Here is a 72,089-nt window from a genome sequence, read left to right as displayed (position 1 = left end):
AACCTGCTCCGAGGAGAGACGCTGCTCGCTGGGGCCTGCTCACTTCACGGCCCCTCCTTCCGGGGATATCCTCACAGACGGGGCGTGCGCAGTAACTCCTCCTGTTCCTTTCAGGACAGGCGACGCGTCTCCAGCGCGATCAATGCCCCTGGGGTCCCGCTCACAAAGGGAAGTCCCTCTAAGCTTCCCAGGCTCAGTGGATCCCGGGGGGTGTTGGCCCAGAGCGCGATCGATGAAAACCCGGTCACAGTTCACCTCACACCTTCGTCTCAGCTGGCAGAGGGGATGGCCACACACCACAGGACCAGTCACTGGTAGGGGATGCTAACAGTTGTTTAATGAATGAATTCCCTTCCTTCACCAGAACGAAGAGGAGGGGAAAGGGGGGGGCTCCTTCAGAATAAAGCCAGGTTGTACTCTCTCAGCACCAACCCCCTATTCCTCCTTACTGGGCAGACTAGGGGCACGGGGAACTCTCAGCTCAGCTCCCAGGACTACTAAAATTAACCCCTTGATCTATCTGCCCAGGATCAGCAGGATGAGCTAACTTGGCTAGGACAACAGGACCCAGGAGGGGGAAAGCCTTGACAGAGGGCTACTCTTGTAGAGGGAACCACCCTTCAGAATCCTACCCCCACTAGACCTCAGCCTTCACTCTAGCTGCTCCTCACTGACAGACAAAATGGCTGCCCCGCATTCCGCCTTTTATAGGCTGCCCTTCAATGGTCCAGCATGGACCAGAAGGTTCTGGAATGCCCTATGTTAGGCTATGGCCAAGTTCTGTGTGTGACAGTTAGGGCAGTTGGTGGCCACCATTTTAGGTGGTGCCAACTTTCCTGTCAGAACAGGCCTCAGGGCTTGAGGTAAAAAGACTATGGGGGGAAAAAGAACACCTATCCCCTTGACCAACACCTAAAAAATTAGTAGACAGAAAAATAGTAAGGGTATGAGGGGCAAAAAGGGGACAAAATAAATAATAATGAGGAGGGACTGCGCAAAAAATCCAGACAGGTCTAACACGCGTCCCCCCCAGCTGAAAGTGGGGAGAACTACCCAACCCCTTGGGAGTCCTCGTCACTAAGGCGGAAATACCTGGAGAGACCGTCTGCATTGGCGTGGTCCACTCCAGGCCGATGTTCCACCCGGAAGTCCATTCCCTGTAGGGAGATAGACCACCTCAACAGCTTGGGATTTTCCCCCTTCATTTGCATCAGCCAACGAAGGGGGCGGTGGTCAGTCTGAACCAGGAAGTGCGAGCCAAAGAGGTATGGCCGCAGCTTCTTCAGAGCCCACACCACCGCAAAAGCTTCCCTCTCAATTGCACTCCACTTCTGTTCCCGGGGAAGCAGTCTCCTGGATAGGAAGACTACAGGCTGATCCAGGCCCTCTTCATTTAGTTGCGATAACACTGCCCCAATGCCATGTTCGGATGCATCTGTTTGCACAATAAACTCCTTGGAGAAATCGGGAGCCTTCAGGACCGGTGCCTCGCACATTGCCTGCTTCAACTTTTCAAAGGCTTGCTGACAAGCCTTTGTCCAAACTACCCGTCGAGGTTGTTTCCTAGAGGTGAGCTCTGTGAGGGGCGCTACAATAGTGCCATACCCCTTCACAAAGCGACGGTAGTAACCTGTGAGGCCCAGAAAAGCCCGGACCTCAGTTTGTGTCTTGGGGGGTTCCCAGGCCATGATTGCCTCAATTTTTGCCTGCAGGGGCTGCACTGACCCCCTACCCACCAAGTGTCCAAGGTACACAACCGACCCCTGCCCAATCTGGCATTTGCTGGCTTTGATGGTCAATCCAGCTTGTTTCAGCACCTGGAGAACTGCTTGCAAATGTTGCAAGTGGTCCTCCCAACTGCTACTGAAGACAGCAATGTCATCCAGGTAAGCAGCCGAGAATCCCTCCATTCCAGAGAGGACCTGGTTCACCAGTCGCTGAAATGTGGCAGGAGCGTTCTTGAGACCAAAGGGCATCACACAGAACTGGAAGTGTCCCTCGGGCGTGGAAAAGGCTGACCTTTCCCTTGCTCCATCTGTCAAGGAGATCTGCCAGTACCCTGAAGTGAGGTCAAAGGTACTGAGGTATTGGGCAGCTCCTAGCCGGTCAATTAACTCATCCGCCCTGGGGATTGGATGAGCATCAGTTTTGGTAACTGAGTTCAGTCCTCGGTAATCCACACAGAACCTCAGTTCTGGTGTGGTGCCCGGTGGGGCGGCTTTTGGGACTAGCACCACCGGACTGGACCAAGGGCTGCTGGACGGTTCTATCACTCCTAGCTCCAACATCTTGGCAACTTCGCCATGGATGCTAGCCTTCACCTTGTCCGACAGCCTATAGGTCTTGGATTTCACTGGGGGGCTGTCTCCTGTGTCCACATCATGAGTACACAGGTGGGTTCTCCCCGGGACAAGGGAAAACAGTGAAGAGTACTGCCCCAATACCTGTCGGCAATCCTCTCGTTGCTCAGGAGTGAGAGACGGGGAGAGAATCACTCCCTCGACCGACCCATCCTTCTCTTGACATGAAAAGAGGTCTGGGAGAGGCTCGCTTTCTGCTTCCTCAGCACCATCAGTCACCAACATCAGGATGACCTCTGGCCTCTCATGGTGGGGTTTGAGGCGATTGGCATGCAGCACCCGTAGGGGCTGCCGCGGGGTCTTAAGATCCACCAAGTAAGTGGCCTTACCCTTTTTCTCCAACACCTCAAATGGGCCTGTCCAACGATCCTGAAGGGCACTTAGCTCTCCAGGTTCCATCACCCAGACTTTCTGGCCAGGCTCCAACTCCACCGGGTGAGCATTTTGGTCATACCATTCCTTCATGACTGCCTGACTGGCCTCCAAGTTGTCAGCAGCCTGCTTCCACAACTTGGCCATCTGGCTTCTGAAGGCCAACATGTAGCTCACCACATCCTGGGGAGGTTTTCTGGGAGACTTCTCCCATCCTTCCTTCACCAGGCTGAGAGGCCCACGCACTGGGTGCCCATACAACAATTCGAACGGGCTGAAGCCCACTCCTTTCTGCGGCACCTCTCTGTAGGAGAACAGTAAGCAAGGTAGGAGGATGTCCCACTTCCTCCGTAAACTCTCTGGCAGACTTCTTATCATGCCCTTCAGGGTCTTATTGAACCTCTCAACCAGTCCATTGGACTGGGGGTGATAAGGAGTGGTGAACCGGTAGGTCACCCCACACTCCTTCCACATGGTCCGCATGTAAGCGGACAGGAAGTTAGTCCCCCTGTCAGACACAACCTCCTTCGGGAATCCTACCCTAGTGAAGATTCCCATCAGGGCCCTAGCTACCACAGGTGCAGTAACAGTCCTCAGAGGGATGGCCTCTGGGTACCGTGTGGCATGATCCACCAGAACCAGGATGAACCTGTGTCCAGCTGTGGTTGGTGGATCCAATGGCCCTACAATGTCGATGCCCACCCTTTCAAAGGGGGTGCTAACGACAGGAAGTGGTTCCAGGGGAGCCTTTAGCTTCACCCCTGTCTTCCCACTGGCCTGGCAGGATACACATGTCCTACAATATGTGTTGGACGCCGCTTTCATCTGAGGCCAGTAAAAGTGGAGAACAAGCCGTGCAAAGGTCTTGTCCTGGCCTAAGTGTCCTGCCAGTGGTATCGCATGAGCCAATTCCAGCAGAAAGGCTCGGTATTGCTGCGGGACCACCAAGGCTCTTGATGAGCCAGGTAGAGGTATCTTGGGTTCACTGTAGAGGAGGCCATCCTCTCAGTAAATATGGTGGTGTCCCGTAGCATCACCTGCTGCCTGGGCTTCAGCCTGACGCCTCAGTCCCTCAAGGGTAGGGCACTCCCTCTGCCCCTTACAGAATTCCTCTCTGGTAGGACCTCCCTCCACATGCCATTCAGCAGGGAAGGGTAAATCCTCCAGAGAGTCTACTTCCCCCTCCACGGACTCCTGGCCTACCACTGCAGGTGGCCGATCTGTCACATGGGGCGTGGAAGCCGAAGCAGGCTGTCCCTGTCTCCGTTTCTGACCCTTTTTGGCAGCGGGTTGGGCCATTGTTCCAGGCTCCAACCCAGGCGAACTCCCTCTCCGGGCAGTCGCAGACCGTGTGCTTACACAGGCCCAGTCAGGTGTACCCAGCATCGCAGAATGCGTCCGGTATTCCACCTCTCTCCAAGTGTTGTGCTCCATGTCATTCCCCAACAGACAATCAACTGGCACGGCAGGGCTTACGGCAACTCGAAGTGAACCTGCAACCCCTTCCCACTCAAAGGGAACCTCAGCCACTGGATAGTGGCCCATTCTGCCGTCAGCCATCGCGGCGGGGTGGAGTACATTAGGAACAACCTGCTCTGGAGACACCAGTTGACTTCTTACCATAGTCATACTGGCTCCTGTGTCTCTCAGAGCCTCCCCTCTTTGGCCATTGATGGTAACCCATTGCCCATACTTTGTAGTATTTGGGGGCACCTGGATCTTTGGTACCATCTCCCGCTCTCCCAGGGACACTAAGGTGACACCCGCCCACTCACCCCCCCTTATCTAAGGGCAACTCCTCCCCGAGCGCTACACTAGCTACTCCCGGTGACTTTCCTCCGGTGGGAGGGGGTGGTCTCTTTGGGCATTTGACATCTCCTTTATAATGTCCAACACCACCGCATTCAAAACAGTGGAGAACCCTTGGCTGCTGGCTCTGGCCAGGATTAGGGTTTCTGGGCGGGTTTGCCCTCGGGGTGAAACCTGCTCCCTTACCTTGGAAATTATTTTGGGGACCTTTGGAGAACTCCTTCTTTTTATCTCCTCCCTCTTTCTTCTGGGGGGCGCCCTGTCCGGCTTTTTGAGAATCCCCTCCAGTCCCCTTGGAGGACACCCGGGTACTTGCCCAAGTGTCCGCCTCCTCTGCAAGCTTCCGGGGATCGGTCAGCTTGCTGTCCACCAGGTGTTGGCGCAACTCGGGAAAGCATTTCTCGAGGAGGTGTTCTTTCAAAAATAGATTGTACAGCCCCTCATAATCTTTTACCTCGCTGCCCTTGACCCAACCCTCTAAAGCTTTCTTGGCGTAGTCTAGAAAGTCTACCCAATTCTGGTTACTCATTTTGTGACTTCCCCTGAATTTTTGTCGGTACCGTTCAGGGGTAAGTCCAAACTTTTTCACCAGTGCCACCTTCATGACAGGGTAGTGGGTTTGCTCATCCTGCTCCAGAGCCAACAAGGTGTCTCTGCCAGCAGGTGGCATGTATTTATACAGCCCACCCCCCCAATGAGTTTCCAGGATCCCGTGAGCCCTTAAAGAAACCTCATAAGCGGCCAACCATTTGGCAATGTCATCACCTGGGGTGTAACTAGCAATGACATCTTTGGGTAGGTAGGGTCTAGACTCCCTGGTGTCTACTTTCTTTTCGCTGCCACCATTGTCTGGAGTGGGAGGTCTTTGTATTAGGACCTGTAGGTCCATCTCCTTGAGGGTTCGCTCATGAGCTAACCTCCTTTCCTCCCTTTGCATCTCCATCCTAGCTAATTCCAGCTTCATTCTCCTCTCCTCCCTCCTATCTTCTAGCTCGGCTTCGGTTAAACCCCTGTCTGAGACGCTGCTGCTTGCCCTTGAAGGTATCCTGGGACCTGTCAGAAGATTCCCACTCCCCACTTGGTTCAACAATGCAGCCTCAGTGACAGTGTCCCCGTCACCCTCTTCAGTTTCTGGTTCCTCCCTTAAATGAGCTTCCACCCATGCCCTTATGCTTGTCAGCAACTCTCCTTTCTTGGCACCTTTATTAAAAAATACCCCTTGATGCTGACACCAATCTCTCAGTTGGGCCACAGTATTGGCTTCCAACTCCTTAAAATTCAACTCCATCTTTGCCATGGAATAAAATTACTCACAGGAGAAAACCACGAAGTGACCTGAGGTTAACCTCCACCCACCACCAGAAATAAATTTAGAAAAAACAAAAATGTAAATTAGGAGGGCCGCAAGGAGAAAACTCCTGGTGTAGGTTTAGTGTATTGCGTTGAATTACTAGTGAGTAGCTGCAACCAAGTCAGTAATCCCACCGCTAGCCACCAAATGTTGGAACTGGGTAGCCTGGCCTAGGGCAAGACATGCATTTCAGAGGCACAGTGTTAAGGTTGCAGACCACCCTAAAGTAGAACCACGCAATAGCACTCAAAAAGAAAACACTACACCAAAATTATGTGAAAATACGTTCTGCTTTATATAAAAATAATATTCTCTTTGTTGTCAAGTATTAGTAGCTCACATATCAATAGTTCAAAACATTTCAAATCACTTTCCGGGTCAGCAATTACTCTTTGTACATTACTAGCAGATTATCACTTTTTAAATTACTAGCAGTCACTGTATTTCTGATTTCTTATCACACTTTTGCATTTAGGGAAATTGTACCTTAGAAACGATCAGGCTAACTATTAATCTACTTGAGTCTTGGGAGAGAACTACTCTCTGTAAACCAAAGCAGGTATCATCACAATATTAGCATTCGTTTTAAGTAGAATGACTGACCTTAAAAGTCCACATCACATCACTAGATTTCCTGATAGTTAGCTATACATTTACTGTACTCTGCGCACCTTATACTATCTCTTAACACAGCATTGCTTTAAAGATTGGCAAGAGCAGCACTTAAATTAGATCAGAGCAACAACCCTTTGCATGGACAACAGTACAGTTCTTCTACCAAACCTCCTTTGATACTATTGTTTTAGATTCTCTTACATCAGCATTTAGTTAAGTCCCAAAAGTAGTTGAATGGGAAGATTTTTGTTAAGTTATTCACCAGCGTCGCTCTCCCCCTTTCAGACTCCTCCTTACTTGTTTATCAGGTAGATGCGCAGGTAGTTCGGTTTCAGGGGACATGAACGCTCTGGCGCGAGGGGCTGGGGGGAAAAGCAAGGCTAGAGAGGCTCCCACGCCTCAGGTGACTCCTTAACGTGGGCCTGCTACCTCCGCGCTACCTCCGCGCTGGAAATTCCCTCTGGGCAGATCTCAACCCTCTTCCCCGCTGCCAGGCCTACTCGCTCTCCCTCCCTGCTCAGGCCGACTCTTCCACACGGCGCCCAAGCAGGAGGAAGCGACCTGACAGGCGGCGATCTGAGGCACCCTCCGGCGCCTTCCCTCAGCTCAGCGCGAAGGAAACACTCCTCCGGTGCGCATGCGCGGGAGCGCTCTCGCCGAGGCCGCCTCCCACTGAACCTGCTCCGAGGAGAGACGCTGCTCGCTGGGGCCTGCTCACTTCACGGCCCCTCCTTCCGGGGATATCCTCACAGACGGGGCGTGCGCAGTAACTCCTCCTGTTCCTTTCAGGACAGGCGACGCGTCTCCAGCGCGATCAATGCCCCTGGGGTCCCGCTCACAAAGGGAAGTCCCTCTAAGCTTCCCAGGCTCAGTGGATCCCGGGGGGTGTTGGCCCAGAGCGCGATCGATGAAAACCCGGTCACAGTTCACCTCACACCTTCGTCTCAGCTGGCAGAGGGGATGGCCACACACCACAGGACCAGTCACTGGTAGGGGATGCTAACAGTTGTTTAATGAATGAATTCCCTTCCTTCACCAGAACGAAGAGGAGGGGAAAGGGGGGGGCTCCTTCAGAATAAAGCCAGGTTGTACTCTCTCAGCACCAACCCCCTATTCCTCCTTACTGGGCAGACTAGGGGCACGGGGAACTCTCAGCTCAGCTCCCAGGACTACTAAAATTAACCCCTTGATCTATCTGCCCAGGATCAGCAGGATGAGCTAACTTGGCTAGGACAACAGGACCCAGGAGGGGGAAAGCCTTGACAGAGGGCTACTCTTGTAGAGGGAACCACCCTTCAGAATCCTACCCCCACTAGACCTCAGCCTTCACTCTAGCTGCTCCTCACTGACAGACAAAATGGCTGCCCCGCATTCCGCCTTTTATAGGCTGCCCTTCAATGGTCCAGCATGGACCAGAAGGTTCTGGAATGCCCTATGTTAGGCTATGGCCAAGTTCTGTGTGTGACAGTTAGGGCAGTTGGTGGCCACCATTTTAGGTGGTGCCAACTTTCCTGTCAGAACAGGCCTCAGGGCTTGAGGTAAAAAGACTATGGGGGGAAAAAGAACACCTATCCCCTTGACCAACACCTAAAAAAATTAGTAGACAGAAAAATAGTAAGGGTATGAGGGGCAAAAAGGGGACAAAATAAATAATAATGAGGAGGGACTGCGCAAAAAATCCAGACAGGTCTAACAAGGTGGAAGTGAAGTGGGAGGTAAGAAGAGAGGAGAGGATCTCTGAGGGAAGAAAAGAAAGAAGAGGAAGGGAATTGGGTAGGGGAGAAGAGAGGAGGGAGGGGGAAATGGGAAGCGAAAAGGGGAGCGAAGGGAAAGGGAGGGCAGAGAATAGGAGAGGAGAGGAAGAAAGTGGAATAGAAGCTGGGAGAGGAGAAAGGGGGATGGGAGGGAGGTGGAAGGAAAATGGAAAGGAAGAAAGGAGGGGATTTGGGGGGGAAAGTGGAAGGGATTCAAGGGAAGGAGAGAGCACAGTGAAGTACTGGGTTTTTCAGAACCGGTACTGAACCGGTAACCCAGCGGTGCCAGGGACAACACCCTATGACTTCGGGTCCTTCCTGTTTCAGACTACAGAAACACAGAGTCTTCTAGGTGAAGTCAAAGATCGGATTTATTGGCTGCAACCAAGTAACAGGTATCCTAGAAGTACAACACAGTGTATATTCTCAGGAGACTGCTCAATCTTACAAAGCTAGCCTTCTATTTTTATACAAAATATTATGCTTCAGGCAAACATTCCTATTTTTACAGTTGACCATTCACATATTTTCACTACAAAGAAAAAGCAGAGTCATGATGACAATCCCACATTTCAGTTTGATCAGCCCACAATCAATTACCCGGCAAGGCCCAGTATTTTCATCAGATATCGACGAAACCCCAATAAAAACGGGCACCTCCTCCTCGTAAAGCAAGTCATAAAGTAGGAAACAGGGACAGGTGTGTGCAAGATTAGGAGTGGTTTGTGTGCGATGAAAGGTTTATGGCACGTTGTGCCTTGATGCTATCTTGTTCGGCCACTGGGAGAGGAGCTGACCGAACAGGTTTGGCCTTGGGCGGTGGAGTCAGCTTGCCCGGGTCGCAGAGAAGTCAGGAAAGGTGTACGTGTCCTTCAGGATCGTGTTTGGCCTAATCATTGGCCTATGTGAGGGCAACTCACAAAATGGCTGCCGTACACAAAATGGAACCCGAGGGTTCAGGACGAAAACCACGATTTCAGGGTGAAATCGTCACTCGAATATGACGAGAATGCTTGTGCATAGTGTATTAGCCATTCTCTGTCTTCTGATATCAAATTCGTCATGATACGAATATGTTTATGACACAGGTCCAAAATTTTCAGTACCACAGACCCTCCTTTTGCCCTTACATAGGCAATAACCTATACTCATGCTAATCTGAGTCCATGTCTGTATTCCTAAAATCATTGAGATGTTGCTGTAGCATCATCCTATTACTTAGCTCGTCCCTCGATACAGGTTTCCTTACACACGACGTAGCACAGAGGCCACATAGTGCAGGAGCACACTGTACACACAGACAGAACAGGAAAAGAATGGCTAAGATCATCCCAATGACCATCAGAATTTTCCATCCCCAGCCGGATATCAGTTCCCAGAACCATCCCATTAACGACCAATCCCCTTTGTCTACATGAATAGATTCGGAAATCTTATGCAGTTTGGAGATGGCCTGGTGCACTGTTGGAGCGTTATCTGGAATGAAAACACAGCAACTCGATTGGATCAATTTACATACCCCACCTCGGTCTGCAAGTATGACGTCTAACGCGACCCTGTTCTGAAGGGTCATAAGACGATCCGACTGGAGCTCAGCAGTCAAGTTACTAAGGGCACCAGCAGTTTCAACCACGGTGGATTCAACCACCCTTGTTAATTGCCTTATGTTCCTGCTGTTAACCATGGGTCCCCAGAACGGCAGAAAACCCCTCACGAAGTCTCCAAATTCTTGTTCTGCAGTGCCCTCTTCACTGAAGACACCTCTAACTATCCTTGTCTTATGGTAATCTGCCGCCGCTGTGTAGGTGGGAGGCAACAGGAACGAAACAAAACATGTGCCTGAAAAGTCAGGGGGCAACCATGTATAGGCTCTATCATGGCAGATGAAATAGGTACCCTTAGCTGTTAAGAACGGGGGGAAGTCTGAGACGCAAAAACATATGTCTCAGTGCAGATACTCTTCCCTAACTGAGCTCTGGGATTCTTGCCAATACCTTGCAGACATAAGTGACCCTGATGGGGTACTATCCAAATCAGGGAAGATCTCCTAGCTTGTTGTTTCTCACTCAGAGTAACTCCATATCCGGTCACGTTCCATCCTATATATACTAGTGTCTCATCTCTCGGGATAGTCTCATAAGAGATATCTTCCTTAACCATGTCTACTATACCCTTAACTAGAGCACTATTCTTAGGATTATCTTCCACAGAACAGAGGGGGTAGGTCTCATGTGAGTAAATGAACATTGTTCTGTATGCCCACACGGAACCATTATGGCTGAAAGGCAGAACCAGATAAGGGATACCTTTATCCGTTGTGTGAGGCATAAGTCCACACACCCAACAGTTAGTCGTGTTCATTACTAGTTGGCGTTGGTGCAAAAGCTGAACGAAGGAGTTATTAATAAACTCTAATCTCCTAGCGGATTCATGTTCAGGAAAAGGGTGGAAAGAATGCGAGGAAACAGTAGTAGGAGGAGGTATGGGCGATGAAGTGGGTGTAAGTGTCACTCGAAAACAGAATAAAACATATCCTATGAAAAACATCATTACACTGAACAACATGAAAACACACAATATCAAAAAACGTTTCTTAGTCATCATTCTGCAAATTGTAGTTTTAAAGTTCATTTGTTTGGCAGGTCTCTCCATCTCGAAAAACTCCATCCTCTCTAAAATGCTGCTCGCGATGGTAGGGTGTTCTATGCTAAAGGATGCTTCTGTCAGTCCAGGGCAACTCCCTTAGACCAACCAGAACCGTCGACCTAACGTCTTCGGCTGCACCCCAAAGACTTTGGGCAACCGCGACCCTACAGCTGAACCCGGATGGTGGTTCAAAAAACAAAAATAAAAAAGTTTCTCAGATGAGAGAGCTGCACTTTCAAAAATAGCAAAGAAAAAGGAATATTTATTTGTCCATAGTTCTCGGCCTCAGATTATATCTTTTCTTTCCAGGCACTGTCTGGTCTTGAAAAAGGAGTTCAGGCTCTGTAGTGTCCAATCGAATTGACGGTGGCACAGCTTCTTGCAAGAGATTGTCACTTTCTTGGTCAGAGATTGTTCCTTTTATGCGTGCATCACTGAAAGGCAGAAATCGAGGCACAGTTTCAGTCTCTGAGTCAGCGACACCCTCCTGGACCCACCGTTCGTACGGTAGAGGCAAAGGCACCCTCTTGCAGTGTACGCCGTGGATCCAGTGCTTCTTCCCTTCCACTCGAACGGCTGATCTTGTTGAGAGAAGAACTAGATGCGGGCCGGTCCACCGGGGCTGGTCATTCTTTGTTCGCTGGAAGTTTTTCACCAGAATCCACGAACCAGGATTGATGGGGTGACCCAGATCTTCAGAGACCTGAGGCAGAGAATCGTGAACCTGTTGATGTAAAACACGCAATTTAGCCGTCAATTTGTGCAAATAGTCAAGCAGTACAGGGTGTTCGATCTCACTGAATTTTTTCGGCCTTGGCACTCCCCATATGTTGGCCGGACGGCCGAACACTATTTCGTATGGACTAAGTCCCACTCGCGAGTGCACAGTCATTCTGGTTGATAGGAGTGCCAAAGGCAGAGCGTCAGGCCATTTAAGGCCAGAGCTCGCTTGAATTTTGGCCAATTTTAGCTTTAACGTGCCATTGTAGCACTCTACTAGTCCAGCTGTTTGGGGGTGATTTGCAGCGTGGAATTTCTGATGGATGCCTAGCCCTTCACATACTTTCTTCATCACTCGACCCACAAATTCACTCCCATTGTCACTCCAGACCATTCTTGGCATTCCAAACCTAGGGAAGAACTCTTTGGCAAGGGCTTTAGCTGTGGACAAGGCAGTGTTGTCCTTTAAGGGATATGCTTCTATCCATCTTGAAAAGGCACAAACAACAACAAGTACGTATTTCAGATTGTTGCACCTTTCCATGTGGATGAAATCTAGCTGCAAAACCTCGAACGGATACGTTGGAGGCGCAAAATGACCAGCTGGAGTTGGGGTTCCCCTACCAGGATTGTATTTCAGACACACCATACAATTTTTGCCCACGTTCTCTGCACACTTGGGAATTCCAGCGTTTTGCCATACTGGAGCCAACAACTTACAAATCCCTTTCACACTGATGTGAGCCATTCCATGAGCCATTTTAACCGGGAAACAACCTTAACCACGAAGTTTTAATTACGAATTACCTTAATCACGAAGTCAGAACCACGAACAATCCTTAACAACGACTTTCCAGAACCACGACTATTTTAAACAACGAACGCTCTAAGACTGCCAAGGCCTGACATTCCACATTCCCAAAACTCCTTTCTCCAGAGAAACACTCTGCATGGTACGTCACTACCCTTCGCACCCCCTGACCTGACAAGCTCATTGACCCCTGGCATGATTCACTCAGCACTGCAGCCGTCAGGCAGGCAGGCTCTGAGGAGCACAGGGTCATGCAGTCAGCTTTCATCCTGCCAGCTTTGTAGCAAGGTCGGGAGGCACAGCGTTAATAGAAATGCTCGAGTCTCAGCCAAAAAGGGAGGATGGGGGCGCGGGGGGTCTCCCCCCACAAATACAATGTTTAAAATAATCTATTGTAAGAAATATAACAAAAAAATGACAAACATTATGATTTAAAAGAAAAATATGGTGTCAATGTGTAATGAGCAATATAAATATTTTTTCGTGGTTTAGGAACTCGTTATAAAAAAAGTAGTGGTTTGGGATTGATCGTTGTTTAGCCATCGTGGCTAAGGAATTCGTGCTTTAGGGAGTAGTGGTTAAATCATATATCCATTTTAACCACTGCAGGCACATACGCATCGGGTAACAACCATTTCTGATGCTCTGACAATTCAACCCAACAACCATTCACATCCAATTTACCCGTACTTTCTCTCCACACACTCAACTCTTTCTCTGTAGCTTCAGCTTGAATAGATTTCACACTTTCTATCGTGTCTTCACACATTCCCACGTCACCAATCCATCTTGCAGGGCCTGCAACATACATTCGGCTCATCACATCCCTCGCTGTTTCTTTTGCGACTTCGTCAGCAAATGCATTTCCACGACCAACATCATCAGTCACCTTCGTGTATGCACTGCATTTCACAATCGCAACTTGCAACGGCAGAGTAAGTGATTCAAGGAGCTCATTCACCAATTGATCATGCTGTATCTTAGCTCCATGCGAAGTCAGGAACCCACGTTCTTTCCACAATCGTCCAAAACTGTGAGCCACACCAAATGCATACTGGCTGTCGGTATATATGGTCACTTTCATTCCTTTCGACAACACACACGCTCTCGTAAGTCCAATCAATTCTGCTGCTTGAGCTGAATTATGTGGGATACGTGCAGCTTCAACAATCGTATGCAAAGTCGTAACAGCATATGCTGCAGTCGTATCTCCATTCGGAAGCTTGAAGCATGAACCATCCACCCATAAGGTACCATCACACTTCACAAGAGGGGTGTCCTGAAGGTCTATTCTCCCTTTCGTTTCTTCTTCTGTTCTGAGAAAACAATCATGCTGTTCAGAAGTATCTAACTCAGTTTCAATCGGAAACAACGTAGCTGGGTTAAGCGTGTTGCATCTTTTTATGTGCACATGACTCGCTAACAATGTCAACTCGTAACCTGACAACCGAGCACTAGTTAAGTGCTGTGTCTTGGTTCTGTTTAACAACGTGTCCACTGCATGTGGAACCATCACAACCAATGTATTATTCATGACTAAACCAGCAGACTGCCGAATAGAAACAGCTGCTGCTGCTGTCGCTCTCAAGCAACTTGGCGATGCTTTAGCTACCGGGTCTAAGGTTGTCAAAAAATACGCACATGGACGCTGCCTGTGTCCAAACAACTGTGTTAACACTGATAATGCACAACCTTCTTTCTCATGGACATACAATGTAAAGGGCTTACTGTAGTCGGGGGTACCCAACACAGGAGCCGAACATAATGCATTGCGCAATTCGGAAAACTTTTCTGACACTCTTCAGACCATGGGAGGGGATTCGGTGTATCTTTACATGTTTATGCTACCAAAGGTTTGGCCGACAACGAAAAATTTGGTATCCATTGTCTGCAATATGATGTAATACCCAAGAAAGCACGCACTTCTCTCTGTGTCCTAGGCACACTCAATTTCGCTATTGCCTGAATTCTTTCTGGGGTCAGTTTCCTTCCCTCCTTCGATAAGAGATGACCTAAGTAGGTCACTTCTTGTCGACAATATTGCAATTTGGAAAGAGACACTTTGTGATGTAAATCAGACAAATGACGCAACAACGACAACGTGGCTTCTTTACAGATTTTCTCAGTATCTGCAGCAACAAGCAGATCATCAACGTACTGAATAAGGGTAGCGCCATCAGGTAAAACAATTGTGTCAAGCTGTGCTTTTAAAGCTTGACTATATATCGATGGACTTTCACAGTAGCCCTGGGGAGCGCGTTTGAAGCGGAAGCTTCGACCTCCTAAACTGAAGCCGAAAATATCCCTACTTTCCTCGGCAATAGGGATGCTGAAGAAAGCATTCTTCAAGTCAATCACCGAGAACCAAGTTGCAGAAGCTGGAATCATAGTCAATAGGGCAGTGATATCAGGAACAACTGGGAATTGTGGCACAACTATTTTATTCACCTCTCTAAGGTCAATCACAAATCTGTAAACAGGTGGCTGAGAAGGATCGGTACGCTTCAAAACAGGCAGAACAGGACTATTGCAAACGTTGCCTCTTGTCTCTTCAATTACATCTTTTTCAATCAAATCATAAATGATCGCTAGCATTGCTTTTTCACCTTCACTAGAGATCTTGTATTGGGGAATTCGTGGCATTTTAACATTGGCTTTTAATGTCACAACATATGGCGGTATTTCCAAAAGACCCACATCATTAGGACCAGTAGCCCAAAGAACATCAGGAAGAAGCGATAATTCTGTCGGAAGTTTATCCTTTGACACATACATTGGAGAAACCACTTTCTTACCTAGTGTAAGTTGTACTCCCGAAGGAGAACAATACAATGTCGCATACAATCTTTTCAACAGATCCAATCCTAACAATTTTTCACCACAACCTGTCGTTAGAATAAGGGGTGCTTCTAATTCACAAGGTCCAACAGAAAGGGACATAGGACTAGAAATCGGGTTCCTAACCGGGGCGCCAGAAAAACCTACTGAAACATTAATTTCGCCAGACAAAGGTGCGCCAGGGAGTTTAGAGTGTATAATAGAATTCTTTGTAGCACGAGTATCCAACAGAAAAGGCTCTGACACACCTGATGTAATCACCTCAACATAAGGTCCACTCTGATCTACTGGAACTGAAACTCCCCCCTCTCTTTGTCTATGGCTGTCCTAGCAATCATTACCCTCCATATTCTCATCTTCTGCATAGTAGTCATCAGCATAATACTGAGGCGTCCTACCAGACGCGTTATTGTGTTGATCAAAACTATTCATTGAATTCTGAGGTGGAAATGAGCGCGCGTTCAGGGGGAAACTTCCACGTCCTCTACCTCTAGGCGCTTGTGGAGTACCTCGACCTCGTGCGCTAGAAACACCATTCATACGCTGTAGCAGAACAGGGCAACTACTTTTAAAATGGCCCTCCTCTTTACAATATGCACACTGATTAGGGCCTACAGAAAAGCGTTGTTGAGGATATTCGGTCCTTTACGCGTTTCTCTGAAACTGCTGAGGCTGCTGATAGTTACTCTGACCACCACGAGGCGGGTACGCCTGCTGTAAAAGAACCTTTGTCTTTAACTCTTTCGTTTTCTTGTCTGCTCTATCTTTCTCATCCTTATCTCTATTTTCGTAATACTGGGCAGTAGACAATATCTGTGCTAAAGAGGAAACGGCCCATGAACTTTCCGAATCTTTTAATTTTTTACACAACTCGGGAAGCAAATTATGCACGAACTTGTCCACGAACAACCGTTGACCACCTTCTGTGCTCATATCTTGACCACTGTGGTCGACAAACGTCTCTTCAAACCTAGTGAAGAAATCAGACACTGTTTCATCTTTCTTCTGCTTACACGCGGACAACATGTCCCAATTTACCCGCATCGCAGGCATCAAAGTCTTCATGTAAGAAATTATCCTACCAGGGAGCTCTGCCACTAAAGGTTTGGGTTTAGCACCACCAACTTGTCGGTCATCTGCAGCACTAATATTAGCCCATGTGTCACCTAACTCCTGATCATGATCTGCATGACGAATCTTTCCCCATAAAGGCTGTGGAACAACATTTCCAAATAACATGTCTATATCCGCTAAATTCATAATGCAAGAGCCTGCAGTCTGTGACAATTCCTTGTAATACCCTGCAGGATTTTTACGGGGATCAGGCAATGTCTGTTTAAGGGCCAAAACTTCAGCGCGCTTCCAAGGAACATGTACCCAAACACGCTGAAAGTGCGCTGGAACAGCTGGGGGAACATTATTTGGACCAGCAGGTACTTCTTCCTTCCATACCGGAGGAATCTCTCTCATTGAGTACTGTCTCACCTTCCTTTTAACAGAGGAAGCAGACTCAAACAACGACCGAGAAACACCTTCACTCCTAAACGACAACAATGTCGCAACTGCTTTCTTAACATCTGAACCCACAATTGCGCCTTTCCCAAACTCGAACCGTATATGACATAACTCAGGTGGATTGGGCTCCAAATCATTCTCCTCTAAATCCTCACTCAGGAAAGTACACATTTTCTCAAAAACGTATCTCTGTTTTGGTGCTTCCCACTGCTGGAAGACATCCATAACAGACTCTAGCTCATATCTCGTCGATTCCGTAACCCATTTATGTGCCAAATAATTCAATGTTTCCTTCTCCCTAGAATCAGGCATTTGGCTACGTAACTGTTTGCGCTCTGAGACAGGAGTTGCATCTGTTGCTCCAAAGAGAGGATATAGAAGGCTAGCAACAGTGCTAGTCACTCTCTGGCGAACAGAGGGAGAAGTTGATGAAAAGACAGGCGGAGGAGCAGAGTGAGGCAAGGCAGATGCAGAGGCAGTGTCAGGAGGAATACCAGGAGTGGTAGTCGATATAGTGGTCAAAGTTGTAGGAAGTAAAGGCAGAGCAGATGTCAAGGCCGGTGGCCCTTGAGGAGGCTGCACCGGAAGAGTAGGAGCCAACTGAAGAGCAGCCGGTGGTTGTGGAGGAGCAGGAGGCAATACAACCAAAGGTTGCGCGGCTAAAGGCTGCGGAGGTGCCGTAGCATTCTGCGCATAAGGGGGTGGCGAACTCAATAAATGCGACATTAGGGGGTCTTTTTCAATGTCTTTTGCTGCATCATGCTGAAGAGGCGACAAAACAGGGTAACATTTATCGATAACCATTTTACGTTGCCTGTGCAACTGCTCACTCATCTGTTCTTCTTCGTTATCTTTAAACTGCATGGCAGCTTGCATTATCAAGATACCCCTTTCTCTCTTATTTTTCTTTGCTAATTTAATTTCCTTCTGTTTGGCTTCCTTTCGCCATAGGCGGAAAGAGTCAAACATCGCCGGCCGGGCTTTCTTCTTAAAAAGTTTAACTTCTAGATTATCTAGGATTTCCGTGTCAAAGCTACCGTATTGCGGCCATTTTAAAACACCATCCTTTCTGGTGTATTTGATCCACACTTCATTATATGTGATGGGGCCTACTCCGTGCTTCACATAAAGTTCATAAGATGGAGTTCCAATCGGAGGAACCGGACACGAGTCCTCCAATCGGGAATCCCTATTACAACCAAGACAAAACAAGTTTCCAAGTCTGCTAAGACCAGGCATCTTCGCTCTCTAGTCTAGCTTCAAACTTCAAGGGATTATCGATTACGATAGTCTCGTGAATACACGAGTCCCTCGGCTTTGGTACTTGCAAGTTCCAAATCAAAGATCCCAAGGGATACTTAAACTAAGGACTGGGAGACGCTCCACTTATACTTAACTGAGGTATCGATGACTGCACCAGAAGACTCGTCTATCGTTTCGCTCTACCAATCATCAAGGGTCCAAAACAGGGCGATAGTCAGGGCAGCAGTCCTTCGTAGCCGTCGGGAAGCGGGGAACCTCGCAGCAAAGACTTTCGGACCACGTCGACATGCAGGGGTCGATGAAGTGGCGGCCTTCCTCCAGAATTTTCACACGAAGCTCCTCACGAACCTCTGGCTTGGACCGGTACCGCTGATATCGCCCCACGTTGGGCGCCAACTGAAGTACTGGGTTTTTCAGAACCGGTACTGAACCGGTAACCCAGCGGTGCCAGGGACAACACCCTATGACTTCGGGTCCTTCCTGTTTCAGACTACAGAAACACAGAGTCTTCTAGGTGAAGTCAAAGATCGAATTTATTGGCTGCAACCAAGTAACAGGTATCCTAGAAGTACAACACGGTGTATATTCTCAGGAGACTGCTCAATCTTACAAAGCCAGCCTTCTCTTTTTATACAAAATATTATGCTTCAGGCAAACATTCCTATTTTTACAGTTGACCATTCACATATTTTCACTACAAAGAAAAAGCAGAGTCATGATGCCAATCCCACATTTCAGTTTGTTCAGCCCACAATCAATTACCCGGCAAGGCCCAGTATTTTCATCAGATATCGACGAAACCCCAATAAAAACGGGCACCTCCTCCTCGTAAAGCAAGTCATAAAGTAGGAAACAGGGACAGGTGTGTGCAAGATTAGGAGTGGTTTGTGTGCGATGAAAGGTTTATGGCACGTTGTGCCTTGATGCTATCTCGTTCGGCCACTGGGAGAGTAGCTCACTGAACAGGTTTGGCCTTGGGCGGTGGAGTCAGCTTGCCCGGGTCGCAGAGAAGTCAGGAAAGGTGTACGTGTCCTTCAGGATCTTGCTTGGCCTAATCATTGGCCTATGTGAGGGCAACTCACAAAATGGCTGCCGTACACAAAATGGAACCCGAGGGTTCAGGACGAAAACCACGATTTCAGGGTGAAATCGTCACTCGAATATGACGAGAATGCTTGTGCATAGTGTACTAGCCATTCTCGGTCTTCTGATATCAAATTCGTCATGATACGAATATGTTTATGACACAGGTCCAAAATTTTCAGTACCACAACAGGGGTATTGGAGAGGGAGAAGAAGGGAGGGAAGGGGATGGGTTGGGAGGGTGGAAGAGAAGAGAAGGAAGAGCAGGACATGGGAGGTAGAAGGAAGTGGAAGAGAAGAGTGAGAGAGAGGAGGGTATAGGAGGGAAGGGGAAAGGGCGGGATTAGAGGGGAGTGGGAAGGAAAAGCAGAATGGGATGGAGAGAAATTAAAGGGGAGAAGGAAATTTGGCTGACAGAAGAGAAGAGGGAAATGGAAGGAAAGAGGGGTGTAGGGGAATAGGAGAGATTATAGAAGAGAGAGGGGTGGGGAGGAGGAAAATGGAAGGGAAAAGTAGGGGGCAGAAGAGGGTAGTGAGATGGAGGGTCATGGAAGGGATGAGAAGGGAGGAGAGAAGTATAGAAAGAGTGAGTGGGGGTTGAGATGGAGATGGGAAAAGAGGGAAGAGAATGGAGTGTGGAGGAGGAAAGTAGAAAGAAAAGTGGAGTGGGGAGAGGTGAGTGGAAGTGGCAAAAGAAGTGGGGAAGGAAGAGGGAAAGGCAAGATGGGAGTAGGGATAGGAGGGAAGTGTAAGGGAAGAGAGGAGTGTGGACAAGGGAATAGGGAAATAGCGAGGGGGAAGAGGAGAGTGAGGAAAAGAGAAGAAAGAAGTTAAAGGGAAGAGGAGAGTGAGGAGAGAAGAGTTGAGTGGAGTGGGGAGTAAGGAATTTAGGAGGGAAGTGGAAGGGGAGTGGGGCGGGCAGGAGGAGGAAGAGGAGGGGGAAAAGAAAGAAGATGGAGCAAGGAAGAAGAGGAAGAAGGAGAAGGAGAAAGAATAGAATATTATGTGATACAATGGGATGGGATAGGAGTAGGCAAGTGGAGAGGAGGGAAGGAGAGATGAGGGAATGTGAAAGAGGAAATGAGATAAGAGGGGGGTGGAAGGGAAGAGGAGAGGGAGGAGGGTTGAGGAAGGGAGGGAATGGGATGGAAAAAGGAAGCGAAGTAAGGAGGGAATGTGAGGGAGAGATGGGGAGGGGGAAGGAAGAGAAAGTGATGGGATGGGGATAGGAAGGGGAGTGGAGTGGTGAAAAGGGGATGGAAGGAGGAGGGACAGAAGGGGGTGGGCGTAGGCGGGGTAGGAGAACGGATGTAGAAGGGAAGAGGGGAGGAGAGAGTAGGTGATCGGAGGTGGAGGTAGAAGGAAAGAGAAGGAGAAGAAGAAGGGTAGGGAAGAGGATGGGAGGGGAGGGGAGGAGAGGAGAGAAGAGGAGTGTGGAGGGGAGAGCAATGGAGGAGAGAAGAAGGGAGGAGAGTGGAAGGGAAGAACAGAGGAGGGGATTGTCGAGGAAAGCAGGGTATGGATGAGGAAATGGGATGGAAGTGGAAGGGAATGGAGGGGATGGGATGGGATGGGAGGAGGCAAGTGGAGAAAAGGGGTGAAGAGGGAATGCTAAAGAGGAGCTGAGATGAGAGGGAACTAGATGGGAAGAGGGGTGGAGGGAGGAGGAAGGGAGAGGATATTATGGAAATTGAAGGGAAGAGAGGAGGGGTTGTAAGGGAGAGGGGAGAGAAGTGGATGGGGAAGGGTAGAGAAAGGAATGGGGAGTGGAGAAAAGGGTATGGAATGAGGAGGGAGAGAAGGGGGTGAGTAGGAGGGATAGGTGACAGATGTTGAAGAGGGGAGGTAAGAGTAGGTGATCGGAAATGGAGATGAAAGGAAAGAGGAAGGGAAGAGGATGGGGAGGGTAGGGATAGGGGAGAGTGAATGAAAGAAAAGAGGGGAGAAGGATGGTGATTGGCACAAAGAGCAGGGGATGGAGGAGGAAAAAAATTGAAGTGGAAGGGAATGAAGGGGAGGGCATGGGGGAGTGAGGCGAAGGGAGGGAAGTGGAAGGTTAGATGGGATTGGGGAGGAGGGGATTGGAGGGGGAGCAAAGTGGTGATGGAGGAAGGGTAGGAAAGTATAAAGGAAGAGGGGAGTGTGGATGAGAGAGAAGAGAAGAGCGATGAAGGAAGAAATTAGAAGGGGAGTGGGGGATGGGATAAATGAGAGAAGAGGGAATAGAGTGGGGATTGGGGAGGAGGGAAGGAGAAGGGAGGTGAGTGGAAGTGACAAAAGAAGTGGGAAGGGAAGAGGGAAGTGTGGAGAAGGGAAGAGGGAAATGGGGAAAAAGGGGAAGTGAAAAGGAGGCAAGTAAGAAGTAGAAGGCAAGAGGGGAGTGGGAAGGAAGGACAGAGGGGAGTGGGGGAGAATAGTGGAGTGTAAGAGGGAATTTGGGAGGGAAGGGAAGCGGGGAAGGGGGAAGAGAAAGATGATGAAGCAAGGAGGAGGAGACGGAGAGAGCATAGAGAAGAGAGGTGGAGGAGGAAAATGGAAGGGAAGACTGGAGGGAGGGGATGGAGAAGAGAGGGGTAGGTGAGAAGTGGAAGGAAACAGCGGGGAGAAGAGAGAAGAGTGGGGAGGAGGGAAGTGGAATGGAAGAAGAGGAGTGGGGAGGAGGGAAGAGGGGAGTGGAGAGGAGGGAAGAGGGCAGTGGGGAGGAAGAAAAAGTGGGGTGGAGGAAAGAGGGGGGATGGAGGAGCAGGGATGAGGGGAGTGGGGAGAAGGAAGTAGGAAAAAGAATGAAAGATAGGGGTGGAAAGAAGCGCAGAGGGGTTTGGGATTAGAGAAGAAGGAGTGGGGAGGAGAGAAGTGGAAAGGAAGATGGGAGGGAAGGAGGGAGGAGGAGGCGGAGGGAAACTAGTAGGGGAAGAAAGAGGGTGTGGAGGGAGGAGGAGAAGGGAGACTCAGAAGGGATAGAAGGCAAGTGACTGGAAAGAAAGGAACCTGAAATGATGGGAAGGGAAGGGGGAGGAGGAGGGGAAGGCAAAGAAATGGGAGAAAGATGAGGGTGGGAATTAAAGGAATGTGTACAGCTGGGAGGGAAAGGAAAAGAAGGGACTGAAAGAGAAGGAGAGTAGAGAGGGAGGACATAGAGAGAATCTAGAAAAAAAGAGGGACAGGAGCAAAAGAGAGGGTATGAATACGAGAAAAGATAGGTTGAGAAATAAAGACTTGGGCAGACATGACTGCGAGTCAAAAGAATAGGGTGTAAGAAATTAAGGATTAAGGTAAATGGGAATTCCAAGCAGGTTTTGGGTTTGGTTTTGAGTTCAGTTTGGTTTTGAGTTCAGTTTCGTTGTCAGTTTCGTTTTCATTTGGTTCATTTATTCACCTTGTTCCCTTGCCCCCACCCCGACTCCGACATAACATCCACAACAGTGGTCTCCTGTTCTCTCTGCCGCTGCGGAGGCCTCCCCTCTGCACATGCCCGGGTCTGGACTCGAGACATCACATCGCAGGGCCTGTGATCTTATTAGTGTTCCATTACCAGGGTTCTGCTTCTGGTGGTGCTGTGTGGGGACGGAAGTTTTCAAATGAATTTTAGTGTCATTTTTAAATCTTTTAAGATTATATAAAGAAAGAAAAGCGGGTGACACAATTTCAAATACATTTTAGAATGTACGTTTGTCTTAATTTAAAACATTTCACATATTTAACATATTGCTCCTCTGTCAAAGTGTCTGTACAGAGAACATTCAATCTGTATGTGAAAACGATTCTTAAATTAAATTTACAATGTACGTTTACTCAGTTTAAAATAAATGACCTATTAAACATAATGCCTATCACAAGCTGGCCACACACAGCGCGCTTGATTTATATATATTAAACAATTCTCACTGGGACACATCTCCGTATCTGACCTCCTCCTTTCCTCATGTCCTGTAATGCCGCTCACTTCTTTAAAAAAAAAACTCTAATCTAAATAGACCGAGCTCTTATTGCATCCAGGTGATACAGGGGATAAGTCTACAGGTCTCTCCCCAGGAAGCCTGTAGTTCAAACACCGCGCCATGTTGGGAGCTGCCGCAATGGACCCTTGTGCTTCTGGCGATGCGGCATCTCTGGATGGATTTTGGGCCCTGATGAGGTATGGTATGCGACTACTGCACTTCCTGTTTCCTTTGGGGGTGCCCTCCTGTGACCAGGTGGCCTCTGGCTGCCCCCTCGGTCTGGTGCCATTATTGGCTTATCAGTTCTGATAAAGGGCTCCCCACGCCCTCCTCCCCCCCCCCCAGGAGCTAACAAGAAATGAGGGATTCCTTATCCTAGTGCAGGGGGTAGTTGTGAGAAACGTGGATTATTGATTGGGTTGGTTGTGAGACCCCACCAAGTAATAATGTCAATATTCTGTATCGGGCCTAGTTAGGTTTCTTTGAACCAAACCATAGCTCAGTACTTGTTAGTGGTGGCACAGATCAGTCAGGCTTAACTCAAATGAAAGCAAGTGCAAAGCATTTTATAGTACCAAAACAGTGAATCAGTAAGAAAAACCACACAATAAAAATCTAAATTCCAGTTTCTAAAAACGGTGCATACTGTTACATGAAAACAAAAAAATCAAATGCAGGGAACCAGAGTTATGATTTTTGCAAGATTTTCATAAATTACTGCTTTTCACTCTAAAAAGTTTTTAACATATTATAAATCACTGGTTTTGAGACTTTAAGGGCCAGATGTAGCAAAATCAGAAATACCGACTCTTAATTACCGAATTTTACCGAATCGGTAAAATTACCGATTCGGTAAAATTACCGAAAATGCATGTTTTTTATCCCCCTACATCTCCATGGCCATTTACCGGTCGGTAACGGCCGAATTCGGCTTGGTAGTTTGGTCTGCCCTGTTCCCATGATGCACTGGGCCAGGGACAGACCAATTTGCATATAGCCAGGTTCTGAGCTGGGATGGGGCAGTGAGCTAAATAACGGTGATGGATCAAGCCCTGATCTTTGGACTGGGTAAGAGTGGTCTGCTTAATTCAGACACTCTGTTCATCACCACCCCCTTTCCTGAATCGTTTTTGGCCACTATAGGTGTGGCAGGGTATACTCAGACATGAGTCCCTTGCTCACTGCTCCATCAGGATTCAAGCAAGCCGGGCCGACGAGGCTGAAATGCCAGAAACCGGTCCCCGGTAGCTTGTATCCTTTCTGGTGAAGAATTGGCTTGGTAGTTTGGTCTGCCCTGTTCCCATGATGCACTGGGCCAGGGACAGACCAATTTGCATATAGCCAGGTTCTGAGCTGGGATGGGGCAGTGAGCTAAATAACGGTGATGGATCAAGCCCTGATCTTTGGACTGGGTAAGAGTGGTCTGCTTAATTCAGACACTCTGTTCATCACCACCCCCTTTTCTGAATCGTTTTTGGCCACTATAGGTGTGGCAGGGTATACTCAGACATGAGTCCCTTGCTCACTGCTTCATCAGGATTCAAGCAAGCCGGGCCGACGAGGCTGAAATGCCAGAAACCGGTCCCCGGTAGCTTGTATCCTTTCTGGTGAAGAATTGGCTTGGTAGTTTGGTCTGCCCTGTTCCCATGATGCACTGGGCCAGGGACAGACCAATTTGCATATAGCCAGGTTCTGAGCTGGGATGGGGCAGTGAGCTAAATAACGGTGATGGATCAAGCCCTGATCTTTGGACTGGGTAAGAGTGGTCTGCTTAATTCAGACACTCTGTTCATCACCACCCCCTTTTCTGAATCGATGGACAGGCAAAGTCCTATGATCCCGTGCTGTCTAGATTCTTGGTGGCACTTGAGGCAACCCACGAACTAGCAAGTAGTGGAATTCTATGACCCGGAGACTCTGTGTCCAAAAGATGTTATATTTTGATTGTGGCTTGCAAGTTGCAGTTCTGTGGGGAGATCAAATACACTTTAGCACCAGCCAAGGGTCCAGGATCTGGGAGGTACCAGTTGGAGGCTAGGTCCCAATATCATGGGCTACACCTACGGAATCCAGGGCAAGTCCTTTGGCTACTGGTGAGCGTTTGTGTCCTGAAGTTTAAGAGACGACTAGCCAACTAACCCTTACAGTCCACTCACAGATCCTTGGCTTGAGTGGAAGCAGGCCCAGTACTTGGGGTCTCAGGCCCTTCTCTTTCGGAAGTCCTGTCTTGGTTCAACAGGTGTAGCAGGTGCAGTCTTTCTAGGTGCATCCTTACTTTCTGAGGTACACAGGTTCAGCAGGTGCAGTTCTGCTACTATCCTTTCATTTCTGTGTTTGGTGGAAGTTAGCACTTAATTCAGGAGGCTAATGTAACTCCATGTCAGCCAATCATGCTACCACCCCGGCATGAGTAAAAATGATAATTTTGAGTTTTCAATGTTAGAACGTGGAAAAAATAAAAGGAACATGTTGTCCTTTTTAGTATTTAGCACCCTGCCTTGTGAGCTACTTAGGCCTACCTTAGGGGTAACTTATAAATATTAAAAAAGGAAGGTTTTGGCTTGGCAAAATGGTTTAGTTTGGCATGTCAGTTTGGCATTTTAAAAGCTGCCCACTCAACTGCAGTGGCAGACCTAGAACCATGTTTTCACTTTGTCACTGTAGTGGTGGCGGATTTGCGGACATTTCACTGCGGGACAAACACCAATGCACTTCAGGTGCCGGTGTTTGCCCCACTGCGATTGCCATTGTTTTTTGGTTTTTTTTTCCTGGTGGCCTGTGGCTGCTTTCCCTCCCCACTGTGCCCACACGCATTTCACCACCTAAAACTGCAGTGCTGTTTAATTAAGCTCTGAAGTGCAGGTGGAAAAATGCCAGGTAGCATAATTAACACAGGACAAAGTCAACATACCATTGTGGTACAGTAACTGCTGTAGTCCACTAGTGACATTTGCCTTGCTAGCCCTGGATACAATTTGTACCACTTACCAGGGATTTAGAGATAAGTTAAATATGCCAATCAGGGAATAACCATTTTGTTCATACGCTTTAATGGTCAGAGCACATGCACTGGGGCCTGGTCAAGCAGAGTCGAAAAACCAGCAGCATCAGTCCAAGCATTTTGGAGATGCTCATACAAAAGAGGCTCTTTTTTTACAGTAGCATTTCCTTATTAGGATCTTAACACGCAGAAGGATTAGTCACCAAGACTTCCCTATGTCTAAGGGGTGGCATTTTTAAGCTCTTTCATTGTTTGATAACTTTTTGGGAGTTCTATACATGCCAGTTTAAAAATGGGATTTGTATTACAATATTCTGATTCATATGTTTATTTTACACATCAATAATTTTTCTGCTCAATCTTTCTCTTTATTTGATAACTGGTATCTGGGCCAGCAGTGCCACCCAAACCACTAACTGTTGTTTACACTAAAAGATAGAAAGCACAAACCTGCATTAAAACACGAAAAGTACCAGGGCTTTGCTTGTAAATGCACGTAACCTGAGATACATTTCATTTCAAAATCTTTATTCGGTTTTTCAAGCAGAAAAAAAAACATAAAAGCTCATTGTCCAATAAATATTGCATAATAAAAACATGGTAAACAAGCATAAAATACCCAAATAGTACAATATATATTGATGACACCAATCACAGATAAGCAGGTATGAAAGTGAAAATAGCAGCAGTAGTTATACATTTAAGTTTCCCTTCTGTCCCTAAGTCTTAGGGCAGATTTTAAAAAACCAGTCAGGAATAAAGTGCTTTCAGGGTTTAACAATTGCAAGTAATAAAGGGCTGGTCTAACCTGGGTAAAGTTCAGTTTTTTTAAGAGGGGCTTTAAGTAAGACCTCCGTGGTAAATCATAAAATGGACAAATGAATAAAAAGTGCTCTAGATCCTGCGGAGACTCATTGTCGCAGCCGCAGGATGGTAGCACTTGGCCTCGGTGAGAAACCCTAGGAACAGTTAACAGGAGGTGATAATAATTCAAACGAAACCTAATTAGCAGGTGCCGCTCAAAACTCGACATGGGCCAGGATAGATAAGGCTCCATTGAGGGTGTAGTTTTCAGCATAGCATGGTTTCGGACACTGGGTTTAATTAGTTTCACCTCTTTCCGATTCATTTGTAGTAACAGAGAGAAAGTTTTCCTCACAGACTCTACATCAGCGAGTCTAATTGAATCAGGATTTGAGAAGAGTTCTGGACGCCCTATGGAAAAAAAACAGTCTTTTAAATATTTTAGTCACGGAATTTTGAGCATGTTATCTAAAGATAGTGCTTCCCTAAGGAGTAGATGGTTTAAGATCAAGTCTTTGTTTAGCCAACATTTTAGCCAAAATATTAGTGGCCGTAGTGCTAAAATATCACTAATGAACGGTGTGCCAATTTCATCATGCACTATTACATTGGAAGTCCCCTTTGTTACCCCCAACAGTTGCTTCAGAAAGATGTTCTCTGGCATCACAATATCATTAGCTGCCGCATACCCCCAGAGTTCACTACCGTAACTCCCTATAGCCACGCTCTTTGCCTGGTAAATCTTTAAAAGTGCGGCAATAGGTCGTTTGCCCATTTTCCTTGCAAAATTAAATATAGCGGCGTTTGCCCGGGTTATCTCGCCCCTTTTCCTTTGAATTAATGGTCCCCATTTTAACTGGTCATCGAACAGGACTCCCAAATAAGAGAACGTTCTGGTTATGGGGACCCGCTCCGTATTAACCCTGAATGGATATGGCTTATTGTTACGCTGCCCCACCTGCATTATGTAAGATTTAGTGTTGTTAATAGATAATTCGCGGGCTTCCATGAAGTTATAAAAGGCGCTTAATAGGGTTTGAAGGCCTCTTGTGGTCCTGGCCAAGAGGACGGCGTCGTCCGCATACAATAAAACAGGCAAACCCTTACGACCTACATACGGATAATCAGCACCTGTATTTAGTAAGAACTCCTCCAGGTTGTTAATATATAAATTAAAAAGAAAGGGGGCTAAAATACAGCCCTGCCTAACACCCCTGTGGACACTTAAGTCCCTGGACACCCTTAGATCCTGCGAGTACCTCACATTGGCCTTGGTATCCTGATGCATGTCCCTCAGGAGGTTGACCAGATTAGGCTCCACCCCCATGGCGCCCATGACCTCCCAAAGTTTCCCCCCGTTGACACAGTCAAACGCGGAGGAGAGGTCCATGAACGCCATGTGGATGGCGCCCTGCCTGGCCAAGGTAAACTTCCCCAGGACCATGTACAGATTGAGGCACTGCGCCACTGTGGAGTGGCCAGGCCGGAAACCATATTGGATTTTAGAGATGACCTCGTGTTCATTGGCCCAGGTTGTCAGTCTATTCAGGATTACCCCTCCCACTACTTTCACTACAGAGTCAATGAGTGAGATAGGCCTGTATTACGGTCACCTTTCTTAAATACTGGCACTATCGTGGATGTACCCCAGGACCCAGGGCAGCCGTGTTCAGCTGCTGCGTTAATCACATCGGTAAGAACCGGCGCCCAGAGGGATTCGTTCGATTTGAATAAATTTGGGGGTATACCGTCTGGACCAGGGGCTTTATTACTAGATAACCCCAAGATACCTTTCTTAACCTCAGTAATAGTAAAAAGAGGGGGGTTACACTTCGTTCCCCTCTAGCCACTACTGGCTGCGGAGTATTACTGTTAAAAATGAGACTAAAATGGGATACCCACTCATCTTCGGGGATGTTGGTGCCGATTGAATTGGCCCCCACCACATCAAACAGAGGTTTATTAATAATACCCCAAAATCGTTCACTGTTACCAAGGGTATAAGGGTCTAACAGATTTTGCCAGATTTTGTCCTTTATTTCTGCCTTATGCTTGACCAAGGCCTTTTTATAGGATAGCCGCAGCGACCTAATCAGTATGGGGTCTCTAGGAATAGTTTTCAGAGTCACCTTTAGCTCACGGCCTACCTTTGAGCAGGAATGGTCAATCCATTTGGGCTCCCTACAACAAGGGCCCGAAGATGGTACAGTTAACATATCGCCTACTTTTGAGACGATCCCGATAAATGCAGAAAGAATATCTGGCGGGAAGGACGCAGGGGATACACATATTGATAACTCTGAGGCACATGTTTTAGAGATCTTATCATAAATTGTGTCCGAGTTCACCTTAGACCATTTTAAACGCCGTCTACCGTCTGAGCATTTCAGAACACCGCATTTTGGGATCTTTTCACGTAGATTTAAAAGATTGCCAACCAAGGAAATGCAGACAGGATTATGGTCGCTGTATATGGATTCCTGGATTTTAAAGCCAGATATAATTGATTGTAGGCCGTTTGAGAGCAAGATGTGGTCGATAAAGAACCCCCCCGAATACCCTTTAAATGTAGGAATGGGTTGGCAACTACAAGCATCAACCAAGGACATAGCAGAAGTTAGGTCGAATTCGTTTAATAGCTGGTTCAGCATATCTCCTCGGCCAGAATGTTCAAAGTGAAGGCCTCCCATTCTATGACAACCCAATATTCCCATTGCGGTATTCATAGGGCCCCCACATGGGTGCACGTTAAAGTCCCCCGTTATAAGGATCCGATGGGAGAAACTTTCACAGTGGTGCCTAATGAAATCACCCAAATCAACAATCCTACATTCCCCTCTGACATTTACAGCATTATAAAAGTTAATCAGGGACACCATTTCATTCCCTCTTTTTATGGTCACTGCTTGGATGTCGGTGTTATGTGTGGTTATTTTTTTAACTACATAGAGCAGGGCTAGGTCAATATACAGGACCAGACCCCCTTTGGCTCTACCACTACGTTACGGTTCCGCTGGCACAAAGAAGCTTTTGTAACCTTCTAAGAATATATCACACTCCACTAGCCAAGTTTCTTGTAGACAGCTCACCGAAAAAGACCTTATGAATTCTGCCCATTTTGGATCTTTAGCCTTTCCCGCCAGCCCAGCGATGTTCCAGGAAATGACATTATAAGCAGATTTCTTACATACAGGTGATTGCGGCAATCTGGTTGCAGCCATACTCCCTATTAAATCAGCATTATTATCTACAGTAGCGCCCCTGCTGGGCAATGGGGGCGCACAAGATATATGGGTGGTAAGTGACTCGGTTACTCCCACAAGGTGTACAAGGCTGCCACTAACAGGTTCCAAACGGGATTCATCCCTGGAATGGTGGAGTCAATCTACCATTTCTAACCCGCTATACCTATTTTGTGTGTGTATATAACTAGGTATATGCGGTTGCACATACCGGCCCCCAACCAACCTTTCCGCACCCCGATGTTTTACCAATGTCCAATCACTTTTCAAATCTGAGGAATGAGGTGGGGGATAAAAGTACGAAAATGGGAGGGGTTGGATTGAGGAACCAAGGCTGTGATGACTTCAGTTACAGATATGCCCCACAGTGCGCGGGTCTCTAAAATTCACCAGCACGCAGTCCCCTTGTATGGTTTTTGGTCTGTGCCACACCCAGGACAACTTGCGCACCATCAGGATTTCGCTAGAGATGTTACGCGGGAGTGGTCTATTTCTGTTTAGCCAATTGGGTGCTTTATTTTTCAAGGAGGTGAACGATTCATTGGTCGGGTTACTTATTTCTGGGACCCCAGTTAAAACTACCAAATATGGGCTTGATTCCGGCGGTAAATTAATTCTAAGGTCCCCAACATTGCCTGCATCGGATAAATCCCGGGAGGTTTCTTTATGCTTTGCACCATTAGCCCCAAATATGAGGTGAGCAGGTGGTGGCGCAGGAGACAGTAATTTAGTTGTGGGTACATTTAAAATTGAAGGTGGTAGAGGTGGATTGGCGTTCTGTGTCCCGACCCCCCCTTGTGCGTTATACAATTGAGCATTACCCTGGGGCAACATATTTAACTTAATGTTGTCCGCAATCTCCAATGTTATTTTCTAAATCTTGGTTAATCGCTGCTCAATCTGTACGAGTCTATCCTCAAAAGATTTAAAGGATGACTTTAGCAGTGCTCCGAGAATGGCAGGATCTAGGTACTCCGGTGCCAATGTTGTAGCAATAGGTTTAGGCGCCCCTATAGTGGTTTCAACCGGGACTGGTGACCCACCTCTCTCTACATGTGCCAGAGCCTCAGTACCCAGGCCGTTTGATGTTGTATTACTGTCACTGACACATTTGGCAATTTTAGGCTTCCTGCCACCATTGACTGCATTAGCCCCCCGCTTCCTCTTCAGTATCGCCCCCTCGCGCCTTCCTCGCAATTGCTTGGAGTTTGGTCTCTCAGGTGAGCTACTAGTAGACACCATGGTGTTCTCTGTAGCCATGGATGTTTGAAGCTGGCCAATTAATAAGGTAAGTCCCTGATCCGAAAGGGTGGGTGGACTATGGACAATCACGGGAGCATCGATGATGTTTGCACGTGATGTTGTGTCCGGGGTACGGGCATTGGCAAAGTGTCCCATGGAGGATCTTTTAGCAAGTGCAAGGTCTTGAGAAACCCTGCGCTCCATAAGGATGATCCCCTGGTCGATGACTGAGTTCGCCCTGATGATGAAGTTGTCCAATGTCCCTGTAAGAAGCCCACCTGGGTTCGCTACTTTGCTTCTGTTTTCGTGCACTGACATTTCACCTTACAGGTAACCAATCAAGCACGTACTTACAGTTCGGCTAGATGTCCAAGGTTCTGGGACTCCACATGCAAGATGGGTGGCCCGGTCCGATCTCTTTCGGGCTCGAACGGGCTAAAACGGGCCCGCCCTTGGCCCGGGCTTTGCCCGGCATGTTCCGCGCTCGTCCCGCGATGCGGGATTACGGGGCTGATTTTAAACCCCTGTGCAGGGCGTGGTGGGAGAGTCGCTCTCTGCCCCGATGTCTGCTGGGCACTGTAGTTCTCCCTCAGCTCTTGCCACGGGACTCCGAAGCTGCGAGCGTTTCCCGCAGAGCGGGAAACGCGAGAGTTGTCCTGTCCTGAGATTGAAGATGGGGGGAGCGTGGTTCTCCGCCAAGTCGTGGGTCCCTCTGCTTCCCAAAAAGAGTCTGCAGGTAATTCCCGCGATGCAGAGTTACGGGGCTGATTTTAAACCCCTGTGCAGGGCATGGTGGGAGGGCGCTCTCTGCCCCGGTGTCTGCTGGGCACTGTAGTTCCCCCTCAGCTCTCATTTGCATTCATCTTCTATTATTAAATGCAATCTTGATAAATCTATGGAAGTGAGTTTGACTCTTTTTTACTTGGTCACTAAGTGCAGTGCTTGTATTTTTGTGGTACCCACCGCTGCACATTCTCGCTAGCAATCCCTGGATTTAATATAAACACTGTCATGTTCCTTTGTTCATGCATGGGGATACATGCTTCAGCATATTAAATATAGGCCTTTTTTATTAGGATGAATCATACAAACAAATTACATATTCTGTGATATAGCAGAGGAAAAAGAATTTATGATACAACGGAAGAAAGAAAAGATATAACCATAGGTTAAATTACTTAGTTGCTAGATAGTTAATTAGAGTTCTAGCAGCCATCATAGTAATAAGAAGTTTGCTTAAGCTGGATCATGATAATTACCGCTGTTAGTCATTAGCTAACAAAATTAAAAATCTTGCCCCAGTAATGATTCAGTACTGAACAAAGCTACAACATATGAAAACAATCACCAGGTAACCCATTAGCACATCTTTAAAAAAAAAATTGTATTGTTTTTTCATTTTATAAACCAGAACAAAAATGGTTGTCACCAACGTTTTTGTATTATCTAACAGTGGTAGGGAAAGAGAGAGATGACCCTACTAGTTCCATGGAACAAAGAGCGGAGGGAGGCAATCTACGGTATAAAGACTATAGAACTTCAATAGATCGGGGAAAAGATAATCAAAGAGTCAACCTGACAAAAACACTAGGGGGATTTCCCACATCCCAATATCCGATACGGGAGTACATAATATTAACAAAAGACGTATATATATATGGATTTGACATACTATCAAGGAATGAAATTGCGGCTAAAAGCTACTTCCACCTGAGAAAGGAACAGTAAAGGAAGAATATATATCCTTGTGCTCAGTGAAAAAGAAATATAAGTCTAAAATCAAAGTATCTACTTTCCAACAAGACCACAGTAGGACCATATCAATAACGAAACTACTAGATACTTTGAAGAAATAAATCTGTCAAATAAAAGAAGTGACCCCGTATGAAATACTGTCCTGAAGAGGGTGGCCCCATATCTCTTGGTCTTAACCACTGAAACGCATCAACACCTATGTTAGAACGAGGAATCCAAAAAAAGTCGAGGGACTTTTGAGATACACGGAAATTCCTATACTAAGCGTCCCTTATAAAGTATATAGGGCTATTGGATCAGATTAATACCTAATTAGAACATTAGAAATGTTTTTTTAAGTGGGGTGATTCCAGTGTGGTTTTATGATTATGTTTTTTTTTAAACGATTTATGTAATAGTATATGAAAATATAAAGTGGAATGTTTCAATTGTGGTAAAGTTTTTAATTTATTGTTTATGTGTACCCTTTCGGAAGTATTTCCGTAATTTTAAACTTCAAGACAGAAAAAGATTTTATACTAATAAAACACTGTAAGCGCCACATTTCAGTCTGAGAATATACTTGGGATTGAGGTTGGATTAATATGAGCTATGAATGTGTGATTGATAGATATAATGAATGAAAGGATGAGGCAAAGGCACACATAGTTGGTTTCCAGGGATTTCTTTATAGGCTCAATTTATCTAACAGTGGTACATATTTACCTTCCCATCGGGAGAATGTAGCTAGGACTTCCGACTTCCTTCTTACCCCCATCCACCCCAGGTTAGGACAGCGTATACGCCAGAGTCATGTAACCTTTATGTTCTTGCCTATATGTCCAGTAGACCCTCCTTTTTCTCATTACTTGGGGCAACCTCTCCCCTCATAATAATAATAATCCACATTTGTAAAGCGCACAATCACCCGTAAGGGTCTCTAGGCGCTGGGGGCCGTCGGGAAGATTAAGCAAGCTATTGCCCAGAGTCACATGGTGCTAGGCTAACCTGCCGCCGGAGCCGGGGATCGAACCGTGATCCCCAGATTCCAGCGTCAATCGCCCTGGCCGCGGCGCCACACCTCTCCCCAGCCAGACCAACTTTTCCGTCATCATGTGCAAGGGCATGTGCTGTTCCCATTCCATCATGGACAGCAGCATTCGCACCCCCCATGACCTAGCAATGTTGTAATTCGCCACAGCCAGACCCAGCGACAACCACAGATTTGAGTGTTTAAGCGCTATCTCTTGTCTCCATAAGTTACGAATGAACCATCTAGGCAGTTTGTTGTAGTGGTAGTCCCGTCACTTGCGCCATTTCTTAATCTATCACCCTCCAGTAGCTCTGTATCTTTGGAGAGAGACACTGCTCTCTTGGTTACGGAGGCCACCATCAGCCTGTCTTCCAGGGGGGAGGATTCCACCTGCTGTGTACCTTGTAGGATGTGTGAGTGTAGGGAATGTCTAATCTGAAGGTATCTTTTATGTTCTGTGACAACAATTTTTTTTTTATTTGAAAAGTTTATTGCTAGTTGGTAGTTGTTACTGAAAGTCTCATAGGAGATCATCTCTCCGCGTGTCCTGTCCCCAGGTCAGCTAGCTTTGAAATTCCTATTCTGTCCCCATTCGTAAAGCCCTCAAGATTTTCTACCACCTACATGGTGTCATTGTCCCAAAGTGGGCTTTGTTCTGTGAAGGTGTCTGCTTCTCTCCACAAAGAAACCACTGTGTCAGTGTGGAACAGCATCCCTGTTGGCTGAGCCTATATAGCAGTGTGGAGTACCCCGGTGCCCATCGCTTCTCTGTCTGACCTAATTGTAGGTGCATCTTGGACTGCGAATAACCATTTGTTGACTAGCAGCCAAGTAGTATTTTTCAATGTTTTGCAGTGCTATCCCCCATCATACATCCCCCTTGTTAGCTTGTAGAGGTTTATGCATGGAGGGCCACTGCTCCACATGAGTAGCCCCAGTTCAGCATCCAGTTTCTCAAAAAATTCAGCAGGTACTTGGTATGGGGTGTTCAGCAGGGCATATAAGAATTTAGGAAGGAGGGCCATCATTTTGAATAGTGCTCCTCTGCCATTTATCGTTAGCGTACGCCAATGCTTGACATCTTGCTTGAAACTGTTCAACAGATGGTACAAGTTTGCCTAAAGCAATATGTTGCGGTTTCGGGTTATGTAGATACCAAAGTATTTGAATTCCTTAAGTGGCAGAGCACTGTTGGGTAGAAGGTGTGGCGTTTCTCCTGTGGGATTTGCCCTTGTTTATAGTATATCTGGAGTAGCTACCAAGGACCATTTGCTCAAGGCTAGATGCATAGAGCAAAATATCGTCTGCATACAGAGATATTTTGTCCTCCTAAGTATCCTCCCATTTCAGGCTTCGGATGTGCAAGTCCTTACTGACCAATGTGGTGAGTGGTGCCAGTGCCAAAGCAAATATCTTGGTAATAGTGGGCATCCCTGCCCAGTTCTCCTACCCAGCTTGAATATGCTGGAGTCTGTACCACTGACTCTCACTCTGGCAAGCGGTTGTCAGTATAAGAGCTCCATCCACTGCCTGTAGTGGGGGCCAAAGTCCAGTTTCTCCAGAATTGCAAACATATAAGGCCATTTAAAAGTATAAAACCTCTTTGTGCCATCAAGAGAAAGTATCAGCGTTGGTTCCAGCACTGTGGTTGTCAGTCCTAAGACTCTGTAGAAATGGTGTAAGTTGAGCTTGGTTCCTCTGTTAGGCATAAATCTAGATTCATCTGGATGAACCAGTGTTGACATTACATTTTCCAGTCTCAAATACAACACCTTAGCCAGTACCTTGGCTTCAGCATTAGGCAACAAGGTCGGCCTGTAAGATGCGCAGTCATCAGGTAGTTTGCCTTCGGGCAGTCTCTGGTCTTGTGGCAACTCCCCCTTTTCTGCGCCTTCTTTCACCACGTGAAGCATGTGCTGCGACAGTGGAATCGTCATGCTTTTATGTAGTTCAATGGATATGCAATTAAGTCATACGACTTTGGCCGACTGTAACAATCTAATCACTGCTGCAATTTCAGTAGCCTCTATCTCAGGCTCTAGCAATTGTCAATCTTCTGCTGAAAGGCCGGGAAGTTGAATATCTTTAAGAAAGTCACACATATTGGATGAGGACTGAGCAGTGGCTGGTGTGTAAGTTTGGGAGTAATACTCCTCCAATACCTCGGTTCTCTCAGGATTTCCCCTCACTGCTACCCCATATCAATCAATCAATCAATCATGGCATTTATGAAGTGCGCTACTCACTTGTGAGGGTCTCAAGGTGCTGGGGAGTGGGAAATGCTGCTACTGCTCGAAAATCCAGGTCTTGAGGAGTCTTCTGAAGGTCAGCAGGTCTTGAATCTGCCTTAGGTGGATCGGGAGGGTGTTCCAGGTCTTGGCGGTGAGGTGGGAGAACGATCTGCCACCGGAGATCACTCTTCCGATGCGGGGGACTGTGGCGAGGGTGAGGTCGGCGGAGCGGAGCTGGCTAGTGGGGGCGTAGAAGCTGAGTCGTCTGTTTAGGTACGCTGGTCCGGTGTTGTGGAGTGCCTTGTGTGCGTGCCAGGTGCCAGGTTTTACCTTGAACGATCACTCTTAACTTGGCCGGATACAGCATCATGTATAGGAGCACTCAGGCAAGAAGTATTCTGTTGGGCCCATTGGGACAAGGAAGCATATCCAGATCCCTGTGGGATCACTCGACTGTGAAAAGGTTTGAGAGTCTTTTAGGTTTTAATGTCTTGGTGGTCAGTTCTTCCAGAAACAGTTCCATGACCCTTCCCTCCACCTTTTCCAGGACCTCCACCACCATGATATTGTTTTTTTTTTCAAAGTTATTTTTATTGATTTCAAAACCAGAGACAAAAAAAAACCAATCAAACACAGCGACAAGATCAATAAGTCCCACAGGGGGGACTCCGGGAATGTCCACTCAACAGACCACAGGAATGCAGGAAGGATAAGTCGCACATGTACTGCAAAGCCAGTGTCCAATCGTGACAGTGGCATATATCAGAACTCCATCAGATGCAGTAATCGATAGGCCAAGCCACCCTCCAGGTACGCCTCAGCGCCGGAGTCCTCTATAGTCCGTTACCATTTGCCGGAAGTCGCGTAAACAAATAAAATCAACAGTCCCCAACCCAAACCCCCCCCCCACCACCCCCCTCCCGTGGTGGCGACTCAGTACCCATTCATACCTGGAAGCACACGTCCCTTCAATCAAATCTGAAACAGGTGTAGAGCTCGCAGTGCTGGCGGACATACCGCCGATGGAAGACCCCGGGAAAGAAACCTGACTATGGGGCCCCACGTAAACATGAAATTCTTAAAGTTACCCAGGAAGATATCGGACACCCTCTCCAAACTCAGTAGTCGCCACAACCGCGCATGCCACAGTGAGGTTGCCGGCGCCGTCGGCTTCTTCCACGCCGCCGCCAATGTCAGTTTAGCCGCACCTAAGCAGAGCCAAACAATCCGTTTATCGGCTCTAGTCTGATGCACCAACATCGGGTCACGAAGACCCAACAGGACATAGTCCATGGACTCCGGGATTGGATACCCCACCACCTCTTTAATGTGAGCCAGTATCTCTGACCAGAAAGGCTTGATGGTTGGACAGTCCCACCATATGTGGCGGAAGTCCCCCAGTAAGCCGCATCCCCTCCAGCACCTGTCAGAGGTCGACGGGAAAATGCGATGCAGCTTGGACGGGTAGAGGTACCAGTCATACATAAGTTTCAAATGCTCCTCCCTAAGGCCAATCGAGTGGTTATGGGCCTTGATGTCTCTCCATAACCCCTCCCACTCGACTCTCGAGATGTCCCGCCCTAGACAAGTCTCCCAGTGCTCCATATATCGGGGCCGTGGGAAAACTGCAGTGTCCAGGAGCAGTCTATATATGAAGGAGATCGTCCCCTTCATACAGGAAGTACGGGTGATAAACGCCTCGAAGGACGTCAGTTGTCTCGTGGCCGCCTCTCGCACTTCCGACGAAGTAGCCCAGTGCAGGAGCTGGATATGATGGAACCGTTCAGTGGGCGGGACCCCGTAGTCCCTCATGCAGTTGTGGAAGGAAAGGGGGTCCGCCCCATGGAACAGGTGGGTAAGCGCTCTGCAGCCCCCCTCACTCCACAGCGTAAATGGACCGTCGCGCTCTGCTGGTGGAAAGAACGGATTCCTATGTATGGGGTAAACGGTGACGGGAAGGTGGTCCAACGATCATCCCCAGTGACCGTGTCCCAGACTTTCAGGACAGTACTAGTAGGAGTGCATATATAGGCATTCTTGGGCCGGTCCACCTTAGGTTTCCAGGCCAAATCCCAGATGGATCTCCCAGCCACACTACGCTCCATATGTAGCCAATGCTTCTCCGAAAGGGGTTGTGACCACTCCACCAGCACTCTTAACTGCGCAGCCTTATAGTATAATTGCATGTCGGGGAACCCCACCCCCCCCCCTCCCCCCCGCGGTCGACGGAGTACTGCAAATGAAAGCCGCGCCCGGCCCCCCCTGCCACACAAATTTCAACATCAGGGTCTTCAAGCGCCGGAAGAAATCCAATTCCACAGGTATGGGAAGAGCCTGGAAAAGGTACAGGAATTTGGGCAACAGCACCATCTTGATTGCATGAATGCGACCGAGCCAAGAGATGAACTTCGGCTTCCACTTCTCTAGTTCCCCACGGACCGCTGCCAATGCAGAAGGGAAGTTAGCTGCAAACAACCCACCCAGGGTGGGGGTTAATCTAATACCCAGGTAGAGTAAGGATGAGGATGACCACGAAAGAGGTGTAAGCGTTCGCACACGGTCTACCTCGTCAGGGGGCAGTGTCAGATTCAGAATGAGCGATTTATCCATGTTAACTTTAAAACCCGCCACCTTCTCGAACTCAGAAAGAACCTCATGTACATGAGGCAGCGAGCGAGCCGGATCTCCTAACGACAAAAGAACATCATCCGCGAACAGAGAAATCTTATGCTGTTCGCCGGTGAAAGGAATGCCGGTAATCTGCTCCCTTTCCCTAATCGCAAGCGCCATTGGCTCTATGCTGAGCGCGAAGAGGAGCGGGGAAAGCGGGCACCCCTGCCGCGTACCGCGGGAATGGGGGAAGCACATGATATTGTTTCACCTTGCACGCCACTCATAGTCCTCCAGTCTCACCATCAGGATTGCATTATATCTCTTGTGAGTTGGGCCATTATTGATTTGAGCATTGCGGAGTCCTCCTGCAGTATGGTCAGCGACTGTTCCACACGTCTGACGTGGTCGCTGATTTTGTGTATATAAGCTCTCAGGACGGCACCAGTTCATCTTTCACTCCTTGAATTTCTATCACTATGTCTTTTAGTGAGGGATCCATTGACACATTTGGGGCCCCAACTCGTTTACCTGCACTGTCACCGCTGTTATGCAGATTGGGATCATATACACTCATGGTCACTGCATAGTTCTCCATTTGACATTGCTGTGTTCTTTTTTCCCCTTTGTCACCCGCCATGGCTGTGGAGCCACAATTGTGTGTGTATACACCTTCTGAGTACAGCCAGTCTTCCCTTTGTAGGATGCAGTCTTTTTTACTGTGAGGCATTGCGCTGCCGGGAGGCCAAATGGGAACCACCCAATAGGTTCTTACATTCCGGTCTGGACTCCCCAGTGGCAACAGTGATGGATCATTTGCCATATGAAGGAGGGGCCCTAAATGTTGGGTAGGTGCTGTAGGTGTGGAGCCCCCTGTAGTCCGTGCTGAGTTCCTGTTGTTTGGCTGTGCCTGGCCATATGTTGCCCTCAATAGTCAGTCAGGCGGGGTGGTCAGGCACAGGTCTGTTACCCAGATCTCTTTCTCAAAGGCTCAGCATCTGCAGCTCCCACTGCATGCCGCTCCCCCCGGCCAAAGATTGGGACCTTGTCTCACTTTACGTGCATTTCCGCTATGTGCCAACCTCCGCAATCACAGCAGTTGAATCATTGCTCCCGGTTGAGGGAGAGCCCCCGGGGCCTGAACCCCACAGGACCACTCCCTCAACCCGCAGGCCTGTCCAGATCGTTCTGAGTCCCACAGGACCCACACTCTGTCTCTTCCGCCATGTCCGGGGCCCCTCCTCTGTCACTTGCAATGATCAGCTGGCCTCCCCCAGAGACCCACTCATCAGAGTCCCACGGCAGCCACAGGTTCCAGCTCCTGCCACCGCAGGGCACCTCCAGACTTCTCCAGAGCAGGGCACTCCCAGTGTCTCAGCTGTGAGTCCGCTCCCTTACTGTACCAGATCTCCGCCTCCAACTGGAGTGCGACTTAGTTGGTGTGAGCCCAGGGATTTACACATAAGACCAGGATTTACACGCCGTACCAGGCCACACCCCTTTCATGCTGACTCGCTGCTCATTTTTCGATCAGGGCTCCACTTCTGGCATGTTGTGGGGGTTTCCACAGTTGCCTGTGGCATGGAGACATTTTGAGGGGTATATGTTGTCGTGTGAGGGGGAATTAAGGTCTCAGGATATCGGAGTTGCTCTAGCAAGTGGCAATTTTCTCGCACATCTTGGACAATAGAGGTCTTTGTTTATCACTCAACTCTGTGAAAGAAAATGGGTGTTAAATATAACAACTATTTACTGTAGCAGTGGATACTGTGAAAATTGGAACCAATGAATGTTGAGAAATTAAGAACATTGGCATTTATAAATACTCTGCCACTGTACGAATTTGGAGTCAATGACTATTGAAAGGCCAGAGAATTTTTGAAAAGATGAAAAGTGGAAGGCTGGATATTTAGAATAATCAAACCCATCTCATTATAGATAGCTAGTGTAATTTCCACCTACAAAACAGCCAAGAGTAGTTATAAATAAGAAATGAGTGATCTTCAGTTTTCTTATTGACAAGTATGCCAATGTACCTTTTCGGCCAGAGAGATGTGTCTGTGGTGTATTTAGGCGGGTAAAATTTTACTTACCCAATTAATATGAAGCCTTCCGTTTTTAAATGGTTAGCATAGTACTCCTTTTTTCAGAAAATATTGCCATTATTTCTGATGTAAATTCAATATTCCCTATGTCAGCTTTAAGGGGCAAATGTATCAAAAATCCGATTTGCGAATCTCAAAAAGTGTTTTTTTGCGAATCGCATTTTGAGAATCGCAATGTAAATAAAAACGTGCAAACTTTCTGCGATTCCTTAAAAATCGCAGAATATTCAGAGAATTCCGTTTTTGCGATTCCTTAATTGCGAAAATCGCAAATAAGAAATCTCAACTGTAGGGAAACTTCAATTCAGGTGCAGCTTGATGACATCACACCCAGGAAGTGGGAGCGATTTGTGTCATCTGATTGCCTAAGGCAGAGTTAGAGGCTATGAGGGGAGGCAGAGGAGTGAGCACAGCATTAGCAAACAGCTGCAATGGAGTCACAGGACAAACAGAAGGACAAGGAGGGTGCAGGGAGGAAAAGAAAACACAAGTTTAGCAAAAGGGAGCAGGAGGTCCTGGCTGGATATACAGGAGAAGGTCAATGCAGTTGGTGTGACCCAGCGCATAGTTGAAGAGTTATGACATGCGCTAAAGGTCCAAGGAGAAGGTGGCAGCCAGGCTGGCGGAGGCCAACAAGACCAGCGGTGGAACATCAACTGCAACCGACTCAACACCCCATGAGGAGTTGGTGGAGTCAATCCTCCTGCCCGAGAGCGTCAGTGGTGTGGCTGACATAGACAGCCAAGCCAAGACTGCAAACACCAGCCAAGGTAAGATGCATGCCAAATGCAGCTGCACACATCACTATCCCATTTGTACAGTCAAGAATGCACCAAACAAAAACTACACATGTCACTCCGGTCCACTTTTTCCAGCACACACAGCAATGCATCATGGGAGACGTAGTCAGATGCATAACAGTGGGGCAATGAGACACAGCAATTTTAATGCAGTATATGGATTCATGTAAAGGGGAAATGTGAGAGACAGCAGTTACCCAATACAAATTGAGAAAACTTTATTGAGTGAGAAATGCAGACAATGTCACAAAATTATAAATTTTCCTTTTTATCCACAGCACAAGCCAGGACACAGGAAGACAGCACAGAGTGCGAGGAGTCTGAACATTTGGATGAGCAGGCAGGTCATGGGAACTCAGATGAAAACACAGAGGCCACACCTGTCCTTTTTTTTGTCAGCACAAAAATGAAGTTTAGAGCAAATCTGTACAAACAGAATCGTAATCACAAACATAATAATCATAATCAAGTCCTTTACATTGCATTAAATAAAGAAATAAAGAAAAGGAAGAAGGTGAAAAGCAATCAATTATATAGTTGCATTAATTTCCCTTATACTTGATGGCAGACTAATTAAGCAACCATTATATGTGCACTGTAAAACAATGATCCCCAGATCAAGTTGAATTTGCTCATAGATTGAACCCCCTTCATTCTAGCTAATGCTTCCTCCATGTCGTGTATTTGCCTAACTTATACCCACCAATCCATTACTGTGGGAGCTTTTGGTGAGATACAAACCCGTGCCATTGTTAGTCTTGCGCAGACAAGCAAAATAGATAAGAGATCTTCATTATCAGATCCCGAATCACTCCCCCAATAAATATTTCCATGACCTTTAGTGGTATATTTATCCCCAAACTTTGCTTCAAAATATGTTCCACCCTCTGCCAAAATAACGAGAGTTCTGGGCATGTAAAGAATATATGTTGTATATTTGCCGCATGTAATTCACACCTGGGGCATTTTGCTCTATCATTTACCTGATTATTAAGTGACCATTTTGCTATTCGATCAGGCGTATAGTATAGTAAACAAATTGTGCGTAATTGTTGCATTCGCAGATTGGAGGAAGGAACAACCCGAGCAATTTTGCTTAGTGCATACAAAATATTTTTAGCTGAGACTGGTATGCCCATGATTCTAGTCCTACAAGTAGCTATTCTGGGGCTGTCCCTCAATCTATGACCACATAAGCTTTTATATGCTCTACTAATCAAGGATTTATCGCTAGAGTCATATAAACAGTCCCATATATCTGAATGAGGTAAGCTCATTAGTTTAAGGTAATTAACAAAAAATCTCATATCTGTACCTATTTAAACTGCATGTTATCTTTTAATTTATACACAATCTGCATTTTTCCAAACTCCATAAAATCACTTTGATCATATAGGTCCCCTAAACATGTTACCCCATAGCCCAACGTCACCCCACCGTCATGGAAAATACTAGGCACTCCTGGATTGCCCCAGAGAGGAAATTTATCATTCATCGGGGTCAAGCCATACTTGAGAGAAATAGCACGCCATAAAATTATGCAATCTCGAACCGTCTTAAATGTAACCCTTTTGTACTAATTTGGGTCGTTAGTTCTGAACAGAAACCAATTGCTCTCTGCTGCCAACATAAGTTTATGATAATAGATACTCTTCTCACTGTGAATAAAGCTGTGAAGACGACAAAAAAAGCAGACCAAAAATACATTCTAAAATCCGGGAAATCTAAACCTCCATGACTATGGGGAGTTTTAACAGTTCCAGAGCTTTTCTCGCTTTTTTATAGCCCCAGATAAAACTGCCAAGAATCCCATCTAATCATTTAAAAAAAGACATAGTCAATCGCAGCGGGAAGATCGAAATAAATACAAAAATGTTGGCAGGATCTTCATTTTAACAATGTTTATACGCCCTATAATACCAATAGGTAACCTGCGCCAGCTCTTAAGTAATTTAGCCGTCTCTTTCAGTAAGGTCTCGTAGTTTAAAGGAATTATTCTTTCAATCTGTGCCGCCATCTTGATTCCCAAATATGTAGCAGTCGAAAACACCCCCTGTGAAGTGCAGATTTATAATTCAGCAAAATCTGAGTTTTGTTAATGTTTAGTTTGTACCCAGATATCAAACCAAACTCTCGCGCTTTGTCTGTAATCACTTGCATGGCCACCCCTGGATCCGTCGAGAACACTGCTATGTCGTCAGCGTATGCTATGACTTTAAGGGCGCTGTCCCCAAACAAATAGGAGTGAATAAGCTGCTGATTTTGCAAAGTTGAAACAAAAAACTTGTGAGAAGTTGGCCTGATATATGATGTTTCCAATTCTGGAACCACCTTGTATCAGTCCAAACAACCCTTATGCTGTCTGGTTGTAAGTCAACCTTATTAGACAAGCTATCCTAGGGGTAGCATGGACTAAGCAGCCTTAAAGGCTTAACTTAAGAGGTCGTGTTAAGCGAGCTGTTTTACCACATACAATCCTGTAATATCAAATGAAAGGACACCACACAAGTATATATTATAAAAATATATGTATTTATTACTAAAAACAATCCCCAGTATTCTTTATGAATAAAGGGGCACAAGCGTTAAATCAAAAGCACAGTATAACATACAAAGTTGCACAATTTTGGATGAGGCCAAGGGGCCACTCAAACCATATACTAAAAAAATGGTATAAGAGGGACCATTCGATTAGTGGTTAGGCCTAGGGCCTAGGGAATCGCTGGGAGCAGTCGGGACAAGCAATGCTGAAGTCGGGAAAAGCCCGCGGGATTCGGGTGCAGCACAGAAAGTGCACGCATGCATCAATGTTAACCAATGGTGCGTAAAAGTTACAAAGTTAGAGTTTAAGGACACTTCCGCTGAACCTAGAGGAACAAAACTTAAGACACAGACCCTAGAGGTGTGTACCAGTGTGGGAACACCGGCGTTGCAATGTTACCTCACCCACAGGAAGTGGGTGCACAGGGTCGAAGTTAAGTCGGGTTTCGTCACGCAGGCTCTTGGTGCTTGGAGCTGAAAGGGCTGCAGGCGGGATGAAAGAGAAGTGTCCGGTGGAGTCCAAGGGTGGACTCATGTCGAAAAGTACCTGAAAGCAGAGGGGACAGAGTCTGGGTCACTCAGCAGTGACCAGGGTGGAACCAGGATGGAACCAGGCAATGTCGGGCGCAATCAGGTGGTTGTTGAGGAGCTTCTCTCCGCTGTCACGTGGGCTCTGGAGCATCTACGAAGTCCAGGAGCGGGTCACAATCTGTCCCATGCAGGCTCTCGCCGTCAGCGCTGTCGGCTTCAAGATTGGATCAAACAACACTTGGCCAAAGCAATCCACGCGAAACCGGGATATTGCTTCTCACTCAAACCAGGAGGGTCAGAGTGGGGGCTCCTTTTCAGGGGAGCTGGTGCAAATCTGGAGCAACCAGAATCACAAGTTGAATTTCAAGTTTCATCGGCACAGGGGCCACAAGCCAGCTGGCAAGTGACCGGACCAATGCGTTGAGCCAAAAGAAGCAGAAGGGCACCACGCAGCACTCGTCGAGTGTGGAGGGCTGAACTTCGGTGCAAGAGTGGCTCAGGGTTGGGGCTTCTCAAATCCCGTTGTACAGCTTCGAGGGTCACTCGTGAGCTGCACGGTCAGCGTCTCGTGGTCTTTCCAAGATGGCGTGCCCCACGCTTCCGGTCGGCTCCACGGGTCTCAGCTCTGCAGGGACTGTGGATCAGGCTGTTAGAAGGCAGGCAAGTTTGATCTCGTTGATCTCTGTTGCTCGAGTTCCGGCGGGAACTGCAACAAAGCAGACGTCGAGGGCTGGATGGTGCCTGTTTGCACAGGGTGGTCACTCCTTGACCACAAGGGAGATTCTTCAGTCTTCTATGTTGAGTAGGATGTCGAAGGGTCCAGAGTTTTGTTTCTTATGTTTCATCAGGATAATCTGAAGTGCATTGGCACTGCTCCCACTCTTATTCGAATCTGGGGAGCTGGATTACCTGCTAGGTCCCCTCCTATGGGTGGGACCCAGGAAGTGGGTGGATACACCCCCTTCCTTTGATCCTGGCCGTGCTGGGACGGGGGCTGGAGTGCCCCAGAACCGGTTTGGCCAGATTATGCAAGGGGCAGCCTTGTGCTCCCCATGCAGTGTCTGGTTTCTTTCAAACCTCCCTGCTACAATCCACTATCTCCTGTCTGGGGGGTTGTAACACCGCCCTGCGACAGGAAACCCTTTGTCCAGGCCCCCTTGGCTGAGTTTCAGTCAGCTGCAGGGGGTCAGACCTGTGTCTGTGACAGAAGCATCCATTTTGTGGATCTGAGGCCCTTTTAGAAATTAACCGCATTTAAGTAAAGTAACCTGTCCTACCCCTCTAGAGGGGTGGAATGCTATCCCCGTCGCCGGAACTGGTGAGGGGATAGTATTCCAAATCGTATGACACCTTACACGACATGTTTTGATAAAGCCAAACCAAAATTGCTATATAACCGCGAGGATTATAATGCACTTAAGAGTATATGGTATGGCATTATCCTGAAACAGCTTAGGGATTTGTTCCCGACGGCTGCAGACAGGCTCAGCTCATGCTAGAGCTCCATCTCACATTAAACCACGCACCCTGCCTCCAGGATTGGTAAGGCCTTCCATAGCAGTGACTCACAGGTTTATGTGTGTCCAGATATAGGTTTAGATATAGGTATACTATATCTAAGCAAGGGGTGATTACACCACCTTGCCCCAGCTGAGTGATCAGCCAGTTGTGTCAATTTAAGAACCAGCCAGGGGTGGCAAAAGATATGCTGCAGCCCCTGGTAGGCCTTGGTGGCACCTATGCCCTGAGCACCTATAGTGCATGGTACAGGGGCTGACAAGGAGTCCATTTCCAATTGTGGTATGTACCTATAGCACATGTATTAATAATTTAGAGAGAGAACAGCAGGCTGGGGGTCTGATTAGCAGGCCCACAGCCTCAGTAGTCTAAAACCAGTGAAGCAAAAAGCAAAAATTTGGGGTGACCATAGGATAGCAGACCCTACTCTCCTACACACCCCCCCCCAAATGCAGGGACATTAAACTAACCTTGACCAGATATGTCTTCATGTTCTAAGTGGAAGTACCTGGAGAGACCATCTGCATTACCATGGTCAGTCCCTGGGCGGTGCTCCACTGTAAAGTCCATCCCCTTTAGGGAAATGGACCACCTGAGCAGTTTGGGATTTTCACCCTTCATCTGATTGAGCCACAAGAGGGGCTTATGGTCTGTCTGAACTAGGAAGTGAGTTCCAAACAAGTAGGACCTCAACTTCTTCAGGGCCCAAACCACAGCAAAGGCCTCCCTCTCAATGGCTGACCAACGTTTCTCCCTGGGGGTCAGCCTTCTGCTAATAAAAGCAATGGGCTGGTCTTGACCATCTTGATTAAGTTGTGAGAGCACAGCTCCCACCCCCAACTCAGAAGCATCTGTCTGTACAATGAACTGTTTGGAGTAGTCAGGACTCTTCAGGATAGGTGCAGAGCACATGGCCTTCTTCAGGTCATCAAATGCCTTCTGACAGCTAACTGTCCACTGAACCTTTTTTGGCATCTTCTTGGATGTCAAGTCATTTAATGGTGTCACAATTGACCCATAGTTTTTCACAAACTTTCTGTAATACCCAGTCAGGCCCAAGAAGGCTCTGACTTGTGTCTGGGTAACTGGAGGAGCCCAGTCCTGTATGGTCTGGATTTTGCTCTCCAGTGGTTGAACCTGACCTCCACCTACTAGGTGGCCCAGGTACACAACCTGACTCTGCCCTATCTGGCACTTTGTAGCCTTGGTAGTCAGGCCTGCCTTTTGCAGGGCCTCCAGAACCTTCTTCAGGTGGATCAGGTGATCCTCCCAGGTGGAGCTAAAGACAGCAATATCATCTAGATATGCTGCACAAAAGTCGTCCAACCCAGCAAGGACTTGATTCACCAACCTTTGGAAGGTGGCAGGTGCATTCTTCAAACCAAAGGGCATCACCACAAACTGATAATGTCCACTGGGGGTAGAGAATGCTGTCTTGGCTTTTGACTCCTCAGCTAGTCTGATTTGCCAGTAGCCAGCTGTCAAATCAAATGTGTTCAGAAACTTGGCAGAAGCCAATCTGTCAATGAGCTCATCTGCTCTTGGAATGGGATGTGCATCTGTCCTAGTGACAGCATTGAGACCTCTGTAGTCCACACAAAACCTCATTTCTCTCTTTCCATCTTGGGTATGAGGTTTTGGCACAAGGACTACTGGGCTGGCCCATGGGCTCTCTGATGGCTCAATCACTCCAAGCTCCAACATCTTTTGCACCTCAGCCTTGATACAATCCCTGACATGGTCAGGTTGCCTGTAGATCTTATTCTTGACAGGCAGACTGTCACCAGTGTCCACCTCATGGGTGCACCAGTTTGTCTGGCTGGGTGTGAGTGAAAACAAGTGTCTGTGGGCTTGCAAAACCTGTCTGCAGTCCATCTGTTGTTGGTCAGTGAGGCTGCCTGCCAAGGCTACTCCATCAACTGAACCATCATCAGGGTTCTGGGAAAGCAGGTCTGGGAGAGGGTCACTCTCTTCCTCCTGTTCCCCATCTGTGGCCATGAGCAAGCTCATGTCCTCCCTGTCCACAAATGCTTTCAAACGATTCACATGGAGCACCCTGTGGGGGCTCCTAGGGGTTCCAAACTCAACCAGGTAGGTGACTTCTCCCTTTTTCTCAATGATAGGGTAGGGTCCAGTCCATTTGTCCTGGAGTGCTGCTGGGGCCACTGGCTCCAACACCCACACCTTCTGTCCTGGCTGGAACTCAACCAGAACAGCCTTTTGGTCATGCCAAGCTTTCTGTAATTCTTGACTGGCCTCCAGGTTTTTGGATGCTCTCTCCATATACTCAGCCATCCTGGAGCGGAGACCAAGTACATAGTCCACTACATCTAGCTTAGGCTTTTTGAGAGGTAACTCCCATCCTTCCTTCACCAAACATAGTGGACCCCTCACAGGGTGGCCAAACAAAAGTTCAAAAGGGCTGTAGCCAACCCCCTTCTGTGGGACCTCTCTGTAAGCATTGATCAAGCAGGGTAAAAGAATGTCCCATTTCCGCCTAAGCTTCTCTGGTAATCCTTTTATCATTCCCTTGAGGGTCTTGTTGAATCTCTCCACAAGCCCATTGCACTGTGGGTGATAGGGTGTGGTAAACTTGTAGTTTACTCCACATTCCTTCCACATTGCTTTCAAATAGCTAGACATGAAGTTAGTACCTCTGTCTGATAATACCTCCTTTGGGAAGCCCACTCTTGAGAAAACTGCAATGAGGGCTTTTGCCACCACAGGTGCTGTGGTGGTCCTCGGGGGAATAGCTTCTGGATACCTGGTGGCATGATCCACTACCACCAGTATAAATCTGTTCCCAGATGCTGTTTGAGGATCCATGGGACCCACAAAATCTATTCCAACTCTTTCAAAGGGTACCCCCACCACAGGTAGTGGTATGAGGGGGGCCTTTGTTGTGCCACCTGACTTACCACTGGCTTGGCAAGTGACACAGGAGCGACAAAACTCCTTGACATTTTCTGACATGTGAGGCCAGTGAAAGTGTGAAACAAGCCTGTCCCACGTTTTGTTCTGGCCTACGTGTCCTGCAAGGGGAATATCATGGGCCAAGGTAAGAAGGAAACCCCTAAACTTCTGAGGTATGACCAACCTCCTGGTGGTACCAGGCTTGGGGTCTCTAGCCTCTGAGTAAAGGAGTCCATCACCCCAATACACAGTATGGGTACCTTGGGCATCCCCTGCAGCCTCAGCAGCAGCCTGCTGTCTGAGGGGTTCAAGTGAAGGGCAATCTAATTGAGCCTGCCTCAGGTCTGCCCTTGAGGGTCCCCCTGTCCCCAGAAACTCAACCTGGTCAGGTTCAAGTTCCTCAGAGACAGTCTCCTCTTGGACTGCAGAATCAGTTTCCTGTGAAACCTGATCCTCAACCTGGGGCAAGGTGGAAGGCTCAGCCTTTCCTCTCTTGCTCCTTCTCTTGGGTTGTGGTTGGTCTATTGTTTCAAGATCCACCACTGGTTCAGGAAGGCACTTCTTAGCCTGAGACCTTGTCACTGCAAGGACATGAGCTGAAATCCCTAGCATTTCTGCATGAGTCCTGTACTCCACTTCTGACCAAACTGAGCTTTCAAGATCATTGCCTAACAGACAGTCTACTGGGAGGTCTGCACTCACAACAACTTTCTTTAGGCCATCTACCCCTCCCCAGGAGAAGTTCACAACTGCCACACTATGGGAAGTAGTGGAGTTGCTTGCATTGGTCACTAGGTAACTTTCACCTAGTACAATCTGTCCAGGGTCCACAAAGTCAGGTGTCACCATTGTGACACTGGCACATGTGTCCCTGTAGGCCTGAGCCAGTTTCTCATTGATTAAAGGCGTCTGCCTATATTTGCCCAGGTTACTGGGACTCACTGTAGTGGACAAAGCTAAGTCCACATCATATAGGAGAACTGCCTGAGTAGGGATTCTGACTAGGCCAGATCCTACTTCAGTACCCAGGGTCAACCCTACTACACCCTTTGGCTGTGTTCCACCACTGCTTACTGAACTAGGGGGTGCAGGTGCTTTAGGAGCTGCAGTGGTGGGGACTGGATTTGTCTTGGTGCATTCACTGCCCCAGTGTGAAACTGATTTGCAGGTATTACACCAAGGTTTCTTTGGGCCATTATTCTTCTTTTTCTTGTTTCCATTTTGGGAACCACCCTCCTTATTACTATTTTGGGGGCCTGAAGACTTCTGGTCCTTTTCTTTATCTTTCTGATTTCCACCCTTCTGGTCTGTTTTCTTCTGGTCACCACCTTGGTTCTGGGGTTTCTGCTTAATCCTTGTTCTGACCCATTTGTCTGCCTTCTTTCCCAATTCTTGGGGAGAGGTCAGATCAGAGTCAATAAGGTATTGATGCAACAGCTGGTTTGTACAGTTATTAAGGATCTGTTCTCTCATGATAAGATTGTACAATCCTGTATAGTCTGAAACTTTACTTCCCTGCAACCAACCCTCCAGAGCCTTAGTGGCACAATCTACAAAATCAGTCCAGTCTTGAGTCTGTGCTTTTTGGGTGTCTCTGAACAACAACCTGTATTGCTCAGTGGTTAGGCCAAACCCTTCAATAAGAGCACTCTTCAAGACAGAGTAGTTTTTGGCATCCTCAGGTCTAACTGTGAGGAGCCTGTCCCTCCCTTTCTCTGAAAAGGACTACCATAAAATTGCAGCCCACTAATCGTGAGGAACCTGCTGTACCATGCAGGCTCTCTCAAGAGCAGTCATCCATTTGTGGATGTCATCCCCTTCCTTGTAGGGGCCACAATTTTTGTCAGGTTTCTATTATCATAGCTCCTGTCTTTTTCTCTAGGAATATTGCTGCCACCAGTGACATCTAAGCCACACAATTTCTGCTCTCTTGCCAAGGCAAGTCTAGCTTGAGCCAGGGCTACCTCCTCCCTCTCTGTTTGGAGTTTGACAGCTCTCATCCTGGCCTTATGCTATATCTTCTGAGAGGCAGTCATACCTCTCTGAGATTCTCTTGAGGCACTAGAAATATGAGAGTCCCCTGATGGAGATCTCACTCTTCTGTTGCCTGGGAGAATGCTCTGGTGGGATCTGGGAGGTGCTGGAACTCTCCATTTCCCAGTAGGTTTAAGTTGGCCTGGTTAAGCCTGGCAACTACAACCTGGTTAACCCCTTGATCCTGATCTTCAGGGTCCTCTACCTCTGAGTCCTCCTCCTCTTCTACCTCCTCATCTTCCTCCTCAGGGGTGGTCTCAGTGGCTGTGGGGTTCACTCCATCTCCTGAATCTAAGGGAACTGCATTCTCCTTATCTAAGTCATCCTGTTCTAGAATGGCTATCAGGGAAGGACTGGTGGGACTTCTGCCCCTTTTTAACCCTCTTGAGATGCACAAGGCAATCAAGTCTTTGTGGGTTAGTTTGTCATAGCTGGAAGTTGCCTGGGTAAGGTCAACTGTCACAGGAACAGACCCTGAGGCTTTTCCTGTGTCAGACATGACTCTAGTGTGGTGTAAGTGATGCACCTACCTACACTAAGTGTTTCCCTACTGTACCTTGCTAGTGAGTTGTAGTCAGGGTGTGCTAATCCCTTTAATCTACAACTACTAAGTTCAGTAGAACTTAAATATGCTAAGCTTTTGATTTATATGTACCTAAAGGTACTTGATGTGATCTTTCAATTTGATAAAAAGATTGCAATGGTAAAACAAACAGCAAGCTCAAATCCGCACCGCTGCTCACCAATGTGAGAAGTTGGCCTGATATATGATGTTTCCAATTCTGGAACCACCTTGTATCAGTCCAAACAACCCTTATGGTGTCTGGTTGTAAGTCAACCTTATTAGACAAGCTATCCTAGGGGTAGCATGGACTAAGCAGCCTTAACCGCATGCGTGCGGCGCGAATTCCCCGCCCATGCTGACTCCGCCTTGCGCGGGCGGAGTCATGACGGAACGGTTCCGTCATCAGCACAGCTCAACCGACGCTCATGACGGAACCGTTCCGTCATCAGCATCGAAGGGGTTAAAGGCTTAACTTAGGAGGTCGTGTTAAGCGAGCTGTTTTACCACATACAATCCTGTAATATCAAATGAAAGGACACCACACAAGTATATATTATAAAAATATATGTATTTAATACTAAAAACAATCCCCAGTATTCTTTATGAATAAAGGGGCACAAGCGTTAAATCAAAAGCACAGTATAACATACAAAGTTGCACAATTTTGGATGAGGCCAAGCGGCCACTCAAACCATATACTAAAAAAATGGTATAAGAGGGACCATTCGATCAGTGGTTAGGCCTAGGGCCTAGGGAATCGCTGGGAGCAGTCGGGACAAGCAATGCTGAAGTCGGGAAAAGCCCGCGGGATTCGGGTGCAGCGCAGAAAGTGCACGCATGCATCAATGTTAACCAATGGTGCGTAAAAGTTACAAAGTTAGAGTTTAAGGACACTTCCACTGAACCTAGAGGAACAAAACTTAAGACACAGACCCTAGAGGTGTGTACCTGTGTGGGAACACCGGCGTTGCAATGTTACCTCACCCACAGGAAGTGGGTGCACAGGGTCGAAGTTGAGTCGGGTTTCGTCACGCAGGCTCTTGGTGCTTGGAGCTGAAAGGGCTGCAGGCGGGGTGAAAGAGAAGTGTCTGGTGGCGTCCAAGGGTGGACTCAAGTCGAAAAGTACCTGAAAGCAGAGGGGACAGAGTCTGGGTCACTCAGCAGTGACCAGGGTGGAACCAGGATGGAACCAGGCAATGTTGGGCGCAATCAGGTGGTTGTTGAGGAGCTTCTCTCCGCTGTCACGTGGGCTCTGGAGCATCTACGAAGTCCAGGAGTGGGTCACAATCTGTCCCACGCAGGTTCTCGCTGTCGGCGCTGTCAGCTTCAAGATTGGAGCAAACAACACTTGGCAAAAGCAATCCACGCGAAACTGGGAGATTGCTTCTCACTCAAACCAGGAGGGTCAGAGTGGGGGCTCCTTTTCAGGGGAGCTGGTTCAAATCTGGAGCAACCAGAATCACAAGTCGTATTTCAAGTTTCATCGGCACAGGGGCCACAAGCCAGCTGGCAAGTGACCGGACCAACGCATTGAGCCAAAAGAAGCAGAAGGGCCCCACGCAGCACTCGTCAAGTGTAGGGGGCTGAACTTCGGTGCAAGAGTGGCTCAGGGTTGGGGCTTCTCAAACCCCATTGTACAGCTTCGAGGGTCACTCGTGGGCTGCACATTCAGCGTCTCGTGGTCTTTCCAAGATGGCGTGCCCCACGCTTCCGGTCACCTCCACGGGTCTCAGCTCTGCAGGGACTGTGGATCGAGCTGTTAGAAGGCAGGCAAGCTTGATCTCGTCAATCTCTGTCGCTCGAGTTCCGGTGGGAACATCAACAAAGCAGACGTCGAGGGCTGGATGGTGCCTGTTTGCACAGGGTGGTCACTCCTTGACCACAAGGGAGATTCTTCAGTCTTCTACGTTGAGTAGGATGTCGAAGGGTCCAGTGTTTCGTTTCTTATGTTTCATCAGGATAATCTGAAGTGCATTGGCACTGCTCCCACTCTTATTCGAATCTGGGGGGCTGGATTACCTACTAGGTCCCCTCCTATGGGTGGGACCCAGGAAGTGGGTGGATACACCCCCTTCCTTTGATCCTGGCCGCGCTGGAGCGGGGGCTGGAGTGCCCCAGAACCGGTTTGGCCGGATTATGCAAGGGGCAGCCTTGTGCTCCCCATGCAGTGTCTGGTTTCTTTCAAACCTCCCTGCTACAATCCACTATCTCCTGTCTGGGGGGTTGTAACACCGCCCTGCGACAGGAAACCCTTTGTCCAGGCCCCCTTGGCTGAGTTTCGGTCAGCAGCAGGGGGTCAGACCTGTGTCTGTGGCAGAAGCATCCATTTTGTGGATCTGAGGCCCTTTTAGAAATTAACCGCATTTAAGTAAAGTAACATGTCTTACCCCTCTAGAGGGGTGGAATGCTATCCCCGTCGCCAGAACTGGCGAGGGGATAGTATTCCAAATCGTATGACACCTTACACGACATGTTTTGATAAAGCCAAACCAAAGTTGCTATATAACCGCGAGGATTATAATGCACTTAAGAGTATATGGTATGGCATTATCCTGAAACAGCTTAGGGATTTGTTCCCGACGGCTGCAGACAGGCTCAGCTCATGCTAGAGCTCCATCTCACATTAAACCACGCACTCTGCCTCCAGGATTGTTAAGGCCTACCATAGGAGTGACTCACAGGTTTATATGTGTCCAGATATAGGTTTAGATATAGGTATACTATATCTAAGCAAGGGGTGATTACACCACCTTGCCCCAGCTGAGTGATCAGCCAGTTGTGTCAATTTAAGAACCAGCCTGGGGTGGCAAAAGATATGCTGCAGCCCCTGGTAGGCCTTGGTGGCACCTATGCCCTGAGCACCTATAGTGCATGGTACAGGGGCTGACAAGGAGTCCATTTCCAATTGTGGTATGTACCTATAGCACATGTATTAATAATTTAGAGAGAGAACAGCAGTCTGGGGGTCTGATTAGCAGGCCCACAGCCTCAGTAGTCTAAAACCAGTGAAGCAAAAAGCAAAAATTTGGGGTGACCATAGGATAGCAGACCCTACTCTCCTACAATACTCTATATAAAGAGCAAATAAAAGTGGTGATAAGGAGAACCCTTGCCGGGTGCCCCGAAGAATCGGTAAAGCAGTTGACTTTAACCCCGCATACATTACCTTGGTGCTAGATTTATCATATAGAGCTTTTATCCACGTGAGATATTGCCCTTTAATACCAAAGGCTACGAGTGAGGCCCATAAAAAGTCCCACCCCACTCGGTCGAATGCTTTCTCAGCATCTAATGATATCATACCGAGTGGGGTCGACTGTGTTTTTGCAGCATCAAAAGCGGAGACTGCCATATTCTTGTGAGGCCACACCTGTCCCACGTAGAAAGCGCACAATTGTGCCACCACTGCCACCACTGGAGGATGAAACACAGGCCACAGGGGAGGATGATGTATGGGTAGAGCCAGTGCAGCATGTGACACAGGTACGTGAACAGCACACACCCCAACATAGGGAGCTAGGAGCAGTGTGACGCAGGCCAAGGGCCAGGACCAGCTCTACCACAGACGAAGAGGCTACAGTGTTTGCTGGACTGGAGGCAGCATGCTGCAGATACAGCGTCTGCAACAGAAATCGATGAGATCCATTAACCATTAACCATCAGCTGTGCACAATGAACAAAAGCCTGGGATACATGGGGGAGGGCATCATGGGCATGGCAGGTGCCATTTGTGAACTGTGTGCAACATTAAACAGGGACGAGGCAGCCAGGCACAGGGTGAGCCAATGTTCCAACATCCATCTGCACATCTACACCAAGGCGGTGAACCTCCTGCGCACGGCCACTAGCCAGCTGACATGTCACAGCTACAGCATGCTGCTGCCATGATGCTGCCAAAGGGTTGGCACAGGTCATCACTAATGTTAACAACTGCAGACAGCAAACAGAGGTGGCCCAGCACTCATGGGCTCAGGGGAGAGTGAGGAGACATCCATCAGGAGCAGTATCACCCCACCAGTGCCCATCCAAGAAGGCGCAGTGGGAGACAGGGTGCAGCACCTGTGGACCCAAGGGAGGGCAATCAGCCCCTAGAACGGGCAGCAGCAGTCCGTCCCAGAAGGAGGTGAATTTGCAACACTGAGTCATGCAAATGGGTGAGGCAAGCTATTCCTACAGGACTCCATACTTGTATGACTACCTGCACTGTGGACCAAACATGTGCTACGTACAGCGGCACTCATTGTGTTGGTCAGGCTGTGTGACAAACTTTCATAATGTAGTTAAAAGTTTGAATAAACACAGATCTGCTACAAAATATCTTTTGCCTCTTGTCATCATTACTCACCTAGAAGTAGTTCTCTGTGATCTCAGCCCGTCTCAGCTGTCCGGCAGCTGCCCCAACTCCAACAGCTGGTCTGCCAGGGGGACCTGGGCCATCATCGTCTAATGTATCAGTATCACTCAGTTCTTGTGAGAAGCCTTTTTTTCATAGCTATGTTGTGGAGCATTGCACAGGTAGCCACAATCTTGCAGCAGGTCTCCGGGCTGTATTGGAGTGCTCCTCTGCTTTTATGCAGGCAGCGGAAATGGCTCTTCAGGATCCCAAACGTCCGCTCTATTACACAGCGCATAGATTTGTGTGCACGGTTGTATCTCCTCTCCCTTGCATTGGCGGGATTTAGGTACGGGGTCAAAATGAAGTCACGCACTACATATGCACTGTCACCTGCAGGAATGGAAACAAGAGGTGAGTCAATGTCCAGCCCCCAAAGATGTACTGTATGTAGGGATGTGTGCCATGCATTTACCTAGCAGGTAGCCCTCACCAAACTCGCCAGCATTGAGACGTCTGTACATCCCACTATGTCTAAAGATGAAAGAGTTGTGAGTACTGCCTGGGTATTTAGCTAAAATGTAATTGATTATATGTTTGGCATTGCAGATGATCTGTATGTTCAGGGAATTAAATGATTTACGGTTTCTGAATACATATTCATTGGTTGATGGGGGTGTGAGGGCCACATGGGTCCCATCTTTGCAGCCAATTACGTGGGGGAATTGTGCAATCTGGTAGGAGTCCAGTTTTGTTTGCTGTAATGCCTGTTGTGTGCTGGGGAATTGCATGTGATGTTGTAGCCCCTGTACAATTGCATCTCAGAATACATGGAAGAAGCTCGACAGGCCACTCTGTGAGACCCCACCTGCCACTGCTATCACCAATTGAAAACTCCCTGAGGTCAGTAGGTACAATGAGCACAGGACCTGCACATGGGTAGGAATGGCTTTGGTCCTGCGTGTTGGGTGTTCCAGATAGGGTTTCAGCTCCCCTATCGGGTCTAAAATGGTCTTTGAGTCCAGCCTGTACTTCTCATAGATCTCCTCCTCAGTCTGCTGGAACAGAGTGATGCGAACTCTGAAGATACATTCCTGTCGCATCCTCCTCTCTGCTGCTGCCCGAATTCGCAGCCTCCTGGCTGTCACATATAGCGCTGCCATTGTGGAAGTCCCTGTTGCATTGAGGGCCTGTTTATATAGCTTCCACCTGGTTACCACCTGCATTGATTTGGTCGTAAAATTAATGTGCAAAATTGCGAATTTTTGGAAATTGCAGTTTGCAAATTTTTCATACATTCCTTTGCGAAATCTTAAATTGCGATTTCTCATTTTGCAGGTTTCGCCGTCTGCGTATTGCAGACTGAGAATTCGCATGGAAATTCACAGGCTTCGGGCCGTGCAAATTAAGAAATCGCAAAAATTGTGATTTTTTTGTTTGCGATGCGAAAATGTGTCACACATCGCGTTTCTCTATTTCGTGTTCGCAAACACAATTTTTTTGCGATTCGCAGCATTTGCAAACACGAAATAGTTTCATTCATATGCCCCTAAGATACAAAGCAATATTGTCTGCATAAAGTTTGATCTTAGGAAAGTTAGGAAGATGGAATTGAAACCCACAATGAGAGCATAGCTATCCTTATGGCCAGTGGTTCAATAAAAAAATCTAAGCCTGCCTTCAGAGAGTTAACCAGATAAGGGGATTTAGATTTCTTGTACACATTTGCTGTTAACTTTGTCAGTTGGAATGGGTATCTAAATGTTGCCAAAATGGTGAATTGTGGTCCCAGTGCACAAGATCAAAGTCTTTCTAAATGTCAAGCAACAATACTGTGGCTGGAATATACTTATTCATAGAAAATAAGTCAATGATTTCAATTAAAAAGAATTGTTAGTATAAAGGTGGCAACACACAAATAGCCACATGGGTAGGAGGAGTGTCTCTCTTCTTCCAGTACATGGGTAGGGTGGTTTCTGCTGCCCTTCAGGCAATTCCGAAGGGAAAGGTTGTCCACTTTAGTCTGAAGGGACATGAACAAAGAATCAGTAGAACACAGGCAATGGAAAAGTCTATCATAATATTGTTTTCATGGCTACGAGAATCCCTTCCCAGAAAAGATGAATGTAGGGACAACCCCACCAAATCCCATTAAATATGGTAGAAATCACTAAAGAAGCCACGACCCGTCCTGTACAAGCCACTTTTTGATAAGATAGAAAGTATTCAACCTAAGGTACCTGCCAAATACTACAGTGGACCTCTGTGCCCTGTATGCTACCAGAACAGTGGGTGATAGGTGCATATGTCAGCTTCTACTTTGTCTCATACATCTCGATAGCGCTTGGAGAAACCTCCAGCCAAAGGCTATAAAGCAGCGATTATACCCTTTGAGCCGCTTGCTGCTTTTCCAATTTTTTCATTTGGTGCCAGTAAGGCGGATGACACCCTCTTTAACAATTAAGTTCATCTCCAAGGGCCAGATGTAGGTGGCCCAATACCGGTCGGTAACGGCCGAAATTACCGAATTTCAGCCGTTACCGACCGGTATTGGGCATTTGGGATGTAGGTGGCCTAAATTGCAAATTCTGTAATTTACCAATTCGGTATTTTAAGGAATCGGTAAATTACCGATTCCTTAAAATACCGAATCGGTAAATTACCGAATTTGCAATGTAGGGAGCACTCAAATGAGTGCTTTTCCCATTTTAGGATTTGTTATTTACCACCAACTATAAGTTGGTGATAAATAAGGAATACCTTTGAAAATGCAAATCAGTGCATTGTCAACTGTGCCATGTGGCAGACATACATGCCCTTAGGGCATGTATGTGTGTCACATCTACACACAAGCACGATTCAGGGGTGCAACAGGGTGTTAAAGTGACACCCTGGCACCCTTGAATGTGTCCCCCATTTTACCAAATCGGTATTTACCGATTCGGTAATTGCCATTCATTCCTATGGGCAATTACCAAATCGGTAAATACCAATTTGGTAACTACCGAATCTTACTTATTCAGTAATTTTTACCAAATTTTTTGCTACATAGCATTTACCGATTCTAAAATACCGAATCGGTAAAATTCGGTATTTTAGAATCTGTAAAGACTATTTACCTACATCTGGCCCTAAGTGTCTTAAACTGTTGAAATAAAACCGTTCTGCCTGACTCAATGTAAAGACTTGTTTGCATTTCTAAAAGGCTTCCTTTTAGCTTAGTGGAACATGTATGATATCATGAGGCAGCTCCCTTGTTTCCATTAATCAAAATGGCCTGGTATTAGTGCTGCTGTTAGGGAAGATTTGTAATGGACAGGGGCTTGTGGTGAGTGAAAAGTAGTTAGATATAAGAATTTTGTTAAGGTGCCACAGACTGTCATGTGTGGGAATAGTTTATCGATCTCATGAGGGGCCGATCTGAGAAAATGGACAGCTGTGCCGCTGAGTAATACATGGCCAAAAACCTCGAAGTGGGTGCATCATACCCTCCCAATTGCCATGGATGTTGTGGTAGACCGTACTCCAAACTTAAGTGTTGCCAGAAGAAATCACTACTTCACCTGGTTGAATGTCTCTCCTGCATCCAATAAATACATTACTGGAGGTCTCAATTGAGTTACGCGGATGACACACAGCTGGTCGTCTCCCTATCCCAACTAGACGATCACCCAGACAATTTGGCAAATTGCCTTACGAAAATCTACAGCTGGATGTGTGAATCTTCACTCAAATTAAACGGGTCGAAGACCGAAGTGATGCTCATGGGAAAGCAATGGGTGACCATCCCCCCATCAGCCTGGCCAGACGTGTTCGGGGAAATTCCCACCCCGAAAAAAGAAATTAAGACCCTAGGAGTCTGGCTAGAACCCGAGTTATCAATGAAAACACAAGCGACCAAAACTGCAGGAACCTGTTTTGGGCTTATGCGCACCACCCGCAAGATTCTTCCCCTACTCCCGCCCACCTCCAGAAAACTCCTAGTCCAAGGGCTAATATTGTCACGGCTGGACTACAGTAACATGGTTTACCTTGGTGCCCCTGAGGTCACCTTGGCTAAAATACAACGAACACAGAACGCTGCAGCCCGACTACGCATGAACCTTCCCTCCAGAGTGTCAGCTAAACCTGCCCTCAAAGCCCTGCACTGGCTCCCGGTGCGTCAAAGAGTGGAATTCAAAGCCATGTGCACGGCTTACAAACTGATTAATGGAGCTGGCCCCCCGATTCTCAGCCACCTGGTAACGCCTTATATAGCTCCCAGATCCCTGCGGTCCGAGAATGAACATCTAGCCATCATCCCCAAATTTAAAAAGACACGCACTGGTGGCCGACGCTTCTCTGTGAAAGCTTCCACCAGATGGAACTCACTCCCCCGTTCCCTCAGACTGGAACCCAGCTATCTTATTTTTAGAAAAAAATTGAAAACACTTCTATTTCCGAAATAACGTCCCCCCCCTTTTTTTTTTTTTTTTTTTTCTTCCTTTTCTCTCCTCCATCTCATCTGGATATCAAAATCATTACAGCGCGGGGATGCCGTCAGGTCACCAGTCGCTCTACAAGTCGTTAAAATAAATAAATAAAATAAATAAATTCTCTTCTGGCTTTTTCGATCAGGTGGACTGTATTGGCAAATATTATCATGCATTTGGATGCCCTTAATAAACCTTGATTGGTTGGGTTGCATCAGGTCGGGGAGGAGAGAGTCCAATTTGGTCACAAGAATATTTGTGTTTACTTTGGCATCAACAGTAAGCAACTCTTTGGAGCTTTAAGAAATGCATAGTTTTTTGGGTTTTTTCCTGCCTTCCGCATCAAGGAAATGTTGACCTCACCCATCGTGGTGGTCACTTTCCCTACCTTTGAAAATGTATTAAAAAGTTTGGTATGGTGAAATGTGTGGTCGGAGAGTTAGCGAAGATTTTAGAAAAGCCTCCAGTGAAGCCATCAGGGCCAGGGGCTTTGTGTATCTTAATGGATTTCATGGCTGCCAATAGTTGAGAATTTGTTATAGGGGCCTCAAGGTCATCTCTTCCCATCAGGGCTTAGGATTGGGGTAGAGACACTTGATAGGTATGTGGATGGCTCCTCCTCAGAGAGAGGGGCAGAAGAATATAACAAAGTATAAAAGTCTCAAAAAGCTTCTAACTTATCCTCTTACTAGGTGGGGATCGTTCCCATAAGGAGTTGTGTGTTTTGTCTTAACTGTCTCTAGGCACCATGCAAATTGTCTCCGGGCATCACGCAAGCCCAGGGTTTTTAACATATTTTTAACATATTCTAAAGGGTCATAGCAAAAGCACCTGACTGTGTTGCGGAAACACCTGATCTATTCTTCTAATGTCCCAAACCAGGCTCCTGCTTCCTATTACTCCGTCTGCAATGCCAGCCAACATCTAATAAAAAGCCACTAAAAGGGTGTCCTGGTCACCAGTAGGACCGTATAGAGTGACTGTCATGACCCATCTGCTCTGAAACCGTCCCATGACCATAAACTGTTCCCTCTATATTTCTCATGCTCACCATAGATGACAAACCTAGGGATTTGTGAAAGAAGAGAGAGACTCTTGTGGGTTTTTTTTTCCTCACTTTCGCATCAAGGAAATGTTGACCTCACCCATCGTGGTGGTCACTTTCCCTACCTTTGAAAATGTATTAAAAAGTTTGGTATGGTGAAATGTGTGGTCGGAGAGTTAACAAAGATTTTAGAAAAGCCTCCAGTGAAGCCATCAGGGCCAGGGGGTTTGTGTATCTAAATGGATTTCATGGCTGCCAATAGTTGAGAATTTGTGATAGGGGCCTTAAGGTCATCTCTTCCCATCAGGGCTTAGGAGTGGGGTAGAGACACTTGATAGGTATGTGGATGGCTCCTCCTCAGAGAGAGGGGCAGAAGAATATAACAAAGCTTAAAAGTCTCAAAAAGCTTCTAACTTATCCTCTTACTAGGTGGGGACCGTTCCCATTAGGAGTTGTGTGTTTTGTCTTAACTGTCTCTAGGCATCATGCAAATTGTCTCCGGGCATCACGCAAGCCCAGGGTTTTTAACATATTTTTAACATATTCTAAAGGGTCGTAGCAAAAACACCTGACTGTGTTGCGGAAGCACCTGATCTATTCTTCTAATGTCCCAAACCAGGCTCCTGCTTCCTAATACTCCCTCTGGAATGCCAGCCAACATCTAAAAAAAAGCCACTAAAAGGGTGTCCTGGTCACCACTAGGACCGTATAGAGTGACTGTCATGACCCATCTGCTCTGAAACTGTCCCATGACCATAAACTGTTCCCTCTATATTTCTCATGCTCACCATAGGTGACAAACCTAGGGATTTGTGAAAGAAGAGAGAGACTCTTGTGGTTTTTTTTCCTCACTTTCGCATCAAGGAAATGTTGACCTCACCCATCGTAGTGGTCACTTTCCCTACCTTTGAAAATGTATTAAAAAGTTTGGTATGGTGAAATATGTGGTCGGAGAGTTAACGAAGATTTTAGAAAAGCCCATGACCATAAACTGTCCCCTCTATATTTCTCATGCTCACCATAGGTGACAAACCTAGGGATTTGTGAAAGAAGAGAGAGACTCTATTGTGTTTTTGTTTGGGCTAAGGTCTCATAGTTATTTTGTATTGATTATGCTTAAAGTGGGGCTCATTTTACAAAGGAGGATTGCCATCAGTGTTTCCAGGGTGGCTATTGTAGCTTTCTGGAAGGACTCAGCCAGTTAAAGTCGTTTGACCTTGGCTTCCAGATCAAGTACACTCATTGCTGCACAGTTAATATTAGAACAGAGAATTTGTATTTTGGGACCTAGTCAGCACCCAGCTCTGAAAAGCCTTTGGAAAAGTCAGTCTTGATTTCCTCTCTCAGCTCAGCTTTGAAGATTAGGAGACTGGCCCGGAGGTAATCTTTAATGAGGGGTTTAATCTTGCCATGGTCACCTGTGGTGCTTAGTGAGGATTTGTTGATGTGGCTGCAGACTCACCTGCTCGAAGAGTAGTGGTGGAGAAAAGGTGTGTGACCCTCATTTGGCATGCTTTATCTTTGGCATGAACTACATGCAGTATGATGGGCCAGTAGGGGACAGGAAAGGCTGAGGTTGTAGAGTAGCAGGCAACTATCCACATGGTTAACTCCCAGCAGGTGCAACCATCCTCCTTAGAAGTGTGTGGTGAATACCAAATGGACATCTATTGTCTCCCCACCCCTACATTAATCCCAGATGGTGGACCCTCCCAAGAGAAGCGATTAGAGAGCAGAGTAGCACTTGGAATAAGTCCAAGGACATGCCTTTCAGTATGTCATCAGGACCTCTGTCATGCTCCCCTCAGAAGGTGGACCCCCTTTGGGTTCCATAGGCAAATCAACAGGGTCTCCCCTTGGACCCACTGTGGCCGTCAGAGCTGGGGTAGTCAAGAGAGATTTGTCACATTGGGTAACCTGCAGAGAATTAGCAAACAAAGAATCTGAAATGGATCAAGGCTAGGTCCGACTACCAAGATGTCACATTCTTTATGTTTCCTAGCTCAATCTTCCAAAACGGGCTCTTGGTCTTGAAATCTCTGCCCTCCGTTTCTTATTGGATTCTCCCATGCAGGTGTGTTAACTTTCCAAGGGAGAAGGGAGCACTCTACACACCATTGTGTTCTCAGTGCATTGTCCTAACAATACTAACACAACATACACAGTGAAATAAGTGAAAAACATATAGTGTGTCCTATCGTAGACTCCTCAAAGTATATCTGAACCATTGGTCTAGTTCTTCCTTTTTTTTTATTGTAAGGATTAACAGTCTTTTTGATCCTTTCCTTTTTTTCTTCAGGATTTGATTTGATTTTTTGTGAGGGTCCCTGGTGCGTACGGCCTACGTACGTTTTGGTGGTGTCATTATTTTACTACACCTTCCTCAGGGCCAACATGAAACTGGACAACAGACAGGTGCATGAATACTATTAAAACCAGGGAGTTCTCATTGTCTGAAAAATGAACATATGTACCTTCATTAATTTCTTTAATTCCTGGGCATCCATAAATCAATACAATTGTTAACTGTTTAGATGAACATGCCATGCTATAGGCCAATTAGTGTTAAAGTCAGAAAATATAATAAACGGGTAATAAAGTGCAGTAAGCAGTTAGAGCCTTAGTACCCAAAGTTAGGAAGAAGTTGGGAAGAAGTTAGTAGAGAAGATAAATATAAAGAAGTCCTGTGACCCCAAGGTTTTTGGAGAGTTGGCCGGTAGAGGGTAGTATGTCTCCATGCTCACCTACTATCGTGTCTGAACATACTTAACATGCAAAGTGCTCTTATATGTTCCATCTGTAGGTGTTTTAAACGTGTTAAGTCTACCTGTAACTTTGGAGTTTCTTTCATAACATATTTGGCAGTATTGTTCTGCTTGGCGCATATATTCTGACTCAGAGGGCAGATTAGTGGTCCTACAGAAGATATGCAAGTAAAGCCTGATGAGATACTAAACAGGTTGTTAAATGCGTTTTACATAGAGTTATGCGTAGCTAAATTTTACCCAAATGCTTGTAGTCCACGGTGTGCAACTATACTTTGTTTGTTGGTTGTACTGCTTTCTAGGGCCCGCACCGCGTCAAATGTCTGCGATAAAATTACCGGGACGGCGATAAAAATCTAAAGCCAACTGTGAAAAAAGTGGTGATGGGCCCAACCGCGATAAAAAAATCAGCAATAAGCTGTGCCAGGTTTGCAATTCATACATAACAGGCGGGAAAAATCACTTAAAAGCAGAAAAAAAACCACAAACAAAACCTGAACAACTGCGAAGCACAATGGAGGTAGCCGGAGCAAGTACAGAGGACAACCAGAACCCCACAAGCCCCACGGAGGACCAGCCTGGGACCTCGGGTCAGGGAAGGGCAAGGAGAAGAAGAAGAGGAAGACACTGTTCAGTCCACAGGAAAACAGGATCCTGATAACAGAGGTCACAGAACACCATCAACAACTGTTTGTCACCTCCACTGTGTCATTGGCAACAAAAAATGGAATATGGCATTCCATCGTGGACAAGGTGAATGCAGTCGGAGTGCTGAGGAGGACAATGTAAGAGCTCAAGAGGCGCTGGAATGATGAGTAGCGCTAAACCAAGCAGAAACTTAGCAACAAACAGAAGGCAGCAATGCAAACCAGAGGTGGGAGTCCTGCACCACAGAAGGAGCTGGATGAGATGGAGGAAATGGTGTCCACAGTCATCAGTGTGGAGACGGAGACGGAGGCAGGAGTTGGAGGACCGGACACTGCTCAACATGACCTGACACAACAGCAACAGGGTGAGTAACGACTAGGGACTGGGGGACAGGAGGAGATGGGCACAATGGCACACATGCACAATTAAGTATAGCACTGTGCACACCCACAATGACTCAAGATAATGTCCCTGATCCCCTTGGCACACTGTAGTACACCTAGAAACAGCAAGTAGGCCCCTGTCAACTATGTGCCCAAAGGGGGCCCTTCCCACACATCACCAATCTCACAACCAACCCATGAACATGTGCCAAACGCAGCTAAGTGGCGTGTCTGTGAGCCACACTGACAATGCAAGTGACACTGCATGACGAATAGCATGGCTGCAGTCAATATATCATGACATGTTGCACGCCACGACACTGAGATGGCTGAGTGTAGACCACATCAGTAAAGAAGCAGGTCACATTCTGACACATCCACGTGCACAAACAACCCCTGACGTCAACAACACATCTGCGGACAAACCATGCCCCAGAGTCCCAACTCCCACCAAGAGCCCAATTTACCCAAGTATGCAACATCTCAGCACTGTATAAGCACAGAAGTCAAAGGCACACCGCCTGAAAGGGATAAGGGGCAGCAAAATCAGAGCTGCAGGGGCGACTCTCCCAAAATGCAACACACACATATAACATTCATAGTACATCAACATTCACAACAATGTGGTACAAAATGCAATAGGTTCACAACATAACAGACGACACAACTGGTGCTGCTTGTGTGTAGAAACTGGCCAATCACATTTGGCATAGCAGGGAAATGTGAGATGATAATGTAGAAGTACAAATACACATCCATGATGTTGTCAAAATGTCAACCTTCCCGCATATAGGCAGCTCCTCCCAATCAGTCACAATGTACATTGTCAGGCAGTATGTATGTAAACTTGTACAATGTGTCAACATACATGTGAACACAATGTTAAACCGCATCTCCCCTTCACATTGCAGAGGGACAATCAACACCTCCTGCAGAGCAGACCGAACATCTCTTCACTGATGACGAAGATGACCTCCACACCTTCAATACCGCTGCCCTCCAAGAGCTCATGGACAGCTTCGGCACCTCACCTCCAGGAGCAGGGCTGCCCAGTTGCAACAAGGAGACCTCACCCCCTGCACAGACCACACAGCAGGAAGACCCACCACCACAGCTGTTTCCCAGGACCCCCACAAACAACACATATCCTTCCAACGCCGTGTGTTAGGGTGCCAGGAGAAGATGGCCGATCAGGTGCAGGTGGGGTCCGACCTCATGGCAGCCAAACTAGATGCCATACGTGGGTGTCTAAGTCCCATCAGGGACCACTTACAGTCCCTAGCGGACACCCACAGTCCACGTCATGCTCTCCAATGATCCATGGCTGACATCGCTGGAGTCCTGACTCTGACACAAGAACAACTGCGTAGTTTGAGTGGCTCCAGCGATATCAGCTGGGATTTGGGAGACATGCGGAGGATCATGGAGAACATGGAATGGATGCAGGCAGAAAGAATGGCTGCCACGGCTGCACACCAGCGAGATGTAGCTGGGTTCTTCCATGCCCTGCAGACCCTTATCATGGCATTGCCACCACAAGGCCCGTTGCCGATGAATGCAGCTGCTGCTTCTATATCCACATCTCCACCCACGGTGCTGCAGACAATCCACCTCCAGCCATTGATGTGTCACTACCACACAGTATTGCAGACAAAACAACAACACCCACATGTGAGGCACATTAAACATCAGAAAGATGAAGATGCAGATGATTCTGCCTTAGTGGTAAGAAGGAAGCAGTAGGATTCAACTCCGTCATATGGTCTGTTTCTGCTTGGTTCTGCCCTCTGCCACATCACCTTCCACTGTCCCAGATACACTCTATGACACTCACCTTGTGCCTTGACATGGACTGCCATATTCTGTTTGGTTACCAATGACACAGCAATCAGACAGCGGACTGAACTCTTCCTCTTCTGATGAACTTGTCATTCCCTAAAGGTTTCTGGCTGACCCTCCACCGGGCAACAATATAAAGTGAGGTTTGCATGGCCCTGTACTGCTCCAGCTTCAACACGCCACTGAATGTGAATAAAACATTAAAATTCACGCAGATGTGTCATGTCTATGATCATTCAAGTATGAAAGTATGGATGAATGTAGGGTCAGTGAATCCCCCTTATGTCCATGTTGCTCATGCTGTGGGACTTGAGTCACAGGGTGCAACATTGCTGATTGCGGTCCGGGTGGTGCCGACACTACAACAGAGACACATGCATTAGTTACTTTCTTGTCCAGCCCAGAATTGAACCACGATTCAGAAAAGGGGGTGGTGATGAACAGAGTGCCTGAATTAAGCAGACCACTCTTACCCAGTCCAAAGATCAGGGCTTGATCCATCACCGTTTTTTAGCTCACTGCACCATCCCAGCTCAGAACTTGGCTATATGCAAATTAGTCTGTTCCTGTCCCAGTGCATGATGGGAACAGGGCAAACCAAACTACCATGCCAATTCTTATACTGGGAAGGAAACAAGCTTCCGGGGACCGGTTTCTGCCATTTCAGGCGTCATCGGCCCGGCTTGCTTGAATCCTGATGGTGCAATGAGCAAGGGACTCACATCTGAGTATACCCTTCCACGCATATGGTGGACAAAATGATTCAGAAAAGGGGGTGGTGATGAACAGAGTGCCTGAATTAAGCAGACCACTCTTACCCAGTCCAAAGATCAGGGCTTGATCCATCACCGTTTTTTAGCTCACTGCACCATCCCAGCTCAGAACTTGGCTATATGCAAATTAGTCTGTTCCTGTCCCAGTGCATGATGGGAACAGGGCAAACCAAACTACCAAGCCAATTCTTATACTGGGAAGGAAACAAGCTTCCGGGGACCGGTTTCTGCCATTTCAGGCGTCGTCGGCCCGGCTTGCTTGAATCCAGATGGTGCAATGAGCAAGGGACTCACATCTGAGTATACCCTTCCACGCATATGGTGGACAAAATGATTCAGAAAAGGGGGTGGTGATGAACAGAGTACCTGAATTAAGCAGACCACTCTTACCCAGTCCAAAGATCAGGGCTTGATCCATCACCGTTTTTTAGCTCACTGCACCATCCCAGCTCAGAACTTGGCTATATGCAAATTAGTCTGTTCCTGTCCCAGTGCATGATGGGAACAGGGCAAACCAAATGACCAAGCCAATTCTTATACTGAGAAGGAAACAAGCTTCCGGGGACCTGTTTCTGCCATTTCAGGCGTCGTCGGCCCGGCTTGCTTGAATCCTGATGGTGCAATCAGCTAGGGACTCACATCTGAGTATACCCTTCCACGCATATGGCGGACAAAATGATTCAGAAAAGGGGGTGGTGATGAACAGAGTGCCTGAATTAAGCAGACCACTCTTACCCAGTCCAAAGATCAGGGCTTGATCCATCACCGTTTTTTAGCTCACTGCACCATCCCAGCTCAGAACTTGGCTATATGCAAATTAGTCTGTTCCTGTCCCAGTGCATGATGGGAACAGGGCAAACCAAACTACCAAGCCAATTCTTATACTGGGAAGGAAACAAGCTTCCGGGGACCGGTTTCTGCCATTTTAGGCGTCGTCAGCCCGGCTTGCTTGAATCCTGATGGTGCAATGAGCAAGGGACTCACATCTGAGTATACCCTTCCACGCATATGGTGGACAAAATGATTCAGAAAAGGGGGTGGTGATGAACAGAGTGCCTGAATTAAGCAGACCACTCTTACCCAGTCCAAAGATCAGGGCTTGATCCATCACCGTTTTTTAGCTCACTGCACCATCCCACCTCAAAACTTGGCTATATGCAAATTAGTCTGTTCCTGTCCCAGTGCATGATGGGAACAGGGCAAACCAAACTACCAAACCAATTCTTATACTGGGAAGGAAACAAGCTTCCGGGGACCGGTTTCTGACATTTCAGGCGTCGTCGTCCGGCTTGCTTGAATCCTGATGGTGCAATGAGCAAGGGACTCACATCTGAGTATACCCTTCCACGCATATGGTGGACAAAATGATTCAGAAAAGGGGGTGGTGATGAACAGAGTGCCTGAATTAAGCAGACCACTCTTACCCAGTCCAAAGATCAGGGCTTGATCCATCACCGTTTTTTAGCTCACCGCACCATCCCAGCTCAGAACTTGGCTATATGCAAATTAGTCTGTTCCTGTCCCAGTACATGATGGGAACAGGGCAAACCAAACTACCAAGCCAATTCTTATACTGGGAAGGAAACAAGCTTCCGGGGACCGGTTTCTGCCATTTCAGGCATCGTCGGCCCGGCTTGCTTGAATCCAGATGGTGCAATGAGCAAGGGACTCACATCTGAGTATACCCTTCCACGCATATGGTGGACAAAATGATTCAGAAAAGGGGGTGGTGATGAACAGAGTGCCTGAATTAAGCAGACCACTCTTACCCAGTCCAAAGATCAGGGCTTGATCCATCACCGTTTTTTAGCTCACTGCACCATCCCAGCTCAGAACTTGGCTATATGCAAATTAGTCTGTTCCTGTCCCAGTGCATGATGGGAACAGGGCAAACCAAACTACCAAGCCAATTCTTATACTGGGAAGGAAACAAGCTTCCGGGGACCTGTTTCTGCCATTTCAGGCGTCGTCGGCCCGGCTTGCTTGAATCCTGATGGTGCAATCAGCTAGGGACTCACATCTGAGTATACCCTTCCACGCATATGGTGGACAAAATGATTCAGAAAAGGGGGTGGTGATGAACAGAGTGCCTGAATTAAGCAGACCACTCTTACCCAGTCCAAAGATCAGGGCTTGATCCATCACCGTTTTTTAGCTCACTGCACCATCCCAGCTCAGAACTTGGCTATATGCAAATTAGTCTGTTCCTGTCCCAGTGCATGATGGGAACAGGGCAAACCAAACTACCAAGCCAATTCTTATACTGGGAAGGAAACAAGCTTCCGGGGACCGGTTTCTGCCATTTCATGCGTCGTCGGCCCGGCTTGCTTGAATCCTGATGGTGCAATGAGCAAGGGACTCACATCTGAGTATACCCTTCCACGCATATGGTGGACAAAATGATTCAAAAAAGGGGGTGGTGATGAACAGAGTGCCTGAATTAAGCAGACCACTCTTACCCAGTCCAAAGATCAGGGCTTGATCCATCACCGTTTTTTAGCTCACTGCACCATCCCAGCTCAGAACTTGGCTATATGCAAATTAGTCTGTTCCTGTCCCAGTGCATGATGGGAACAGGGCAAACCAAACTACCAAGCCAATTCTTATACTGGGAAGGAAACAAGCTTCCGGGGACCGGTTTCTGCCATTTCAGGCGTCGTCGGCCCGGCTTGCTTGAATCCTGATGGTGCAATGAGCAAGGGACTCACATCTGAGTATACCCTTCCACGCATATGGTGGCAAAATGCTCACTGCTCCATCAGGATTCAAGCAAGCCGGGCCGACGAGGCTGAAATGCCAGAAACCGGTCCCTGGTAGCTTGTCTCCTTTCTGGTGAAGAATTGGCTTGGTAGTTTGGTCTGCCCTGTTCCCATGATGCACTGGGCCAGGGACAGACTAATTTGCATATAGCCAGGTTCTGAGCTGGGATGGGGCAGTGAGCTAAATAACGGTGATGGATCAAGCCCTGATCTTTGGACTGGGTAAGAGTGGTCTGCTTAATTCAGACACTCTGTTCATCACCACCCCCTTTTCTGAATCGTTTTTGGCCACTATAGGTGTGGCAGGGTATACTCAGACATGAGTCCCTTGCTCACTGCTCCATCAGGATTCAAGCAAGCCGGGCCGACGAGGCTGAAATGCCAGAAACCGGTCCCCGGTAGCTTGTCTCCTTTCTGGTGAAGAATTGGCTTGGTAGTTTGGTCTGCCCTGTTCCCATGATGCACTGGGCTAGGGACAGACTAATTTGCATATAGCCAGGTTCTGAGCTGGGATGGGGCAGTGAGCTAAATAACGGTGATGGATCAAGCCCTGATCTTTGGACTGGGTAAGAGTGGTCTGCTTAATTCAGACACTCTGTTCATCACCACCCCCTTTTCTGAATCGTTTTTGACCCACTATAGGTGTGGCAGGGTATACTCAGACATGAGTCCCTTGCTCACTGCTCCATCAGGATTCAAGCAAGCCGGGCCGACGAGGCTGAAATGCCAGAAACCGGTCCCCGGTAGCTTTTCTCCTTTCTGGTGAAGAATTGGCTTGGTAGTTTGGTCTGCCCTGTTCCCATGATGCACTGGGCCAGGGACAGACTAATTTGCATATAGCCAGGTTCTGAGCTGGGATGGGGCAGTGAGCTAAATAACGGTGATGGATCAAGCCCTGATCTTTGGACTGGGTAAGAGTGGTCTGCTTAATTCAGACACTCTGTTCATCACCACCCCCTTTTCTGAATCGTTTTTGGCCACTATAGGTGTGGCAGGGTATACTCAGACATGAGTCCCTTGCTCACTGCTCCATCAGGATTCAAGCAAGCCGGGCCGACGAGGCTGAAATGCCAGAAACCGGTCCCCGGTAGCT

Source organism: Lissotriton helveticus, chromosome 3_1 (genome assembly GCF_964261635.1).
Source record: "Lissotriton helveticus chromosome 3_1, aLisHel1.1, whole genome shotgun sequence".
Classification (NCBI taxonomy): domain Eukaryota; kingdom Metazoa; phylum Chordata; class Amphibia; order Caudata; family Salamandridae; genus Lissotriton; species Lissotriton helveticus.
The sequence above is the reverse complement of the archived record's forward strand: the minus strand, read 5'-3'. Positions refer to the sequence as shown.